Here is a 72,089-nt window from a genome sequence, read left to right as displayed (position 1 = left end):
ACGTGTTCAAATATGTCTCAGTTTTCGTACCCTGGTACTCGGGTGCAACTTTCCAGACGCTTTACTAACACCCTCCCGACTTGGAGAGTCAGTCCCTTTAACCTCCTGTTTGGCCCAGTTTGCAATTTCTGCGGAAGATGAACAGGAATAGCGAGAACCAATGAGAGACTAGCTGGAGGTGTCTGGACGGGCAAATTTAACTCTCATTTCCCATCAGGAAGAGGAATTAACCAAAGGCTCAGCGTGCCGTGCCGGAACCAGATTAAGGCCTGAAGCCATCCTGCGGTGTTGCGGCCAGCTCAAAAGAAAGCGAGTTGAAGAAAGGAGCTCAGGGGCACTGTAATTCACAAACCTGCAGAGTTATAAATGACAGCTATCGTCCAAAAATATACTGAAGTAAGGCTGCCAAGAGGACTTGAAAGCGGGGCAGAATTGCAGGAAACCGATTTCAGGAGGTAGACTGGAATTGCATTGAAAGCATAGGAAAAGAGGCAGAACGTCCACAATGATGCACTTGGCCAAAAAGGGCGTATGCGTTTTTTCCTGAATATATTCAGGAAAAAACGCATACGCCCTTTTTGGCCAACCAAGCAAGCTTGCAAAGGAAATCTGCACTACAATGAAGTCTCACTTCCCCCCGGTCAAAAGGGCCATCTGAAAAAAGTGTAAAATCCAGAAAGACAGGACAGGCCATGGAGAACTGGGAGCCTTGTTATGCTGATGGGCGGAATGTAAATTGCCAACAGACACTCGGGAGAAGTGTATGGTGTTTCCTGAAACATCTAAAAAACAAAGCAACAGAGCCTAGGGCACTTCCACTTATGGTCCTATAGCTTAGGGAAATTAAAATCAAAAAGACACAGCCACCCCAAAGTTTGGGACGCCTCTGTTTACAAGAACCTCGTTTACAGTACAAGTTCAACATCGCAGAAAGTGAAAAATGGATAAAGAAGTTGTGGTATTTACTTACAAAGCAATATCACTCAGCAATGAAATCTATGTCATCAGGCCCTTAGCAGCACAATGAGTGGATTCAGGTATGATGATTCTAACTGAAATAAGTCACACAGAAAAAGAAACATCATAAGATATCAGTAATACACGGAATGTAAACTTGGCTACACAGGAACTGAATTACAGAACAGAACAGGGTCTCAAATTTAGAAAACCAACTTATGCTTGCTTAAGGGGAAAGGTGAGTTGGGGTGCTGCATAAAACCAGAGATTGAAATGAGCACAGATAAAGTTCCTTAAGCCAAATATGGAATAGACAAGAGCTACTCCTTGCTCAACGAAATGGACTCAACACCGCATATTAAACGCCTAAGAATGTACCTGACTAGTAAGTATCTTAAAACCTATGGATTGCTATGTCTCCGAAAGAGAATCAAGCATGTGTACAGGGGCATAAACGCAGCAGTGATAGGATTGGAGAGGTTCGGTGAGCAAATGAAGACCCTTTGAAGTCATATTGCATGGTACCCATTCCACGGGTTTCAACTACCCAGGTTTAAGGTATTCTACCTTCAGCTAAAACATGCATGTGGAAACTAGAGTATGATCAACCATGTGATCGGGAAACGTGTTCAAATATGTCTCAGTTTTCGTACCCTGGTACTCGGGTGCAACATTCCAGACGCTTTACTAACACCCTCCCGACTTGGAGAGTCAGTCCCTTTAACCTCCTGTTTGGCCCAGTTTGCAATTTCTGCGGAAGATGAACAGGAATAGCGAGAACCAATGAGAGACTAGCTGGAGGTGTCTGGACGGGCAAATTTAACTCTCATTTCCCACCAGGAAGAGGAATTAACCAAAGGCTCAGCGTGCCGTGCCGGAACCAGATTAGGGCCTGAAGCCATCCTGCGGTGTTGCGGCCAGCTCAAAAGAAAGCGAGTTGAAGAAAGGAGCTCAGGGGCACTGTAATTCACAAACCTGCAGAGTTATAAATGACAGCTATCGTCCAAAAATATACTGAAGTAAGGCTGCCAAGAGGACTTGAAAGCGGGGCAGAATTGCAGGAAACCGATTTCAGGAGGTAGACTGGAATTGCATTGAAAGCATAGGAAAAGAGGCAGAACGTCCACAATGATGCACTTGGCCAAAAAGGGCGTATGCGTTTTTTCCTGAATATATTCAGGAAAAAACGCATACGCCCTTTTTGGCCAACCAAGCAAGCTTGCAAAGGAAATCTGCACTACAATGAAGTCTCACTTCCCCCCGGTCAAAAGGGCCATCTGAAAAAAGTGTAAAATCCAGAAAGGCAGGACAGGCCATGGAGAACTGGGAGCCTTGTTATGCTGATGGGCGGGATGTAAATTGCAAACAGACACTCGGGAGAAGTGTATGGTGTTTCCTGAAACATCTAAAAAACAAAGCAACAGAGCCTAGGGCACTTCCACTTATGGTCCTATAGCTTAGGGAAATTAAAATCAAAAAGACACAGCCACCCCAAAGTTTGGGACGCCTCTGTTTACAAGAACCTCGTTTACAGTACAAGTTCAACATCGCAGAAAGTGAAAAATGGATAAAGAAGTTGTGGTATTTACTTACAAAGCAATATCACTCAGCAATGAAATCTATGTCATCAGGCCCTTAGCAGCACAATGAGTGGATTCAGGTATGATGATTCTAACTGAAATAAGTCACACAGAAAAAGAAACATCATAAGATATCAGTAATACATGGAATGTAAACTTGGCTACACAGGAACTGAATTACAGAACAGAACAGGGTCTCAAATTTAGAAAACCAACTTATGCTTGCTTAAGGGGAAAGGTGAGTTGGGGTGCTGCATAAAACCAGAGATTGAAATGAACACAGATAAAGTTCCTTAAGCCAAATATGGAATAGACAAGAGCTACTCCTTGCTCAACGAAATGGACTCAACACCGCATATTAAACGCCTAAGAATGTACCTGACTAGTAAGTATCTTAAAACCTATGGATTGCTATGTCTCCGAAAGAGAATCAAGCATGTGTACAGGGGCATAAACGCAACAGTGATAGGATTGGAGAGGTTCGGTGAGCAAATGAAGACCCTTTGAAGTCATATTGCATGGTACCCATTCCACGGGTTTCAACTACCCAGGTTTAAGGTATTCTACCTTCAGCTAAAACATGCATGTGGAAACTAGAGTATGATCAACCATGTGATCGGGAAACGTGTTCAAATATGTCTCAGTTTTCGTACCCTGGTACTCGGGTGCAACATTCCAGACGCTTTACTAACACCCTCCCGGCTTTGAGAGTCAGTCCCTTTAACCTCCTGTTTGGCCCAGTTTGCAATTTCTGTGGAAGATGAACAGGAATAGCGAGAACCAATGAGAGACTAGCTGGAGGTGTCTGGACGGGCAAATTTAACTCTCATTTCCCACCAGGAAGAGGAATTAACCAAAGGCTCAGCGTGCCGTGCCGGAACCAGATTAGGGCCTGAAGCCATCCTGCGGTGTTGCGGCCAGGTCACAAGAAAGCGAGTTGAAGAAAGGAGCTCAGGGGCACTGTAATTCACAAACCTGCAGAGTTATAAATGACAGCTATCGTCCAAAAATATACTGAAGTAAGGCTGCCAAGAGGACTTGAAAACGGGGCAGAATTGCAGGAGACCGATTTCAGGAGGTAGACTGGAATTGCATTGAAAGCATAGGAAAAGAGGCAGAACGTCCACAATGATGCACTTGGCCAAAAAGGGCGTATGCGTTTTTTCCTGAATATATTCAGGAAAAAACGCATACGCCCTTTTTGGCCAACCAAGCAAGCTTGCAAAGGAAATCTGCACTACAATGAAGTCTCACTTCCCCCCGGTCAAAAAGGCCATCTGAAAAAAGTGTAAAATCCAGAAAGGCAGGACAGGCCATGGAGAACTGGGAGCCTTTTTATGCTGATGGGAGGGATGTAAATTACCAACAGCCACTCGGGAGAAGTGTATGGTGTTTCCTGAAACATCTAAAAAACAAAGCAACAGAGCCTAGGGCACTTCCACTTATGGTCCTATAGCTTAGGGAAATTAAAATCAAAAAGACACAGCCACCCCAAAGTTTGGGACGCCTCTGTTTACAAGAACCTCATTTACCGTAGAAGTTCAATATCACAGAAAGTGAAAAATGGATAAAGAAGTTGTGGTACTTACGTACAATGCAGTATCACTCAACAATGAAATCTATGTCATCAGGCCCGTAGCAGCATAATGAGTGGATTCAGGTACGATGATTCTAACTGAAATAAGTCACACAGAAAAAGAAACATCATAAGATATCACTAATACACAGAATGTAAACTTGGCTACACAGGAACTGAATTCCAAAACAGAACAGGGTCTCAAATTTAGAAAACCAACTTATGCTTGCTTAAGCGGAAAGGTGAGTTGGGGTGCTGCATAAAACCAGAGATTGAAATGAGCACAGATAAAGTTCCTTAAGCCAAATATGGAATAGACAAGAGCTACTCCTTGCTCAACGAAATGGACTCAACACCCCATATTAAATGCCTAAGAATGTACCTGACTAGTAAGTATCTTAAAACCTATGGATTGCTATGTCTCCAAAAGAGAATCAAGCGTCTGTACAGGGGGATAAACGCAGCAGTGATAGGATTGGAGAAGTTCGGTGAGCAAATGAAGACCCTTTGAAGTCATATTGCATGGTACCCATTACACGGGTCTCAACTCTCCAGGTTTAAGGTATTCTTCCTTCAGCTAAAACATGCATGTGGAACCCAGAGTATGATCAACCGTGTGAACGGGAGACGTGTTCAAATATGTCTCAGTTTTCCTCCCCTGGTACTCGGGTGCAACATTCCAGACGCTTTACTAACACCCTCCCGACTTGGAGAGTCAGTCCCTTTAACCTCCTGTTTGGCCCAGTTTGCAATTTCTGCGGAAGATGAACAGGAATAGCGAGAACCAATGAGAGACTAGCTGGAGGTGTCTGGACGGGCAAATTTAACTCTCATTTCCCACCAGGAAGAGGAATTAACCAAAGGCTCAGCTTGCCGTGCCGGAACCAGATTAGGGCCTGAAGCCATCCTGCGGTGTTGCGGCCAGCTCAAAAGAAAGCGAGTTGAAGAAAGGAGCTCAGGGGCACTGTAATTCACAAACCTGCAGAGTTATAAATGACAGCTATTGTCCAAAAATATACTGAAGTAAGGCTGCCAAGAGGACTTGAAAGCGGGGCAGAATTGCAGGAAACCGACTTCAGGAGGTAGACTGGAATTGCATTGAAAGCATAGGAAAAGAGGCAGAACGTCCACAATGATGCACTTGGCCAAAAAGGGCGTATGCGTTTTTTCCTGAATATATTCAGGAAAAAACGCATACGCCCTTTTTGGCCAACCAAGCAAGCTTGCAAAGGAAATCTGCACTACAATGAAGTCTCACTTCCCCCCGGTCAAAAGGGCCATCTGAAAAAAGTGTAAAATCCAGAAAGGCAGGACAGGCCATGGAGAACTGGGAGCCTTGTTATGCTGATGGGCGGGATGTAAATTGCCAACAGACACTCGGGAGAAGTGTATGGTGTTTCCTGAAACATCTAAAAAACAAAGCAACAGAGCCTAGGGCACTTCCACTTATGGTCCTATAGCTTAGGGAAATTAAAATCAAAAAGACACAGCCACCCCAAAGTTTGGGACGCCTCTGTTTACAAGAACCTCGTTTACAGTACAAGTTCAACATCGCAGAAAGTGAAAAATGGATAAAGAAGTTGTGGTATTTACTTACAAAGCAATATCACTCAGCAATGAAATCTATGTCATCAGGCCCTTAGCAGCACAATGAGTGGATTCAGGTATGATGATTCTAACTGAAATAAGTCACACAGAAAAAGAAACATCATAAGATATCAGTAATACACGGAATGTAAACTTGGCTACACAGGAACTGAATTACAGAACAGAACAGGGTCTCAAATTTAGAAAACCAACTTATGCTTGCTTAAGGGGAAAGGTGAGTTGGGGTGCTGCATAAAACCAGAGATTGAAATGAGCACAGATAAAGTTCCTTAAGCCAAATATGGAATAGACAAGAGCTACTCCTTGCTCAACGAAATGGACTCAACACCGCATATTAAACGCCTAAGAATGTACCTGACTAGTAAGTATCTTAAAACCTATGGATTGCTATGTCTCCGAAAGAGAATCAAGCATGTGTACAGGGGCATAAACGCAGCAGTGATAGGATTGGAGAGGTTCGGTGAGCAAATGAAGACCCTTTGAAGTCATATTGCATGGTACCCATTCCACGGGTTTCAACTACCCAGGTTTAAGGTATTCTACCTTCAGCTAAAACATGCATGTGGAAACTAGAGTATGATCAACCATGTGATCGGGAAACGTGTTCAAATATGTCTCAGTTTTCGTACCCTGGTACTCGGGTGCAACATGCCAGACGCTTTACTAACACCCTCCCCACTTGGAGAGTCAGTCCCTTTAACCTCCTGTTTGGCCCAGTTTGCAATTTCTGTGGAAGATGAACAGGAATAGCGAGAACCAATGAGAGACTAGCTGGAGGTGTCTGGACGGGCAAATTTAACTCTCATTTCCCACCAGGAAGAGGAATTAACCAAAGGCTCAGCTTGCCGTGCCGGAACAAGATTAGGGCCTGAAGCCATCCTGCGGTGTTGCGGCCAGCTCAAAAGAAAGCGAGTTGAAGAAAGGAGCTCAGGGGCACTGTAATTCACAAACCTGCAGAGTTATAAATGACAGCTATCGTCCAAAAATATAACTGAAGTAAGGCTGCCAAGAGGACTTGAAAGCGGGGCAGAATTGCAGGAAACCGATTTCAGGAGGTAGACTGGAATTGCATTGAAAGCATAGGAAAAGAGGCAGAACGTCCACAATGATGCACTTGGCCAAAAAGGGCGTATGCGTTTTTTCCTGAATATATTCAGGAAAAAACGCATACGCCCTTTTTGGCCAACCAAGCAAGCTTGCAAAGGAAATCTGCACTACAATGAAGTCTCACTTCCCCCCGGTCAAAAGGGCCATCTGAAAAAAGTGTAAAATCCAGAAAGGCAGGACAGGCCATGGAGAACTGGGAGCCTTGTTATGCTGATGGGCGGGATGTAAATTGCCAACAGCCACTCGGGAGAAGTGTATGGTGTTTCCTGAAACATCTAAAAAACAAAGCAACAGAGCCTAGGGCACTTCCACTTATGGTCCTATAGCTTAGGGAAATTAAAATCAAAAAGACACAGCCACCCCAAAGTTTGGGAGGCCTCTGTTTACAAGAACCTTGTTTACCGTACAAGTTCAATATCACAGAAAGTGAAAAATGGATAAAGAAGTTGTGGTACTTACGTACAATGCAGTATCACTCAACAATGAAATCTATGTCATCAGGCCCATAGCAGCACAATGAGTGGATTCAGGTACGATGATTCTAACTGAAATAAGTCACACAGAAAAAGAAACATCATAAGATATCACTAATACACGGAATGTAAACTTGGCTACACAGGAACTGAATTCCAAAACAGAACAGGGTCTCAAATTTAGAAAACCAACTTATGCTTGCTTAAGGGGAAAGGTGAGTTGGGGTGCTGCATAAAACCAGAGATTGAAATGAGCACAGATAAAGTTCCTTAAGCCAAATATGGAATAGACAAGAGCTACTCCTTGCTCAACGAAATGGACTCAACACCCCATATTAAATGCCTAAGAATGTACCTGACTAGTAAGTATCTTAAAACCTATGGATTGCTATGTCTCCAAAAGAGAATCAAGCGTCTGTACAGGGTGATAAACGCAGCAGTGATAGGATTGGAGAAGTTCGGTGAGCAAATGAAGACCCTTTGAAGTCATATTGCATGGTACCCATTCCACGGGTTTCAACTACCCAGGTTTAAGGTATTCTACCTTCAGCTAAAACATGCATGTGGAACCCAGAGTATGATCAACCATGTGAATGGGAGACGTGTTCAAATATGTCTCAGTTTTCGTACCCTGGTACTCGGGTGCAACATTCCAGACGCTTTACTAACACCCTCCCGACTTGGATAGTCAGTCCCTTTAACCTCCTGTTTGGCCCAGTTTGCAATTTCTGTGGAAGATGAACAAGAATAGCGAGAACCAATGAGAGACTAGCTGGAGGTGTCTGGACGGGCAAATTTAACTCTCATTTCCCACCAGGAAGAGGAATTAACCAAAGGCTCAGCTTGCCGTGCCGGAACCAGATTAGGGCCTGAAGCCATCCTGCGGTGTTGCGGCCAGGTCACAAGAAAGCGAGTTGAAGAAAGGAGCTCAGGGGCACTGTAATTCACAAACCTGCAGAGTTATAAATGACAGCTATCGTCCAAATATATACTGAAGTAAGGCTGTCAAGATGACTTGAAAGCGGGGCAGAATTGCAGGAAACCGATTTCAGGAGGTAGACTGGAATTGCATTGAAAGCATAGGAAAAGAGGCAGAACGTCCACAATGATGCACTTGGCCAAAAAGGGCGTATGCGTTTTTTCCTGAATATATTCAGGAAAAAACGCATACGCCCTTTTTGGCCAACCAAGCAAGCTTGCAAAGGAAATCTGCACTACAATGAAGTCTCACTTCCCCCCGGTCAAAAAGGCCATCTGAAAAAAGTGTAAAATCCAGAAAGGCAGGACAGGCCATGGAGAACTGGGAGCCTTGTTATGCTGATGGGCAGGATGTAAATTGCCAACAGCCACTCGGGAGAAGTGTATGGTGTTTCCTGAAACATCTAAAAAACAAAGCAACAGAGCCTAGGGCACTTCCACTTATGGTCCTATAGCTTAGGGAAATTAAAATCAAAAAGACACAGCCACCCCAAAGTTTGGGACGCCTCTGTTTACAAGAACCTCATTTACCGTACAAGTTCAATATCACAGAAAGTGAAAAATGGATAAAGAAGTTGTGGTACTTACGTACAATGCAGTATCACTCAACAATGAAATCTATGTCATCAGGCCCGTAGCAGCATAATGAGTGGATTCAGGTACGATGATTCTAACTGAAATAAGTCACACAGAAAAAGAGACATCATAAGATATCACTAATACACAGAATGTAAACTTGGCTACACAGGAACTGAATTCCAAAACAGAACAGGGTCTCAAATTTAGAAAACCAACTTATGCTTGCTTAAGCGGAAAGGTGAGTTGGGGTGCTGCATAAAACCAGAGATTGAAATGAGCACAGATAAAGTTCCTTAAGCCAAATATGGAATAGATAAGAGCTACTCCTTGCTCAACGAAATGGACTCAACACCCCATATTAAATGCCTAAGAATGTACCTGACTAGTAAGTATCTTAAAACCTATGGATTGCTATGTCTCCGAAAGAGAATCAAGCGTCTGTACAGGGGGATAAACGCAGCAGTGATAGGATTGGAGAAGTTCGGTGAGCAAATGAAGACCCTTTGAAGTCATATTGCATGGTACCCATTACACGGGTCTCAACTCTCCAGGTTTAAGGTATTCTTCCTTCAGCTAAAACATGCATGTGGAACCCAGAGTATGATCAACCATGTGAACGGGAGACGTGTTCAAATATGTCTCAGTTTTCCTCCCCTGGTACTCGGGTGCAACATTCCAGACGCTTTACTAACACCCTCCCGACTTGGAGAGTCAGTCCCTTTAACCTCCTGTATGGCCCAGTTTGCAATTTCTGCGGAAGATGAACAGGAATAGCGAGAACCAATGAGAGACTAGCTGGAGGTGTCTGGACGGGCAAATTTAACTCTCATTTCCCACCAGGAAGAGGAATTAACCAAAGGCTCAGCGTGCCGTGCCGGAACCAGATTAGGGCCTGAAGCCATCCTGCGGTGTTGCGGCCAGCTCAAAAGAAAGCGAGTTGAAGAAAGGAGCTCAGGGGCACTGTAATTCACAAACCTGCAGAGTTATAAATGACAGCTATCGTCCAAAAATATACTGAAGTAAGGCTGCCAAGAGGACTTGAAAGCGGGGCAGAATTGCAGGAAACCGATTTCAGGAGGTAGACTGGAATTGCATTGAAAGCATAGGAAAAGAGGCAGAACGTCCACAATGATGCACTTGGCCAAAAAGGGCGTATGCGTTTTTTCCTGAATATATTCAGGAAAAAACGCATACGCCCTTTTTGGCCAACCAAGCAAGCTTGCAAAGGAAATCTGCACTACAATGAAGTCTCACTTCCCCCCGGTCAAAAGGGCCATCTGAAAAAAGTGTAAAATCCAGAAAGGCAGGACAGGCCATGGAGAACTGGGAGCCTTGTTATGCTGATGGGCGGGATGTAAATTGCCAACAGACACTCGGGAGAAGTGTATGGTGTTTCCTGAAACATCTAAAAAACAAAGCAACAGAGCCTAGGGCACTTCCACTTATGGTCCTATAGCTTAGGGAAATTAAAATCAAAAAGACACAGCCACCCCAAAGTTTGGGACGCCTCTGTTTACAAGAACCTCATTTACCGTACAAGTTCAATATCACAGAAAGTGAAAAATGGATAAAGAAGTTGTGGTACTTACGTACAATGCAGTATCACTCAACAATGAAATCTATGTCATCAGGCCCGTAGCAGCATAATGAGTGGATTCAGGTACGATGATTCTAACTGAAATAAGTCACACAGAAAAAGAAACATCATAAGATATCACTAATACACAGAATGTAAACTTGGCTACACAGGAACTGAATTCCAAAACAGAACAGGGTCTCAAATTTAGAAAACCAACTTATGCTTGCTTAAGCGGAAAGGTGAGTTGGGGTGCTGCATAAAACCAGAGATTGAAATGAGCACAGATAAAGTTCATTAAGCCAAATATGGAATAGATAAGAGCTACTCCTTGCTCAACGAAATGGACTCAACACCCCATATTAAATGCCTAAGAATGTACCTGACTAGTAAGTATCTTAAAACCTATGGATTGCTATGTCTCCGAAAGAGAATCAAGCGTCTGTACAGGGGGATAAACGCAGCAGTGATAGGATTGGAGAAGTTCGGTGAGCAAATGAAGACCCTTTGAAGTCATATTGCATGGTACCCATTCCACGGGTCTCAACTCTCCAGGTTTAAGGTATTCTTCCTTCAGCTAAAACATGCATGTGGAACCCAGAGTATGATCAACCATGTGAACGGGAGACGTGTTCAAATATGTCTCAGTTTTCCTCCCCTGGTACTCGGGTGCAACATTCCAGACGCTTTACTAACACCCTCCCGACTTGGAGAGTCAGTCCCTTTAACCTCCTGTTTGGCCCAGTTTGCAATTTCTGCGGAAGATGAACAGGAATAGCGAGAACCAATGAGAGACTAGCTGGAGGTGTCTGGACGGGCAAATTTAACTCTCATTTCCCACCAGGAAGAGGAATTAACCAAAGGCTCAGCGTGCCGTGCCGGAACCAGATTAGGGCCTGAAGCCATCCTGCGGTGTTGCGGCCAGCTCAAAAGAAAGCGAGTTGAAGAAAGGAGCTCAGGGGCACTGTAATTCACAAACCTGCAGAGTTATAAATGACAGCTATCGTCCAAAAATATACTGAAGTAAGGCTGCCAAGAGGACTTGAAAGCGGGGCAGAATTGCAGGAAACCGATTTCAGGAGGTAGACTGGAATTGCATTGAAAGCATAGGAAAAGAGGCAGAACGTCCACAATGATGCACTTGGCCAAAAAGGGCGTATGCGTTTTTTCCTGAATATATTCAGGAAAAAACGCATACGCCCTTTTTGGCCAACCAAGCAAGCTTGCAAAGGAAATCTGCACTACAATGAAGTCTCACTTCCCCCCGGTCAAAAGGGCCATCTGAAAAAAGTGTAAAATCCAGAAAGGCAGGACAGGCCATGGAGAACTGGGAGCCTTGTTATGCTGATGGGCGGGATGTAAATTGCCAACAGACACTAGGGAGAAGTGTATGGTGTTTCCTGAAACATCTAAAAAACAAAGCAACAGAGCCTAGGGCACTTCCACTTATGGTCCTATAGCTTAGGGAAAGTAAAATCAAAAAGACACAGCCACCCCAAAGTTTGGGACGCCTCTGTTTACAAGAACCTCGTTTACAGTACAAGTTCAACATCGCAGAAAGTGAAAAATGGATAAAGAAGTTGTGGTATTTACTTACAAAGCAATATCACTCAGCAATGAAATCTATGTCATCAGGCCCTTAGCAGCACAATGAGTGGATTCAGGTATGATGATTCTAACTGATATAAGTCACACAGAAAAAGAAACATCATAAGATATCAGTAATACACGGAATGTAAACTTGGCTACAAAGGAACTGAATTACAGAACAGAACAGGGTCTCAAATTTAGAAAACCAACTTATGCTTGCTTAAGGGGAAAGGTGAGTTGGGGTGCTGCATAAAACCAGAGATTGAAATGAGCACAGATAAAGTTCCTTAAGCCAAATATGGAATAGACAAGAGCTACTCCTTGCTCAACGAAATGGACTCAACACCGCATATTAAACGCCTAAGAATGTACCTGACTAGTAAGTATCTTAAAACCTATGGATTGCTATGTCTCCGAAAGAGAATCAAGCATGTGTACAGGGGCATAAACTTAGCAGTGATAGGATTGGAGAGGTTCGGTGAGCAAATGAAGACCCTTTGAAGTCATATTGCATAGTACACATTCCACGGGTTTCAACTACCCAGGTTTAAGGTATTCTTCCTTCAGCTAAAACATGCATGTGGAACCTAGAGTACGATCAACCATGTGATCGGGAAACGTGTTCAAATATGTCTCAGTTTTCGTACCCTGGTACTCGGGTGCAACATTCCAGACGCTTTACTAACACCCTCCCGACTTGGAGAGTCAGTCCCTTTATCCTCCTGTTTGGCCCAGTTTGCAATTTCTGCGGAAGATGAACAGGAATAGCGAGAACCAATGAGAGACTAGCTGGAGGTGTCTGGACGGGCAAATTTAACTCTCATTTCACACCAGGAAGAGGAATTAACCAAAGGCTCAGCGTGCCGTGCCGGAACCAGATTAGGGCCTGAAGCCATCCTGCGGTGTTGCGGCCAGGTCACAAGAAAGCGAGTTGAAGAAAGGAGCTCAGGGGCACTGTAATTCACAAACCTGCAGAGTTATAAATGACAGCTATCGTCCAAAAATATACTGAAGTAAGGCTGCCAAGAGGACTTGAAAGCGGGGCAGAATTGCAGGAAACCGATTTCAGGAGGTAGACTGGAATTGCATTGAAAGCATAGGAAAAGAGGCAGAACGTCCACAATGATGCACTTGGCCAAAAAGGGCGTATGCGTTTTTTCCTGAATATATTCAGGAAAAAACGCATACGCCCTTTTTGGCCAACCAAGCAAGCTTGCAAAGGAAATCTGCACTACAATGAAGTCTCACTTCCCCCCGGTCAAAAAGGCCATCTGAAAAAAGTGTAAAATCCAGAAAGGCAGGACAGGCCATGGAGAACTGGGAGCCTTTTTATGCTGATGGGAGGGATGTAAATTACCAACAGCCACTCGGGAGAAGTGTATGGTGTTTCCTGAAACATCTAAAAAACAAAGCAACAGAGCCTAGGGCACTTCCACTTATGGTCCTATAGCTTAGGGAAATTAAAATCAAAAAGACACAGCCACCCCAAAGTTTGGGACGCCTCTGTTTACAAGAACCTCATTTACCGTAGAAGTTCAATATCACAGAAAGTGAAAAATGGATAAAGAAGTTGTGGTACTTACGTACAATGCAGTATCACTCAACAATGAAATCTATGTCATCAGGCCCGTAGCAGCATAATGAGTGGATTCAGGTACGATGATTCTAACTGAAATAAGTCACACAGAAAAAGAAACATCATAAGATATCACTAATACACAGAATGTAAACTTGGCTACACAGGAACTGAATTCCAAAACAGAACAGGGTCTCAAATTTAGAAAACCAACTTATGCTTGCTTAAGGGGAAAGGTGAGTTGGGGTGCTGCATAAAACCAGAGATTGAAATGAGCACAGATAAAGTTCCTTAAGCCAAATATGGAATAGACAAGAGCTACTCCTTGCTCAACGAAATGGACTCAACACCCCATATTAAATGCCTAAGAATGTACCTGACTAGTAAGTATCTTAAAACCTATGGATTGCTATGTCTCCAAAAGAGAATCAAGCGTCTGTACAGGGGGATAAACGCAGCAGTGATAGGATTGGAGAAGTTCGGTGAGCAAATGAAGACCCTTTGAAGTCATATTGCATGGTACCCATTACACGGGTCTCAACTCTCCAGGTTTAAGGTATTCTTCCTTCAGCTAAAACATGCATGTGGAACCCAGAGTATGATCAACCGTGTGAACGGGAGATGTGTTCAAATATGTCTCAGTTTTCCTCCCCTGGTACTCGGGTGCAACATTCCAGATGCTTTACTAACACCCTCCCGACTTGGAGAGTCAGTCCCTTTAACCTCCTGTTTGGCCCAGTTTGCAATTTCTGCGGAAGATGAACAGGAATAGCGAGAACCAATGAGAGACTAGCTGGAGGTGTCTGGACGGGCAAATTTAACTCTCATTTCCCACCAGGAAGAGGAATTAACCAAAGGCTCAGCGTGCCGTGCCGGAACCAGATTAGGGCCTGAAGCCATCCTGCGGTGTTGCGGCCAGCTCAAAAGAAAGCGAGTTGAAGAAAGGAGCTCAGGGGCACTGTAATTCACAAACCTGCAGAGTTATAAATGACAGCTATCGTCCAAAAATATACTGAAGTAAGGCTGCCAAGAGGACTTGAAAGCGGGGCAGAATTGCAGGAAACCGATTTCAGGAGGTAGACTGGAATTGCATTGAAAGCATAGGAAAAGAGGCAGAACGTCCACAATGATGCACTTGGCCAAAAAGGGCGTATGCGTTTTTTCCTGAATATATTCAGGAAAAAACGCATACGCCCTTTTTGGCCAACCAAGCAAGCTTGCAAAGGAAATCTGCACTACAATGAAGTCTCACTTCCCCCCGGTCAAAAGGGCCATCTGAAAAAAGTGTAAAATCCAGAAAGGCAGGACAGGCCATGGAGAACTGGGAGCCTTGTTATGCTGATGGGCGGGATGTAAATTGCCAACAGACACTCGGGAGAAGTGTATGGTGTTTCCTGAAACATCTAAAAAACAAAGCAACAGAGCCTAGGGCACTTCCACTTATGGTCCTATAGATTAGGGAAATTAAAATCAAAAAGACACAGCCACCCCAAAGTTTGGGACGCCTCTGTTTACAAGAACCTCGTTTACAGTACAAGTTCAACATCGCAGAAAGTGAAAAATGGATAAAGAAGTTGTGGTATTTACTTACAAAGCAATATCACTCAGCAATGAAATCTATGTCATCAGGCCCTTAGCAGCACAATGAGTGGATTCAGGTATGATGATTCTAACTGATATAAGTCACACAGAAAAAGAAACATCATAAGATATCAGTAATACACGGAATGTAAACTTGGCTACACAGGAACTGAATTACAGAACAGAACAGGGTCTCAAATTTAGAAAACCAACTTATGCTTGCTTAAGGGTAAAGGTGAGTTGGGGTGCTGCATAAAACCAGAGATTGAAATGAGCACAGATAAAGTTCCTTAAGCCAAATATGGAATAGACAAGAGCTACTCCTTGCTCAACGAAATGGACTCAACACCGCATATTAAACGCCTAAGTATGTACCTGACTAGTAAGTATCTTAAAACCTATGGATTGCTATGTCTCCGAAAGAGAATCAAGCATGTGTACAGGGGCATAAACGCAGCAGTGATAGGATTGGAGAGGTTCGGTGAGCAAATGAAGACCCTTTGAAGTCATATTGCATGGTACCCATTCCACGGGTTTCAACTACCCAGGTTTAAGGTATTCTACCTTCAGCCAAAACATGCATGTGGAAACTAGAGTATGATCAACCATGTGATCGGGAAACGTGTTCAAATATGTCTCAGTTTTCGTACCCTGGTACTCGGGTGCAACATTCCAGACGCTTTACTAACACCCTCCCGACTTGGAGAGTCAGTCCCTTTAACCTCCTGTTTGGCCCAGTTTGCAATTTCTGTGGAAGATGAACAGGAATAGCGAGAACCAATGAGAGACTAGCTGGAGGTGTCTGGACGGGCAAATTTAACTCTCATTTCCCACCAGGAAGAGGAATTAACCAAAGGCTCAGCTTGCCGTGCAGGAACCAGATTAGGGCCTGAAGCCATCCTGCGGTGTTGCGGCCAGCTCAAAAGAAAGCGAGTTGAAGAAAGGAGCTCAGGGGCACTGTAATTCACAAACCTGCAGAGTTATAAATGACAGCTATCGTCCAAAAATATACTGAAGTAAGGCTGCCAAGAGGACTTGAAAGCGGGGCAGAATTGCAGGAAACCGATTTCAGGAGGTAGACTGGAATTGCATTGAAAGCATAGGAAAAGAGGCAGAACGTCCACAATGATGCACTTGGCCAAAAAGGGCGTATGCGTTTTTTCCTGAATATATTCAGGAAAAAACGCATACGCCCTTTTTGGCCAACCAAGCAAGCTTGCAAAGGAAATCTGCACTACAATGAAGTCTCACTTCCCCCCGGTCAAAAGGGCCATCTGAAAAAAGTGTAAAATCCAGAAAGGCAGGACAGGCCATGGAGAACTGGGAGCCTTGTTATGCTGATGGGCGGGATGTAAATTGCCAACAGAGACTCGGGAGAAGTGTATGGTGTTTCCTGAAACATCTAAAAAACAAAGCAACAGAGCCTAGGGCACTTCCACTTATGGTCCTATAGCTTAGGGAAATTAAAATCAAAAAGACACAGCCACCCCAAAGTTTGGGACGCCTCTGTTTACAAGAACCTCGTTTACAGTACAAGTTCAACATCGCAGAAAGTGAAAAATGGATAAAGAAGTTGTGGTACTTACGTACAATGCAGTATCACTCAACAATGAAATCTATGTCATCAGGCCCGTAGCAGCATAATGAGTGGATTCAGGTACGATTATTCTAACTGAAATAAGTCACACAGAAAAAGGAACATCATAAGATATCACTAATACACAGAATGTAAACTTGGCTACACAGGAACTGAATTCCAAAACAGAACAGGGTCTCAAATTTAGAAAACCAACTTATGCTTGCTTAAGCAGAAAGGTGAGTTGGGGTGCTGCATAAAACCAGAGATTGAAATGAGCACAGATAAAGTTCCTTAAGCCAAATATGGAATAGACAAGAGCTACTCCTTGCTCAACGAAATGGACTCAACACCCCATATTAAATGCCTAAGAATGTACCTGACTAGTAAGTATCTTAAAACCTATGGATTGCTATGTCTCCAAAAGAGAATCAAGCGTCTGTACAGGGGGATAAATGCAGCAGTGATAGGATTGGAGAAGTTCGGTGAGCAAATGAAGACCCTTTGAAGTCATACTGCATGGTACCCATTACACGGGTCTCAACTCTCCAGGTTTAAGGTATTCTTCCTTCAGCTAAAACATGCATGTGGAACCCAGAGTATGATCAACCGTGTGAACGGGAGACGTGTTCAAATATGTCTCAGTTTTCCTCCCCTGGTACTCGGGTGCAACATTCCAGACGCTTTACTAACACCCTCCCCACTTGGAGAGTCAGTCCCTTTAACCTCCTGTTTGGCCCAGTTTGCAATTTCTGCGGAAGATGAACAGGAATAGCGAGAACCAATGAGAGACTAGCTGGAGGTGTCTGGACGGGCAAATTTAACTCTCATTTCCCACCAGGAAGAGGAATTAACCAAAGGCTCAGCGTGCCGTGCCGGAACCAGATTAAGGCCTGTAGCCATCCTGCGGTGTTGCGGCCAGCTCAAAAGAAAGCGAGTTGAAGAAAGGAGCACAGGGGCACTGTAATTCACAAACCTGCAGAGTTATAAATGACAGCTATCGTCCAAAAATATACTGAAGTAAGGCTGCCAAGAGGACTTGAAAGCGGGGCAGAATTGCAGGAAACCGATTTCAGGAGGTAGACTGGAATTGCATTGAAAGCATAGGAAAAGAGGCAGAACGTCCACAATGATGCACTTGGCCAAAAAGGGCGTATGCGTTTTTTCCTGAATATATTCAGGAAAAAACGCATACGCCCTTTTTGGCCAACCAAGCAAGCTTGCAAAGGAAATCTGCACTACAATGAAGTCTCACTTCCCCCCGGTCAAAAGGGCCATCTGAAAAAAGTGTAAAATCCAGAAAGGCAGGACAGGCCATGGAGAACTGGGAGCCTTGTTATGCTGATGGGCGGGATGTAAATTGCCAACAGCCACTCGGGAGAAGTGTATGGTGTTTCCTGAAACATCTAAAAAACAAAGCAACAGAGCCTAGGGCACTTCCACTTATGGTCCTATAGCTTAGGGAAATTAAAATCAAAAAGACACAGCCACCCCAAAGTTTGGGACGCCTCTGTTTACAAGAACCTCATTTACAGTACAAGTTCAACATCGCAGAAAGTGAAAAATGGATAAAGAAGTTGTGGTATTTACTTACAAAGCAATATCACTCAGCAATGGAATCTATGTCATCAGGCCCTTAGCAGCACAATGAGTGGATTCAGGTATGATGATTCTAGCTGATATAAGTCACACAGAAAAAGAAACATCATAAGATATCAGTAATACACGGAATGTAAACTTGGCTACACAGGAACTGAATTACAGAACAGAACAGGGTCTCAAATTTAGAAAACCAACTTATGCTTGCTTAAGGGTAAAGGTGAGTTGGGGTGCTGCATAAAACCAGAGATTGAAATGAGCACAGATAAAGTTCCTTAAGCCAAATATGGAATAGACAAGAGCTACTCCTTGCTCAATGAAATGGACTCAACACCGCATATTAAACGCCTAAGAATGTACCTGACTAGTAAGTATCTTAAAACCTATGGATTGCTATGTCTCCGAAAGAGAATCAAGCATGTGTACAGGGGCATAAACGCAGCAGTGATAGGATTGGAGAGGTTCGGTGAGCAAATGAAGACCCTTTGAAGTCATATTGCATGGTACCCATTCCACGGGTTTCAACTACCCAGGTTTAAGGTATTCTACCTTCAGCCAAAACATGCATGTGGAAACTAGAGTATGATCAACCATGTGATCGGGAAACGTGTTCAAATATGTCTCAGTTTTCGTACCCTGGTACTCGGGTGCAACATTCCAGACGCTTTACTAACACCCTCCCGACTTGGAGAGTCAGTCCCTTTAACCTCCTGTTTGGCCCAGTTTGCAATTTCTGTGGAAGATGAACAGGAATAGCGAGAACCAATGAGAGACTAGCTGGAGGTGTCTGGACGGGCAAATTTAACTCTCATTTCCCACCAGGAAGAGGAATTAACCAAAGGCTCAGTGTGCCGTGCCGGAACCAGATTAGGGCCTGAAGCCATCCTGCGGTGTTGCGGCCAGGTCACAAGAAAGCGAGTTGAAGAAAGGAGCTCAGGGGCACTGTAATTCACAAACCTGCAGAGTTATAAATGACAGCTATCGTCCAAAAATATACTGAAGTAAGGCTGCCAAGAGGACTTGAAAGCGGGGCAGAATTGCAGGAAACCGATTTCAGGAGGTAGACTGGAATTGCATTGAAAGCATAGGAAAAGAGGCAGAACGTCCACAATGATGCACTTGGCCAAAAAGGGCGTATGCGTTTTTTCCTGAATATATTCAGGAAAAAACGCATACGCCCTTTTTGGCCAACCAAGCAAGCTTGCAAAGGAAATCTGCACTACAATGAAGTCTCACTTCCCCCCGGTCAAAAGGGCCATCTGAAAAAAGTGTAAAATCCAGAAAGGCAGGACAGGCCATGGAGAACTGGGAGCCTTTTTATGCTGATGGGAGGGATGTAAATTGCCAACAGCCACTCGGGAGAAGTGTATGGTGTTTCCTGAAACATCTAAAAAACAAAGCAACAGAGCCTAGGGCACTTCCACTTATGGTCCTATAGCTTAGGGAAATTAAAATCAAAAAGACACAGCCACCCCAAAGTTTGGGACGCCTCTGTTTACAAGAACCTCATTTACCGTACAAGTTCAATATCACAGAAAGTGAAAAATGGATAAAGAAGATGTGGTACTTACGTACAATGCAGTATCACTCAACAATGAAATCTATGTCATCAGGCCCGTAGCAGCATAATGAGTGGATTCAGGTACGATGATTCTAACTGAAATAAGTCACACAGAAAAAGGAACATCATAAGATATCACTAATACACAGAATGTAAACTTGGCTACACAGGAACTGAATTCCAAAACAGAACAGGGTCTCAAATTTAGAAAACCAACTTATGCTTGCTTAAGCAGAAAGGTGAGTTGGGGTGCTGCATAAAACCAGAGATTGAAATGAGCACAGATAAAGTTCCTTAAGCCAAATATGGAATAGACAAGAGCTACTCCTTGCTCAACGAAATGGACTCAACACCCCATATTAAATGCCTAAGAATGTACCTGACTAGTAAGTATCTTAAAACCTATGGATTGCTATGTCTCCAAAAGAGAATCAAGCGTCTGTACAGGGGGATAAATGCAGCAGTGATAGGATTGGAGAAGTTCGGTGAGCAAATGAAGACCCTTTGAAGTCATACTGCATGGTACCCATTACACGGGTCTCAACTCTCCAGGTTTAAGGTATTCTTCCTTCAGCTAAAACATGCATGTGGAACCCAGAGTATGATCAACCGTGTGAACGGGAGACGTGTTCAAATATGTCTCAGTTTTCCTCCCCTGGTACTCGGGTGCAACATTCCAGACGCTTTACTAACACCCTCCCCACTTGGAGAGTCAGTCCCTTTAACCTCCTGTTTGGCCCAGTTTGCAATTTCTGCGGAAGATGAACAGGAATAGCGAGAACCAATGAGAGACTAGCTGGAGGTGTCTGGACGGGCAAATTTAACTCTCATTTCCCACCAGGAAGAGGAATTAACCAAAGGCTCAGCGTGCCGTGCCGGAACCAGATTAAGGCCTGTAGCCATCCTGCGGTGTTGCGGCCAGCTCAAAAGAAAGCGAGTTGAAGAAAGGAGCTCAGGGGCACTGTAATTCACAAACCTGCAGAGTTATAAATGACAGCTATCGTCCAAAAATATACTGAAGTAAGGCTGCCAAGAGGACTTGAAAGCGGGGCAGAATTGCAGGAAACCGATTTCAGGAGGTAGACTGGAATTGCATTGAAAGCATAGGAAAAGAGGCAGAACGTCCACAATGATGCACTTGGCCAAAAAGGGCGTATGCGTTTTTTCCTGAATATATTCAGGAAAAAACGCATACGCCCTTTTTGGCCAACCAAGCAAGCTTGCAAAGGAAATCTGCACTACAATGAAGTCTCACTTCCCCCCGGTCAAAAGGGCCATCTGAAAAAAGTGTAAAATCCAGAAAGGCAGGACAGGCCATGGAGAACTGGGAGCCTTGTTATGCTGATGGGCGGGATGTAAATTGCCAACAGCCACTCGGGAGAAGTGTATGGTGTTTCCTGAAACATCTAAAAAACAAAGCAACAGAGCCTAGGGCACTTCCACTTATGGTCCTATAGCTTAGGGAAATTAAAATCAAAAAGACACAGCCACCCCAAAGTTTGGGACGCCTCTGTTTACAAGAACCTCATTTACAGTACAAGTTCAACATCGCAGAAAGTGAAAAATGGATAAAGAAGTTGTGGTATTTACTTACAAAGCAATATCACTCAGCAATGGAATCTATGTCATCAGGCCCTTAGCAGCACAATGAGTGGATTCAGGTATGATGATTCTAGCTGATATAAGTCACACAGAAAAAGAAACATCATAAGATATCAGTAATACACGGAATGTAAACTTGGCTACACAGGAACTGAATTACAGAACAGAACAGGGTCTCAAATTTAGAAAACCAACTTATGCTTGCTTAAGGGTAAAGGTGAGTTGGGGTGCTGCATAAAACCAGAGATTGAAATGAGCACAGATAAAGTTCCTTAAGCCAAATATGGAATAGACAAGAGCTACTCCTTGCTCAATGAAATGGACTCAACACCGCATATTAAACGCCTAAGAATGTACCTGACTAGTAAGTATCTTAAAACCTATGGATTGCTATGTCTCCGAAAGAGAATCAAGCATGTGTACAGGGGCATAAACGCAGCAGTGATAGGATTGGAGAGGTTCGGTGAGCAAATGAAGACCCTTTGAAGTCATATTGCATGGTACCCATTCCACGGGTTTCAACTACCCAGGTTTAAGGTATTCTACCTTCAGCCAAAACATGCATGTGGAAACTAGAGTATGATCAACCATGTGATCGGGAAACGTGTTCAAATATGTCTCAGTTTTCGTACCCTGGTACTCGGGTGCAACATTCCAGACGCTTTACTAACACCCTCCCGACTTGGAGAGTCAGTCCCTTTAACCTCCTGTTTGGCCCAGTTTGCAATTTCTGTGGAAGATGAACAGGAATAGCGAGAACCAATGAGAGACTAGCTGGAGGTGTCTGGACGGGCAAATTTAACTCTCATTTCCCACCAGGAAGAGGAATTAACCAAAGGCTCAGTGTGCCGTGCCGGAACCAGATTAGGGCCTGAAGCCATCCTGCGGTGTTGCGGCCAGGTCACAAGAAAGCGAGTTGAAGAAAGGAGCTCAGGGGCACTGTAATTCACAAACCTGCAGAGTTATAAATGACAGCTATCGTCCAAAAATATACTGAAGTAAGGCTGCCAAGAGGACTTGAAAGCGGGGCAGAATTGCAGGAAACCGATTTCAGGAGGTAGACTGGAATTGCATTGAAAGCATAGGAAAAGAGGCAGAACGTCCACAATGATGCACTTGGCCAAAAAGGGCGTATGCGTTTTTTCCTGAATATATTCAGGAAAAAACGCATACGCCCTTTTTGGCCAACCAAGCAAGCTTGCAAAGGAAATCTGCACTACAATGAAGTCTCACTTCCCCCCGGTCAAAAGGGCCATCTGAAAAAAGTGTAAAATCCAGAAAGGCAGGACAGGCCATGGAGAACTGGGAGCCTTTTTATGCTGATGGGAGGGATGTAAATTGCCAACAGCCACTCGGGAGAAGTGTATGGTGTTTCCTGAAACATCTAAAAAACAAAGCAACAGAGCCTAGGGCACTTCCACTTATGGTCCTATAGCTTAGGGAAATTAAAATCAAAAAGACACAGCCACCCCAAAGTTTGGGACGCCTCTGTTTACAAGAACCTCATTTACCGTACAAGTTCAATATCACAGAAAGTGAAAAATGGATAAAGAAGATGTGGTACTTACGTACAATGCAGTATCACTCAACAATGAAATCTATGTCATCAGGCCCGTAGCAGCATAATGAGTGGATTCAGGTACGATGATTCTAACTGAAATAAGTCACACAGAAAAAGGAACATCATAAGATATCACTAATACACAGAATGTAAACTTGGCTACACAGGAACTGAATTCCAAAACAGAACAGGGTCTCAAATTTAGAAAACCAACTTATGCTTGCTTAAGCAGAAAGGTGAGTTGGGGTGCTGCATAAAACCAGAGATTGAAATGAGCACAGATAAAGTTCCTTAAGCCAAATATGGAATAGACAAGAGCTACTCCTTGCTCAACGAAATGGACTCAACACCCCATATTAAATGCCTAAGAATGTACCTGACTAGTAAGTATCTTAAAACCTATGGATTGCTATGTCTCCAAAAGAGAATCAAGCGTCTGTACAGGGGGATAAATGCAGCAGTGATAGGATTGGAGAAGTTCGGTGAGCAAATGAAGACCCTTTGAAGTCATACTGCATGGTACCCATTACACGGGTCTCAACTCTCCAGGTTTAAGGTATTCTTCCTTCAGCTAAAACATGCATGTGGAACCCAGAGTATGATCAACCGTGTGAACGGGAGACGTGTTCAAATATGTCTCAGTTTTCCTCCCCTGGTACTCGGGTGCAACATTCCAGACGCTTTACTAACACCCTCCCCACTTGGAGAGTCAGTCCCTTTAACCTCCTGTTTGGCCCAGTTTGCAATTTCTGCGGAAGATGAACAGGAATAGCGAGAACCAATGAGAGACTAGCTGGAGGTGTCTGGACGGGCAAATTTAACTCTCATTTCCCACCAGGAAGAGGAATTAACCAAAGGCTCAGCGTGCCATGCCGGAACCAGATTAAGGCCTGTAGCCATCCTGCGGTGTTGCGGACAGCTCAAAAGAAAGCGAGTTGAAGAAAGGAGCTCAGGGGCACTGTAATTCACAAACCTGCAGAGTTATAAATGACAGCTATCGTCCAAAAATATACTGAAGTAAGGCTGCCAAGAGGACTTGAAAGCGGGGCAGAATTGCAGGAAACCGATTTCAGGAGGTAGACTGGAATTGCATTGAAAGCATAGGAAAAGAGGCAGAACGTCCACAATGATGCACTTGGCCAAAAAGGGCGTATGCGTTTTTTCCTGAATATATTCAGGAAAAAACGCATACGCCCTTTTTGGCCAACCAAGCAAGCTTGCAAAGGAAATCTGCACTACAATGAAGTCTCACTTCCCCCCGGTCAAAAGGGCCATCTGAAAAAAGTGTAAAATCCAGAAAGGCAGGACAGGCCATGGAGAACTGGGAGCCTTGTTATGCTGATGGGCGGGATGTAAATTGCCAACAGACACTCGGGAGAAGTGTATGGTGTTTCCTGAAACATCTAAAAAACAAAGCAACAGAGCCTAGGGCACTTCCACTTATGGTCCTATAGCTTAGGGAAATTAAAATCAAAAAGACACAGCCACCCCAAAGTTTGGGACGCCTCTGTTTACAAGAACCTCATTTACAGTACAAGTTCAACATCGCAGAAAGTGAAAAATGGATAAAGAAGTTGTGGTATTTACTTACAAAGCAATATCACTCAGCAATGAAATCTATGTCATCAGGCCCTTAGCAGCACAATGAGTGGATTCAGGTATGATGATTCTAGCTGATATAAGTCACACAGAAAAAGAAACATCATAAGATATCAGTAATATACGGAATGTAAACTTGGCTACACAGGAACTGAATTACAGAACAGAACAGGGTCTCAAATTTAGAAAACCAACTTATGCTTGCTTAAGGGTAAAGGTGAGTTGGGGTGCTGCATAAAACCAGAGATTGAAATGAGCACAGATAAAGTTCCTTAAGCCAAATATGGAATAGACAAGAGCTACTCCTTGCTCAACGAAATGGACTCAACACCGCATATTAAACGCCTAAGAATGTACCTGACTAGTAAGTATCTTAAAACCTATGGATTGCTATGTCTCCGAAAGAGAATCAAGCATGTGTACAGGGGCATAAACGCAGCAGTGATAGGATTGGAGAGGTTCGGTGAGCAAATGAAGACCCTTTGAAGTCATATTGCATGGTACCCATTCCACGGGTTTCAACTACCCAGGTTTAAGGTATTCTACCTTCAGCTAAAACATGCATGTGGAACCCAGAGTATGATCAACCATGTGAATGGGAGACGTGTTCAAATATGTCTCAGTTTTCGTACCCTGGTACTCGGGTGCAACATTCCAGACGCTTTACTAACACCCTCCCGACTTGGAGAGTCAGTCCCTTTAACCTCCTGTTTGGCCCAGTTTGCAATTTCTGTGGAAGATGAACAGGAATAGCGAGAACCAATGAGAGACTAGCTGGAGGTGTCTGGACGGGCAAATTTAACTCTCATTTCCCACCAGGAAGAGGAATTAACCAAAGGCTCAGCTTGCCGTGCCAGAACCAGATTAGGGCCTGAAGCCATCCTGCGGTGTTGCGGCCAGCTCAAAAGAAAGCGAGTTGAAGAAAGGAGCTCAGGGGCACTGTAATTCACAAACCTGCAGAGTTATAAATGACAGCTATCGTCCAAAAATATACTGAAGTAAGGCTGCCAAGAGGACTTGAAAGCGGGGCAGAATTGCAGGAAACCGATTTCAGGAGGTAGACTGGAATTGCATTGAAAGCATAGGAAAAGAGGCAGAACGTCCACAATGATGCACTTGGCCAAAAAGGGCGTATGCGTTTTTTCCTGAATATATTCAGGAAAAAACGCATACGCCCTTTTTGGCCAACCAAGCAAGCTTGCAAAGGAAATCTGCACTACAATGAAGTCTCACTTCCCCCCGGTCAAAAGGGCCATCTGAAAAAAGTGTAAAATCCAGAAAGGCAGGACAGGCCATGGAGAACTGGGAGCCTTGTTATGCTGATGGGCGGGATGTAAATTGCCAACAGCCACTCGGGAGAAGTGTATGGTGTTTCCTGAAACATCTAAAAAACAAAGCAACAGAGCCTAGGGCAATTCCACTTATGGTCCTATAGCTTAGGGAAATTAAAATCAAAAAGACACAGCCACCCCAAAGTTTGGGACGCCTCTGTTTACAAGAACCTCATTTACCGTACAAGTTCAATATCACAGAAAGTGAAAAATGGATAAAGAAGTTGTGGTACTTACGTACAATGCAGTATCACTCAACAATGAAATCTATGTCATCAGGCCCGTAGCAGCATAATGAGTGGATTCAGGTACGATGATTCTAACTGAAATAAGTCACACAGAAAAAGAAACATCATAAGATATCACTAATACACAGAATGTAAACTTGGCTACACAGGAACTGAATTCCGAAACAGAACAGGGTCTCAAATTCAGAAAACCAACTTATGCTTGCTTAAGGGGAAAGGTGAGTTGGGGTGCTGCATAAAACCAGAGATTGAAATGAGCACAGATAAAGTTCCTTAAGCCAAATATGGAATAGACAAGAGCTACTCCTTGCTCAACGAAATGGACTCAACACCCCATATTAAATGCCTAAGAATGTACCTGACTAGTAAGTATCTTAAAACCTATGGATTGCTATGTCTCCAAAAGAGAATCAAGCGTCTGTACAGGGGGAGAAACGCAGCAGTGATAGGATTGGAGAAGTTCGGTGAGCAAATGAAGACCCTTTGAAGTCATATTGCATGGTACCCATTACACGGGTCTCAACTCTCGAGGTTTAAGGTATTCTTCCTTCAGCTAAAACATGCATGTGGAACCCAGAGTATGATCAACCGTGTGAACGGGAGATGTGTTCAAATATGTCTCAGTTTTCCTCCCCTGGTACTCGGGTGCAACATTCCAGACGCTTTACTAACACCCTCCCGACTTGGAGAGTCAGTCCCTTTAACCTCCTGTTTGGCCCAGTTTGCAATTTCTGCGGAAGATGAACAGGAATAGCGAGAACCAATGAGAGACTAGCTGGAGGTGTCTGGACGGGCAAATTTAACTCTCATTTCCCACCAGGAAGAGGAATTAACCAAAGGCTCAGCGTGCCGTGCCGGAACCAGATTAGGGCCTGAAGCCATCCTGCGGTGTTGCGGCCAGCTCAAAAGAAAGCGAGTTGAAGAAAGAAGCTCAGGGGCACTGTAATTCACAAACCTGAAGAGTTATAAATGACAGCTATCGTCCAAAAATATACTGAAGTAAGGCTGCCAAGAGGACTTGAAAGCGGTGCAGAATTGGAGGAAACCGATTTCAGGAGGTAGACTGGAATTGCATTGAAAGCATAGGAAAAGAGGCAGAACGTCCACAATGATGCACTTGGCCAAAAAGGGCGTATGCGTTTTTTCCTGAATATATTCAGGAAAAAACGCATACGCCCTTTTTGGCCAACCAAGCAAGCTTGCAAAGGAAATCTGCACTACAATGAAGTCTCACTTCCCCCCGGTCAAAAGGGCCATCTGAAAAAAGTGTAAAATCCAGAAAGGCAGGACAGGCCATGGAGAACTGGGAGCCTTGTTATGCTGATGGGCGGGATGTAAATTGCCAACAGCCACTGGGGAGAAGTGTATGGTGTTTCCTGAAACATCTAAAAAACAAAGCAACAGAGCCTAGGGCACTTCCACTTATGGTCCTATAGCTTAGGGAAATTAAAATCAAAAAGACACAGCCACCCCAAAATTTGGGACGCCTCTGTTTACAAGAACCTCATTTACCGTACAAGTTCAATATCACAGAAAGTGAAAAATGGATAAAGAAGTTGTGGTACTTACGTACAATGCAGTATCACTCAACAATGAAATCTATGTCATCAGGCCCGTAGCAGCATAATGAGTGGATTCAGGTACGATGATTCTAACTGAAATAAGTCACACAGAAAAAGAAACATCATAAGATATCACTAATACACAGAATGTAAACTTGGCTACACAGGAACTGAATTCCGAAACAGAACAGGGTCTCAAATTTAGAAAACCAACTTATGCTTGCTTAAGGGTAAAGGTGAGTTGGGGTGCTGCATAAAACCAGAGATTGAAATGAGCACAGATAAAGTTCCTTAAGCCAAATATGGAATAGACAAGAGCTACTCCTTGCTCAACGAAATGGACTCAACACCCCATATTAAATGCCTAAGAATGTACCTGACTAGTAAGTATCTTAAAACCTATGGATTGCTATGTCTCCAAAAGAGAATCAAGCATCTGTACAGGGGGATAAACGCAGCAGTGATAGGATTGGAGAAGTTCGGTGAGCAAATGAAGACCCTTTGAAGTCATATTGCATGGTACCCATTACACGGGTCTCAACTCTCCAGGTTTAAGGTATTCTTCCTTCAGCTAAAACATGCATGTGGAACCCAGAGTATGATCAACCGTGTGAACGGGAGATGTGTTCAAATATGTCTCAGTTTTCCTCCCCTGGTACTCGGGTGCAACATTCCAGACGCTTTACTAACACCCTCCCGACTTGGAGAGTCAGTCCCTTTAACCTCCTGTTTGGCCCAGTTTGCAATTTCTGCGGAAGATGAACAGGAATAGCGAGAACCAATGAGAGACTAGCTGGAGGTGTCTGGACGGGCAAATTTAACTCTCATTTCCCACCAGGAAGAGGAATTAACCAAAGGCTCAGCGTGCCGTGCCGGAACCAGATTAGGGCCTGAAGCCATCCTGCGGTGTTGCGGCCAGCTCAAAAGAAAGCGAGTTGAAGAAAGGAGCTCAGGGGCACTGTAATTCACAAACCTGAAGAGTTATAAATGACAGCTATCGTCCAAAAATATACTGAAGTAAGGCTGCCAAGAGGACTTGAAAGCGGTGCAGAATTGCAGGAAACTGATTTCAGGAGGTAGACTGGAATTGCATTGAAAGCATAGGAAAAGAGGCAGAACATCCACAATGATGCACTTGGCCAAAAAGGGCGTATGCGTTTTTTCCTGAATATATTCAGGAAAAAACGCATACGCCCTTTTTGGCCAACCAAGCAAGCTTGCAAAGGAAATCTGCACTACAATGAAGTCTCACTTCCCCCCGGTCAAAAGGGCCATCTGAAAAAAGTGTAAAATCCAGAAAGGCAGGACAGGCCATGGAGAACTGGGAGCCTTGTTATGCTGATGGGCGGGATGTAAATTGCCAACAGACACTCGGGAGAAGTGTATGGTGTTTCCTGAAACATCTAAAAAACAAAGCAACAGAGCCTAGGGCACTTCCACTTATGGTCCTATAGCTTAGGGAAATTAAAATCAAAAAGACACAGCCACCCCAAAGTTTGGGACGCCTCTGTTTACAAAAACCTCGTTTACAGTACAAGTTCTACATCACAGAAAGTGAAAAATGGATAAAGAAGTTGTGGTATTAATTTACAAAGCAATATCACTCAGCAATGAAATCTATGTCATCAGGCCCTTAGCAGCACAATGAGTGGATTCAGGTATGATGATTCTAACTGATATAAGTCACACAGAAAAAGAAACATCATAAGATATCAGTAATACACGGAATGTAAACTTGGCTACACAGGAACTGAATTACAGAACAGAACAGGGTCTCAAATTTAGAAAACCAACTTATGCTTGCTTAAGGGTAAAGGTGAGTTGGGGTGCTGCATAAAACCAGAGATTGAAATGAGCACAGATAAAGTTCCTTAAGCCAAATATGGAATAGACAAGAGCTACTCCTTGCTCAACGAAATGGACTCAACACCGCATATTAAACACCTAAGAATGTACCTGACTAGTAAGTATCTTAAAACCTATGGATTGCTATGTCTCCGAAAGAGAATCAAGCATGTGTACAGGGGCATAAACGCAGCAGTGATAGGATTGGAGAGGTTCGGTGAGCAAATGAAGACCCTTTGAAGTCATATTGCATGGTACCCATTCCACGGGTTTCAACTACCCAGGTTTAAGGTATTCTACCTTCAGCTAAAACATGCATGTGGAAACTAGAGTATGATCAACCATGTGATCAGGAAACGTGTTCAAATATGTCTCAGTTTTCGTTCCCTGGTACTCGGGTGCAACATTCCAGATGCTTTACTAACACCCTCCCGACTTGGAGAGTCAGTCCCTTTAACCTCCTGTTTGGCCCAGTTTGCAATTTCTGTGGAAGATGAACAGGAATAGCGAGAACCAATGAGAGACTAGCTGGAGGTGTCTGGACGGGCAAATTTAACTCTCATTTCCCACCAGGAAGAGGAATTAACCAAAGGCTCAGCTTGCCGTGCCGGAACCAGATTAGGGCCTGAAGCCATCCTGCGGTGTTGCGGCCAGCTCAAAAGAAAGCGAGTTGAAGAAAGGAGCTCAGGGGCACTGTAATTCACAAACCTGAAGAGTTATAAATGACAGCTATCGTCCAAAAATATACTGAAGTAAGGCTGCCAAGAGGACTTGAAAGCGGGGCAGAATTGCAGGAAACCGATTTCAGGAGGTAGACTGGAATTGCATTGAAAGCATAGGAAAAGAGGCAGAACGTCCACAATGATGCACTTGGCCAAAAAGGGCGTATGCGTTTTTTCCTGAATATATTCAGGAAAAAACGCATACGCCCTTTTTGGCCAACCAAGCAAGCTTGCAAAGGAAATCTGCACTACAATGAAGTCTCACTTGCCCCCGGTCAAAAGGGCCATCTGAAAAAAGTGTAAAATCCAGAAAGGCAGGACAGGCCATGGAGAACTGGGAGCCTTGTTATGCTGATGGGCGGGATGTAAATTGCCAACAGACACTCGGGAGAAGTGTATGGTGTTTCCTGAAACATCTAAAAAACAAAGCAACAGAGCCTAGGGCACTTCCACTTATGGTCCTATAGCTTAGGGAAATTAAAATCAAAAAGACACAGCCACCCCAAAGTTTGGGACGCCTCTGTTTACAAGAACCTCATTTACCGTACAAGTTCAATATCACAGAAAGTGAAAAATGGATAAAGAAGTTGTGGTACTTACGTACAATGCAGTATCACTCAACAATGAAATCTATGTCATCAGGCCCGTAGCAGCATAATGAGTGGATTCAGGTACGATGATTCTAACTGAAATAAGTCACACAGAAAAAGAAACATCATAAGATATCACTAATACACAGAATGTAAACTTGGCTACACAGGAACTGAATTCCAAAACAGAACAGGGTCTCAAATTTAGAAAACCAACTTATGCTTGCTTAAGGGGAAAGGTGAGTTGGGGTGCTGCATAAAACCAGAGATTGAAATGAGCACAGATAAAGTTCCTTAAGCCAAATATGGAATAGACAAGAGCTACTCCTTGCTCAACGAAATGGACTCAACACCGCATATTAAATGCCTAAGAATGTACCTGACTAGTAAGTATCTTAAAACCTATGGATTGCTATGTCTCCAAAAGAGAATCAAGCGTCTGTACAGGGGGATAAACGCAGCAGTGATAGGATTGGAGAAGTTCGGTGAGCAAATGAAGACCCTTTGAAGTCATATTGCATGGTACCCATTACACGGGTCTCAACTCTCCAGGTTTAAGGTATTCTTCCTTCAGCTAAAACATGCATGTGGAACCCAGAGTATGATCAACCGTGTGAACGGGAGACGTGTTCAAATATGTCTCAGTTTTCCTCCCCTGGTACTCGGGTGCAACATTCCAGACGCTTTACTAACACCCTCCCGACTTGGAGAGTCAGTCCCTTTAACCTCCTGTTTGGCCCAGTTTGCAATTTCTGTGGAAGATGAACAGGAATAGCGAGAACCAATGAGAGACTAGCTGGAGGTGTCTGGACGGGCAAATTTAACTCTCATTTCCCACCAGGAAGAGGAATTAACCAAAGGCTCAGCTTGCCGTGCCGGAACAAGATTAGGGCCTGAAGCCATCCTGCGGTGTTGCGGCCAGCTCAAAAGAAAGCGAGTTGAAGAAAGGAGCTCAGGGGCACTGTAATTCACAAACCTGCAGAGTTATAAATGACAGCTATCGTCCAAAAATATAACTGAAGTAAGGCTGCCAAGAGGACTTGAAAGCGGGGCAGAATTGCAGGAAACCGATTTCAGGAGGTAGACTGGAATTGCATTGAAAGCATAGGAAAAGAGGCAGAACGTCCACAATGATGCACTTGGCCAAAAAGGGCGTATGCGTTTTTTCCTGAATATATTCAGGAAAAAACGCATACGCCCTTTTTGGCCAACCAAGCAAGCTTGCAAAGGAAATCTGCACTACAATGAAGTCTCACTTCCCCCCGGTCAAAAGGGCCATCTGAAAAAAGTGTAAAATCCAGAAAGGCAGGACAGGCCATGGAGAACTGGGAGCCTTGTTATGCTGATGGGCGGGATGTAAATTGCCAAGAGCCACTCGGGAGAAGTGTATGGTGTTTTCTGAAACATCTAAAAAACAAAGCAACAGAGCCTAGGGCACTTCCACTTATGGTCCTATAGCTTAGGGAAATTAAAATCAAAAAGACACAGCCACCCCAAAGTTTGGGACGCCTCTGTTTACAAGAACCTCATTTACAGTACAAGTTCAACATCGCAGAAAGTGAAAAATGGATAAAGAAGTTGTGGTATTTACTTACAAAGCAATATCACTCAGCAATGAAATCTATGTCATCAGGCCCTTAGCAGCACAATGAGTGGATTCAGGTATGATGATTCCAAGTGATATAAGTCACACAGAAAAAGAAACATCATAAGATATCAGTAATACACGGAATGTAAACTTGGCTACACAGGAACTGAATTACAGAACAGAACAGGGTCTCAAATTTAGAAAACCAACTTATGCTTGCTTAAGGGGAAAGGTGAGTTGGGGTGCTGCATAAAACCAGAGATTGAAATGAGCACAGATAAAGTTCCTTAAGCCAAATATGGAATAGACAAGAGCTACTCCTTGCTCAACGAAATGGACTCAACACCGCATATTAAACGCCTAAGAATGTACCTGACTAGTAAGTATCTTAAAACCTATGGATTGCTATGTCTCCGAAAGAGAATCAAGCATGTGTACAGGGGCATAAACGCAGCAGTGATAGGATTGGAGAGGTTCGGTGAGCAAATGAAGACCCTTTGAAGTCATATTGCATAGTACCCATTCCACGGGTTTCAACTACCCAGGTTTAAGGTATTCTTCCTTCAGCTAAAACATGCATGTGGAACCTAGAGTACGATCAACCATGTGATCGGGAAACGTGTTCAAATATGTCTCAGTTTTCGTACCCTGGTACTCGGGTGCAACATTCCAGACGCTTTACTAACACCCTCCCGACTTGGAGAGTCAGTCCCTTTAACCTCCTGTTTGGCCCAGTTTGCAATTTCTGCGGAAGATGAACAGGAATAGCGAGAACCAATGAGAGACTAGCTGGAGGTGTCTGGACGGGCAAATTTAACTCTCATTTCCCACCAGGAAGAGGAATTAACCAAAGGCTCAGCGTGCCGTGCCGGAACCAGATTAGGGCCTGAAGCCATCCTGCGGTGTTGCGGCCAGCTCACAAGAAAGCGAGTTGAAGAAAGGAGCTCAGGGGCACTGTAATTCACAAACCTGCAGAGTTATAAATGACAGCTATCGTCCAAAAATATACTGAAGTAAGGCTGCCAAGAGGACTTGAAAGCGGGGCAGAATTGCAGGAAACCGATTTCAGGAGGTAGACTGGAATTGCATTGAAAGCATAGGAAAAGAGGCAGAACGTCCACAATGATGCACTTGGCCAAAAAGGGCGTATGCGTTTTTTCCTGAATATATTCAGGAAAAAACGCATACGCCCTTTTTGGCCAACCAAGCAAGCTTGCAAAGGAAATCTGCACTACAATGAAGTCTCACTTCCCCCCGGTCAAAAGGGCCATCTGAAAAAAGTGTAAAATCCAGAAAGGCAGGGCAGGCCATGGAGAACTGGGAGCCTTGTTATGCTGATGGGCGGGATGTAAATTGCCAACAGCCACTCGGGAGAAGTGTATGGTGTTTCCTGAAACATCTAAAAAACAAAGCAACAGAGCCTAGGGCACTTCCACTTATGGTCCTATAGCTTAGGGAAATTAAAATCAAAAAGACACAGCCACCCCAAAGTTTGGGACGCCTCTGTTTACAAGAACCTCATTTACCGTACAAGTTCAATATCACAGAAAGTGAAAAATGGATAAAGAAGTTGTGGTACTTACGTACAATGCAGTATCACTCAACAATGAAATCTATGTCATCAGGCCCGTAGCAGCATAATGAGTGGATTCAGGTACGATGATTCTAACTGAAATAAGTCACACAGAAAAAGAAACATCATAAGATATCACTAATACACAGAATGTAAACTTGGCTACACAGGAACTGAATTCCGAAACAGAACAGGGTCTCAAATTTAGAAAACCAACTTATGCTTGCTTAAGGGGAAAGGTGAGTTGGGGTGCTGCATAAAACCAGAGATTGAAATGAGCACAGATAAAGTTCCTTAAGCCAAATATGGAATAGACAAGAGCTACTCCTTGCTCAACGAAATGGACTCAACACCCCATATTAAATGCCTAAGAATGTACCTGACTAGTAAGTATCTTAAAACCTATGGATTGCTATGTCTCCAAAAGAGAATCAAGCGTCTGTACAGGGGGAGAAACGCAGCAGTGATAGGATTGGAGAAGTTCGGTGAGCAAATGAAGACCCTTTGAAGTCATATTGCATGGTACCCATTACACGGGTCTCAACTCTCCAGGTTTAAGGTATTCTTCCTTCAGCTAAAACATGCATGTGGAACCCAGAGTATGATCAACCGTGTGAACGGGAGATGTGTTCAAATATGTCTCAGTTTTCCTCCCCTGGTACTCGGGTGCAATATTCCAGACGCTTTACTAACACCCTCCCGACTTGGAGAGTCAGTCCCTTTAACCTCCTGTTTGGCCCAGTTTGCAATTTCTGCGGAAGATGACCAGGAATAGCGAGAACCAATGAGAGACTAGCTGGAGGTGTCTGGACGGACAAATTTAACTCTCATTTCCCACCAGGAAGAGGAATTAACCAAAGGCTCAGCGTGCCGTGCCGGAACCAGATTAGGGCCTGAAGCCATCCTGCGGTGTTGCGGCCAGCTCAAAAGAAAGCGAGTTGAAGAAAGGAGCTCAGGGGCACTGTAATTCACAAACCTGCAGAGTTATAAATGACAGCTATCGTCCAAAAATATACTGAAGTAAGGCTGCCAAGAGGACTTGAAAGCGGGGCAGAATTGCAGGAAACCGATTTCAGGAGGTAGACTGGAATTGCATTGAAAGCATAGGAAAAGAGGCAGAACGTCCACAATGATGCACTTGGCCAAAAAGGGCATATGCGTATTTTCCTGAATATATTCAGGAAAAAACGCATACGCCCTTTTTGGCCAACCAAGCAAGCTTGCAAAGGAAATCTGCACTACAATGAAGTCTCACTTCCCCCCGGTCAAAAGGGCCATTTGAAAAAAGTGTAAAATCCAGAAAGGCAGGACAGGCCATGGAGAACTGGGAGCCTTGTTATGCTGATGGGCGGGATGTAAATTGCCAACAGACACTCGGGAGAAGTGTATGGTGTTTCCTGAAACATCTAAAAAACAAAGCAACAGAGCCTAGGGCACTTCCACTTATGGTCCTATAGCTTAGGGAAATTAAAATCTAAAAGACACAGCAACCCCAAAGTTTGGGACGCCTCTGTTTACAAGAACCTCGTTTACAGTACAAGTTCAACATCGCAGAAAGTGAAAAATGGATAAAGAAGTTGTGGTATTTACTTACAAAGCAATATCACTCAGCAATGAAATCTATGTCATCAGGCCCTTAGCAGCACAATGAGTGGATTCAGGTATGATGATTCTAACTGAAATAAGTCACACAGAAAAAGAAACATCATAAGATATCAGTAATACACGGAATGTAAACTTGGCTACACACGAACTGAATTACAGAACAGAACAGGGTCTCAAATTTAGAAAACCAACTTATGCTTGCTTAAGGGTAAAGGTGAGTTGGGGTGCTGCATAAAACCAGAGATTGAAATGAGCACAGATAAAGTTCCTTAAGCCAAATATGGAATAGACAAGAGCTACTCCTTGCTCAACGAAATGGACTCAACACCGCATATTAAACGCCTAAGAATGTACCTGACTAGTAAGTATCTTAAAACCTATGGATTGCTATGTCTCCGAAAGAGAATCAAGCATGTGTACAGGGGCATAAACGCAGCAGTGATAGGATTGGAGAGGTTCGGTGAGCAAATGAAGACCCTTTGAAGTCATATTGCATAGTACCCATTCCACGGGTTTCAACTACCCAGGTTTAAGGTATTCTTCCTTCAGCTAAAACATGCATGTGGAACCTAGAGTACGATCAACCATGTGATCGGGAAACGTGTTCAAATATGTCTCAGTTTTCGTACCCTGGTACTCGGGTGCAACATTCCAGACGCTTTACTAACACCCTCCCGACTTGGAGAGTCAGTCCCTTTAACCTCCTGTTTGGCCCAGTTTGCAATTTCTGCGGAAGATGAACAGGAATAGCGAGAACCAATGAGAGACTAGCTGGAGGTGTCTGGACGGGCAAATTTAACTCTCATTTCCCACCAGGAAGAGGAATTAACCAAAGGCTCAGCGTGCCGTGCCGGAACCAGATTAGGGCCTGAAGCCATCCTGCGGTGTTGCGGCCAGGTCACAAGAAAGCGAGTTGAAGAAAGGAGCTCAGGGGCACTGTAATTCACAAACCTGCAGAGTTATAAATGACAGCTATCGTCCAAAAATATACTGAAGTAAGGCTGCCAAGAGGACTTGAAAGCGGGGCAGAATTGCAGGAAACCGATTTCAGGAGGTAGACTGGAATTGCATTGAAAGCATAGGAAAAGAGGCAGAACGTCCACAATGATGCACTTGGCCAAAAAGGGCGTATGCGTTTTTTCCTGAATATATTCAGGAAAAAACGCATACGCCCTTTTTGGCCAACCAAGCAAGCTTGCAAAGGAAATCTGCACTACAATGAAGTCTCACTTCCCCCCGGTCAAAAGGGCCATCTGAAAAAAGTGTAAAATCCAGAAAGGCAGGGCAGGCCATGGAGAACTGGGAGCCTTGTTATGCTGATGGGCGGGATGTAAATTGCCAACAGCCACTCGGGAGAAGTGTATGGTGTTTCCTGAAACATCTAAAAAACAAAGCAACAGAGCCTAGGGCACTTCCACTTATGGTCCTATAGCTTAGGGAAATTAAAATCAAAAAGACACAGCCACCCCAAAGTTTGGGACGCCTCTGTTTACAAGAACCTCATTTACCGTACAAGTTCAATATCACAGAAAGTGAAAAATGGATAAAGAAGTTGTGGTACTTACGTACAATGCAGTATCACTCAACAATGAAATCTATGTCATCAGGCCCGTAGCAGCATAATGAGTGGATTCAGGTACGATGATTCTAACTGAAATAAGTCACACAGAAAAAGAAACATCATAAGATATCACTAATACACAGAATGTAAACTTGGCTACACAGGAACTGAATTCCAAAACAGAACAGGGTCTCAAATTTAGAAAACCAACTTATGCTTGCTTAAGGGGAAAGGTGAGTTGGGGTGCTGCATAAAACCAGAGATTGAAATGAGCACAGATAAAGTTCCTTAAGCCAAATATGGAATAGACAAGAGCTACTCCTTGCTCAACGAAATGGACTCAACACCGCATATTAAACGCCTAAGAATGTACCTGACTAGTAAGTATCTTAAAACCTATGGATTGCTATGTCTCCGAAAGAGAATCAAGCATGTGTACAGGGGCATAAACGCAGCAGTGATAGGATTGGAGAGGTTCGGTGAGCAAATGAAGACCCTTTGAAGTCATATTGCATGGTACCCATTACACGGGTCTCAACTCTCCAGGTTTAAGGTATTCTTCCTTCAGCTAAAACATGCATGTGGAACCCAGAGTATGATCAACCGTTTGAACGGGAGACGTGTTCAAATATGTCTCAGTTTTCCTCCCCTGGTACTCGGGTGCAACATTCCAGATGCTTTACTAACACCCTCCCGACTTGGAGAGTCAGTCCCTTTAACCTCCTGTTTGGCCCAGTTTGCAATTTCTGCAGAAGATGAACAGGAATAGCGAGAACCAATGAGAGACTAGCTGGAGGTGTCTGGACGGGCAAATTTAACTCTCATTTCCCACCAGGAAGAGGAATTAACCAAAGGCTCAGCGTGCCGTGCCGGAACCAGATTAGGGCCTGAAGCCATCCTGCGGTGTTGCGGCCAGCTCAAAAGAAAGCGAGTTGAAGAAAGGAGCTCAGGGGCACTGTAATTCACAAACCTGCAGAGTTATAAATGACAGCTATCGTCCAAAAATATACTGAAGTAAGGCTGCCAAGAGGACTTGAAAGCGGGGCAGAATTGCAGGAAACCGATTTCAGGAGGTAGACTGGAATTGCATTGAAAGCATAGGAAAAGAGGCAGAACGTCCACAATGATGCACTTGGCCAAAAAGGGCGTATGCGTTTTTTCCTGAATATATTCAGGAAAAAACGCATACGCCCTTTTTGGCCAACCAAGCAAGCTTGCAAAGGAAATCTGCACTACAATGAAGTCTCACTTCCCCCCGGTCAAAAGGGCCATCTGAAAAAAGTGTAAAATCCAGAAAGGCAGGACAGACCATGGAGAACTGGGAGCCTTGTTATGCTCATGGGTGGGATGTAAATTGCCAACAGCCACTCGGGAGAAGTGTATGGTGTTTCCTGAAACATCTAAAAAACAAAGCAACAGAGCCTAGGGCACTTCCACTTATGGTCCTATAGCTTAGGGAAATTAAAATCAAAAAGACACAGCCACCCCAAAGTTTGGGACGCCTCTGTTTACAAGAACCTTGTTTACCGTACAAGTTCAATATCACAGAAAGTGAAAAATGGATAAAGAAGTTGTGGTACTTACGTACAATGCAGTATCACTCAACAATGAAATCTATGTCATCAGGCCCGTAGCAGCATAATGAGTGGATTCAGGTACGATGATTCTAACTGAAATAAGTCACACAGAAAAAGAAACATCATAAGATATCACTAATACACAGAATGTAAACTTGGCTACACAGGAACTGAATTCCAAAACAGAACAGGGTCTCAAATTTAGAAAACCAACTTATGCTTGCTTAAGGGAAAGGTGAGTTGGGGTGCTGCATAAAACCAGAGATTGAAATGAGCACAGATAAAGTTCCTTAAGCCAAATATGGAATAGACAAGAGCTACTCCTTGCTCAACGAAATGGACTCAACACCCCATATTAAATGCCTAAGAATGTACCTGACTAGTAAGTATCTTAAAACCTATGGATTGCTATGTCTCCAAAAGAGAATCAAGCGTCTGTACAGGGGGATAAACGCAGCAGTGATAGGATTGGAGAAGTTCGGTGAGCAAATGAAGACCCTTTGAAGTCATATTGCATGGTACCCATTACACGGGTCTCAACTCTCCAGGTTTAAGGTATTCTTCCTTCAGCGAAAACATGCATGTGGAACCCAGAGTATGATCAACCGTGTGAACGGGAGATGTGTTCAAATATGTCTCAGTTTTCCTCCCCTGGTACTCGGGTGCAACATTCCAGACGCTTTACTAACACCCTCCCGACTTGGAGAGTCAGTCCCTTTAACCTCCTGTTTGGCCCAGTTTGCAATTTCTGCGGAAGATGAACAGGAATAGCGAGAACCAATGAGAGACTAGCTGGAGGTGTCTGGACGGGCAAATTTAACTCTCATTTCCCACGACGAAGAGGAATTAACCAAAGGCTCAGCGTGCCGTGCCGGAACCAGATTAGGGCCTGAAGCCATCCTGCGGTGTTGCGGCCAGCTCAAAAGAAAGCGAGTTGAAGAAAGGAGCTCAGGGGCACTGTAATTCACAAACCTGAAGAGTTATAAATGACAGCTATCGTCCAAAAATATACTGAAGTAAGGCTGCCAAGAGGACTTGAAAGCGGGGCAGAATTGCAGGAAACCGATTTCAGGAGGTAGACTGGAATTGCATTGAAAGCATAGGAAAAGAGGCAGAACGTCCACAATGATGCACTTGGCCAAAAAGGGCGTATGCGTTTTTTCCTGAATATATTCAGGAAAAAACGCATACGCCCTTTTTGGCCAACCAAGCAAGCTTGCAAAGGAAATCTGCACTACAATGAAGTCTCACTTCCCCCCGGTCAAAAGGGCCATCTGAAAAAAGTGTAAAATCCAGAAAGGCAGGACAGGCCATGGAGAACTGGGAGCCTTGTTATGCTGATGGGCGGGATGTAAATTGCCAACAGACACTCGGGAGAAGTGTATGGTGTTTCCTGAAACATCTAAAAAACAAAGCAACAGAGCCTAGGGCACTTCCACTTATGGTCCTATAGCTTAGGGAAATTAAAATCAAAAAGACACAGCCACCCCAAAGTTTGGGACGCCTCTGTTTACAAGAACCTCGTTTACAGTACAAGTTCAACATCGCAGAAAGTGAAAAATGGATAAAGAAGTTGTGGTATTTACTTACAAAGCAATATCACTCAGCAATGAAATCTATGTCATCAGGCCCTTAGCAGCACAAAGAGTGGATTCAGGTATGATGATTCTAACTGAAATAAGTCACACAGAAAAAGAAACATCATAAGATATCAGTAATACATGGAATGTAAACTTGGCTACACAGGAACTGAATTACAGAACAGAACAGGGTCTCAAATTTAGAAAACCAACTTATGCTTGCTTAAGGGGAAAGGTGAGTTGGGGTGCTGCATAAAACCAGAGATTGAAATGAGCACAGATAAAGTTCCTTAAGCCAAATATGGAATAGACAAGAGCTACTCCTTGCTCAACGAAATGGACTCAACACCGCATATTAAACGCCTAAGAATGTACCTGACTAGTAAGTATCTTAAAACCTATGGATTGCTATGTCTCCGAAAGAGAATCAAGCATGTGTACAGGGGCATAAACGCAACAGTGATAGGATTGGAGAGGTTCGGTGAGCAAATGAAGACCCTTTGAAGTCATATTGCATGGTACCCATTCCACGGGTTTCAACTACCCAGGTTTAAGGTATTCTACCTTCAGCTAAAACATGCATGTGGAAACTAGAGTATGATCAACCATGTGATCGGGAAACGTGTTCAAATATGTCTCAGTTTTCGTACCCTGGTACTCGGGTGCAACACTCCAGACGCTTTACTAACACCCTCCCGACTTGGAGAGTCAGTCCCTTTAACCTCCTGTTTGGCCCAGTTTGCAATTTCTGTGGAAGATGAACAGGAATAGCGAGAACCAATGAGAGACTAGCTGGAGGTGTCTGGACGGGCAAATTTAACTCTCATTTCCCACCAGGAAGAGGAATTAACCAAAGGCTCAGCTTGCCGTGCCGGAACCAGATTAGGGCCTGAAGCCATCCTGCGGTGTTGCGGCCAGCTCAAAAGAAAGCGAGTTGAAGAAAGGAGCTCAGGGGCACTGTAATTCACAAACCTGCAGAGTTATAAATGACAGCTATCGTCCAAAAATATAACTGAAGTAAGGCTGCCAAGAGGACTTGAAAGCGGGGCAGAATTGCAGGAAACCGATTTCAGGAGGTAGACTGGAATTGCATTGAAAGCATAGGAAAAGAGGCAGAACGTCCACAATGATGCACTTGGCCAAAAAGGGCGTATGCGTTTTTTCCTGAATATATTCAGGAAAACACGCATACGCCCTTTTTGGCCAACCAAGCAAGCTTGCAAAGGAAATCTGCACTACAATGAAGTCTCACTTCCCCCCGGTCAAAAGGGCCATCTGAAAAAAGTGTAAAATCCAGAAAGGCAGGACAGGCCATGGAGAACTGGGAGCCTTGTTATGCTGATGGGCGGGATGTAAATTGCCAACAGCCACTCGGGAGAAGTGTATGGTGTTTCCTGAAACATCTAAAAAACAAAGCAACAGAGCCTAGGGCACTTCCACTTGTGGTCCTATAGCTTAGGGAAATTAAAATCAAAAAGACACAGCCACCCCAAAGTTTGGGACGCCTCTGTTTACAAGAACCTCATTTACCGTACAAGTTCAATATCACAGAAAGTGAAAAATGGATAAAGAAGTTGTGGTACTTACGTACAATGCAGTATCACACAACAATGAAATCTATGTCATCAGGCCCGTAGCAGCATAATGAGTGGATTCAGGTACGATGATTCTAACTGAAATAAGTCACACAGAAAAAGAAACATCATAAGATATCACTAATACACAGAATGTAAACTTGGCTACACAGGAACTGAATTCCAAAACAGAACAGGGTCTCAAATTTAGAAAACCAACTTATGCTTGCTTAAGGGGAAAGGTGAGTTGGGGTGCTGCATAAAACCAGAGATTGAAATGAGCACAGATAAAGTTCCTTAAGCCAAATATGGAATAGACAAGAGCTACTCCTTGCTCAACGAAATGGACTCAACACCCCATATTAAATGCCTAAGAATGTACCTGACTAGTAAGTATCTTAAAACCTATGGATTGCTATGTCTGCAAAAGAGAATCAAGCGTCTGTACAGGGTGATAAATGCAGCAGTGATAGGATTGGAGAAGTTCGGTGAGCAAATGAAGACCCTTTGAAGTCATATTGCATGGTACCCATTCCACGGGTCTCAACTCTCCAGGTTTAAGGTATTCTTCCTTCAGCTAAAACATGCATGTGGAACCCAGAGTATGATCAACCGTGTGAACGGGAGACGTGTTCAAATATGTCTCAGTTTTCCTCCCCTGGTACTCGGGTGCAACATTCCAGACGCTTTACTAACACCCTCCCGACTTGGAGAGTCAGTCCCTTTAACCTCCTGTTTGGCCCAGTTTGCAATTTCTGCGGAAGATGAACAGGAATAGCGAGAACCAATGAGAGACTAGCTGGAGGTGTCTGGACGGGCAAATTTAACTCTCATTTCCCACCAGGAAGAGGAATTAACCAAAGGCTCAGCGTGCCGTGCCGGAACCAGATTAGGGCCTGAAGCCATCCTGCGGTGTTGCGGCCAGCTCAAAAGAAAGCGAGTTGAAGAAAGGAGCTCAGGGGCACTGTAATTCACAAACCTGCAGAGTTATAAATGACAGCTATCGTCCAAAAATATACTGAAGTAAGGCTGCCAAGAGGACTTGAAAGCGGGGCAGAATTGCAGGAAACCAATTTCAGGAGGTAGACTGGAATTGCATTGAAAGCATAGGAAAAGAGGCAGAACGTCCACAATGATGCACTTGGCCAAAAAGGGCATATGCGTTTTTTCCTGAATATATTCAGGAAAAAACGCATACGCCCTTTTTGGCCAACCAAGCAAGCTTGCAAAGGAAATCTGCACTACAATGAAGTCTCACTTCCCCCCGGTCAAAAGGGCCATCTGAAAAAAGTGTAAAATCCAGAAAGGCAGGACAGGCCATGGAGAACTGGGAGCCTTGTTATGCTGATGGGCGGGATGTAAATTGCCAACAGCCACTCGGGAGAAGTGTATGGTGTTTCCTGAAACATCTAAAAAACAAAGCAACAGAGCCTAGGGCACTTCCACTTATGGTCCTATAGCTTAGGGAAATTAAAATCAAAAAGACACAGCCACCCCAAAGTTTGGGACGCCTCTGTTTACAAGAACCTCATTTACAGTACAAGTTCAACATCGCAGAAAGTGAAAAATGGATAAAGAAGTTGTGGTATTTACTTACAAAGCAATATCACTCAGCAATGGAATCTATGTCATCAGGCCCTTAGCAGCACAATGAGTGGATTCAGGTATGATGATTCTAGCTGATATAAGTCACACAGAAAAAGAAACATCATAAGATATCAGTAATACACGGAATGTAAACTTGGCTACACAGGAACTGAATTACAGAACAGAACAGGGTCTCAAATTTAGAAAACCAACTTATGCTTGCTTAAGGGTAAAGGTGAGTTGGGGTGCTGCATAAAACCAGAGATTGAAATGAGCACAGATAAAGTTCCTTAAGCCAAATATGGAATAGACAAGAGCTACTCCTTGCTCAACGAAATGGACTCAACACCACATATTAAACGCCTAAGAATGTACCTGACTAGTAAGTATCTTAAAACCTATGGATTGCTATGTCTCCAAAAGAGAATCAAGCATGTGTACAGGGGCATAAACACAGCAGTGATAGGATTGGAGAGGTTCGGTGAGCAAATGAAGACCCTTTGAAGTCATATTGCATGGTACCCATTCCACGGGTTTCAACTACCCAGGTTTAAGGTATTCTACCTTCAGCTAAAACATGCATGTGGAACCCAGAGTATGATCAACCATGTGAATGGGAAACGTGTTCAAATATGTCTCAGTTTTCGTACCCTGGTACTCGGGTGCAACATTCCAGACGCTTTACTAACACCCTCCCGACTTGGAGAGTCAGTCCCTTTAACCTCCTGTTTGGCCCAGTTTGCAATTTCTGTGGAAGATGAACAGGAATAGCGAGAACCAATGAGAGACTAGCTGGAGGTGTCTGGACGGGCAAATTTAACTCTCATTTCCCACCAGGAAGAGGAATTAACCAAAGGCTCAGCTTGCCGTGCCGGAACAAGATTAGGGCCTGAAGCCATCCTGCGGTGTTGCGGCCAGCTCAAAAGAAAGCGAGTTGAAGAAAGGAGCTCAGGGGCACTGTAATTCACAAACCTGCAGAGTTATAAATGACAGCTATCGTCCAAAAATATACTGAAGTAAGGCTGCCAAGAGGACTTGAAAGCGGGGCAGAATTGCAGGAAACCGATTTCAGGAGGTAGACTGGAATTGCATTGAAAGCATAGGAAAAGAGGCAGAACGTCCACAATGATGCACTTGGCCAAAAAGGGCGTATGCGTTTTTTCCTGAATATATTCAGGAAAAAACGCATACGCCCTTTTTGGCCAACCAAGCAAGCTTGCAAAGGAAATCTGCACTACAATGAAGTCTCACTTCCCCCCAGTCAAAAGGGCCATCTGAAAAAAGTGTAAAATCCAGAAAGGCAGGACAGGCCATGGAGAACTGGGAGCCTTGTTATGCTGATGGGCGGGATGTAAATTGCCAACAGCCACTCGGGAGAAGTGTATGGTGTTTCCTGAAACATCTAAAAAACAAAGCAACAGAGCCTAGGGCACTTCCACTTGTGGTCCTATAGCTTAGGGAAATTAAAATCAAAAAGACACAGCCACCCCAAAGTTTGGGACGCCTCTGTTTACAAGAACCTCATTTACCGTACAAGTTCAATATCACAGAAAGTGAAAAATGGATAAAGAAGTTGTGGTACTTACGTACAATGCAGTATCACACAACAATGAAATCTATGTCATCAGGCCCGTAGCAGCATAATGAGTGGATTCAGGTACGATGATTCTAACTGAAATAAGTCACACAGAAAAAGAAACATCATAAGATATCACTAATACACAGAATGTAAACTTGGCTACACAGGAACTGAATTCCAAAACAGAACAGGGTCTCAAATTTAGAAAACCAACTTATGCTTGCTTAAGGGGAAAGGTGAGTTGGGGTGCTGCATAAAACCAGAGATTGAAATGAGCACAGATAAAGTTCCTTAAGCCAAATATGGAATAGACAAGAGCTACTCCTTGCTCAACGAAATGGACTCAACACCCCATATTAAATGCCTAAGAATGTACCTGACTAGTAAGTATCTTAAAACCTATGGATTGCTATGTCTCCAAAAGAGAATCAAGCGTCTGTACAGGGTGATAAATGCAGCAGTGATAGGATTGGAGAGGTTCGGTGAGCAAATGAAGACCCTTTGAAGTCATATTGCATGGTACCCATTACACGGGTCTCAACTCTCCAGGTTTAAGGTATTCTTCCTTCAGCTAAAACATGCATGTGGAACCCAGAGTATGATCAACCGTGTGAATGGGAGACGTGTTCAAATATGTCTCAGTTTTCCTCCCCTGGTACTCGGGTGCAACATTCCAGACGCTTTACTAACACCCTCCCGACTTGGAGAGTCAGTCCCTTTAACCTCCTGTTTGGCCCAGTTTGCAATTTCTGCGGAAGATGAACAGGAATAGCGAGAACCAATGAGAGACTAGCTGGAGGTGTCTGGACGGGCAAATTTAACTCTCATTTCCCACCAGGAAGAGGAATTAACCAAAGGCTCAGCGTGCCGTGCCGGAACCAGTTTAGGGCCTGAAGCCATCCTGCGGTGTTGCGGCCAGCTCAAAAGAAAGCGAGTTGAAGAAAGGAGCTCAGGGGCACTGTAATTCACAAACCTGCAGAGTTATAAATGACAGCTATCGTCCAAAAATATACTGAAGTAAGGCTGCCAAGAGGACTTGAAAGCGGGGCAGAATTGCAGGAAACCAATTTCAGGAGGTAGACTGGAATTGCATTGAAAGCATAGGAAAAGAGGCAGAACGTCCACAATGATGCACTTGGCCAAAAAGGGCGTATGCGTTTTTTCCTGAATATATTCAGGAAAAAACGCATACGCCCTTTTTGGCCAACCAAGCAAGCTTGCAAAGGAAATCTGCACTACAATGAAGTCTCACTTCCCCCCGGTCAAAAGGGCCATCTGAAAAAAGTGTAAAATCCAGAAAGGCAGGACAGGCCATGGAGAACTGGGAGCCTTGTTATGCTGATGGGCGGGATGTAAATTGCCAACAGCCACTCGGGAGAAGTGTATGGTGTTTCCTGAAACATCTAAAAAACAAAGCAACAGAGCCTAGGGCACTTCCACTTGTGGTCCTATAGCTTAGGGAAATTAAAATCAAAAAGACACAGCCACCCCAAAGTTTGGGACGCCTCTGTTTACAAGAACCTCATTTACAGTACAAGTTCAACATCGCAGAAAGTGAAAAATGGATAAAGAAGTTGTGGTATTTACTTACAAAGCAATATCACTCAGCAATGGAATCTATGTCATCAGGCCCTTAGCAGCACAATGAGTGGATTCAGGTATGATGATTCTAGCTGATATAAGTCACACAGAAAAAGAAACATCATAAGATATCAGTAATACACGGAATGTAAACTTGGCTACACAGGAACTGAATTACAGAACAGAACAGGGTCTCAAATTTAGAAAACCAACTTATGCTTGCTTAAGGGTAAAGGTGAGTTGGGGTGCTGCATAAAACCAGAGATTGAAATGAGCACAGATAAAGTTCCTTAAGCCAAATATGGAATAGACAAGAGCTACTCCTTGCTCAACGAAATGGACTCAAAACCGCATATTAAACGCCTAAGAATGTACCTGACTAGTAAGTATCTTAAAACCTATGGATTGCTATGTCTCCGAAAGAGAATCAAGCATGTGTACAGGGGCATAAACGCAGCAGTGATAGGATTGGAGAGGTTCGGTGAGCAAATGAAGACCCTTTGAAGTCATATTGCATGGTACCCATTCCACGGGTTTCAACTACCCAGGTTTAAGGTATTCTACCTTCAGCTAAAACATGCATGTGGAACCCAGAGTATGATCAACCATGTGAATGGGAGACGTGTTCAAATATGTCTCAGTTTTCGTACCCTGGTACTCGGGTGCAACATTCCAGACGCTTTACTAACACCCTCCCGACTTGGAGAGTCAGTCCCTTTAACCTCCTGTTTGGCCCAGTTTGCAATTTCTGTGGAAGATGAACAAGAATAGCGAGAACCAATGAGAGACTAGCTGGAGGTGTCTGGACGGGCAAATTTAACTCTCATTTCCCACCAGGAAGAGGAATTAACCAAAGGCTCAGCGTGCCGTGCCGGAACCAGATTAGGGCCTGAAGCCATCCTGCGGTGTTGCGGCCAGCTCAAAAGAAAGCGAGTTGAAGAAAGGAGCTCAGGGGCACTGTAATTCACAAACCTGCAGAGTTATAAATGACAGCTATCGTCCAAAAATATACTGAAGTAAGGCTGCCAAGAGGACTTGAAAGCGGGGCAGAATTGCAGGAAACCGATTTCAGGAGGTAGACTGGAATTGCATTGAAAGCATAGGAAAAGAGGCAGAACGTCCACAATGATGCACTTGGCCAAAAAGGGCGTATGCGTTTTTTCCTGAATATATTCAGGAAAAAACGCATACGCCCTTTTTGGCCAACCAAGCAAGCTTGCAAAGGAAATCTGCACTACAATGAAGTCTCACTTCCCCCCAGTCAAAAGGGCCATCTGAAAAAAGTGTAAAATCCAGAAAGGCAGGACAGGCCATGGAGAACTGGGAGCCTTGTTATGCTGATGGGCGGGATGTAAATTGCCAACAGCCACTCGGGAGAAGTGTATGGTGTTTCCTGAAACATCTAAAAAACAAAGCAACAGAGCCTAGGGCACTTCCACTTATGGTCCTATAGCTTAGGGAAATTAAAATCAAAAAGACACAGCCACCCCAAAGTTTGGGACGCCTCTGTTTACAAGAACCTCGTTTACAGTACAAGTTCAACATCGCAGAAAGTGAAAAATGGATAAAGAAGTTGTGGTATTTACTTACAAAGCAATATCACTCAGCAATGGAATCTATGTCATCAGGCCCTTAGCAGCACAATGAGTGGATTCAGGTATGATGATTCTAACTGATATAAGTCACACAGAAAAAGAAACATCATAAGATATCAGTAATAAACGGAATGTAAACTTGGCTACACAGGAACTGAATTACAGAACAGAACAGGGTCTCAAATTTAGAAAACCAACTTATGCTTGCTTAAGGGTAAAGGTGAGTTGGGGTGCTGCATAAAACCAGAGATTGAAATGAGCACAGGTAAAGTTCCTTAAGCCAAATATGGAATAGACAAGAGCTACTCCTTGCTCAACGAAATGGACTCAACACCGCATATTAAACGCCTAAGAATGTACCTGACTAGTAAGTATCTTAAAACCTATGGATTGCTATGTCTCCGAAAGAGAATCAAGCATGTATACAGGGGCATAAACGCAGCAGTGATAGGATTGGAGAGGTTCGGTGAGCAAATGAAGACCCTTTGAAGTCATATTGCATGGTACCCATTACACGGGTTTCAACTACCCAGGTTTAAGGTATTCTTCCTTCAGCTAAAACATGCATGTGGAACCTAGAGTACGATCAACCATGTGATCGGGAAACGTGTTCAAATATGTCTCAGTTTTCGTACCCTGGTACTCGGGTGCAACATTCCAGACGCTTTACTAACACCCTCCCGACTTGGAGAGTCAGTCCCTTTAACCTCCTGTTTGGCCCAGTTTGCAATTTCTGCGGAAGATGAACAGGAATAGCGAGAACCAATGAGAGACTAGCTGGAGGTGTCTGGACGGGCAAATTTAACTCTCATTTCCCACCAGGAAGAGGAATTAACCAAAGGCTCAGCGTGCCGTGCCGGAACCAGATTAGGGCCTGAAGCCATCCTGCGGTGTTGCGGCCAGGTCACAAGAAAGCGAGTTGAAGAAAGGAGCTCAGGGGCACTGTAATTCACAAACCTGCAGAGTTATAAATGACAGCTATCGTCCAAAAATATACTGAAGTAAGGCTGCCAAGAGGACTTGAAAGCGGGGCAGAATTGCAGGAAACCGATTTCAGGAGGTAGACTGGAATTGCATTGAAAGCATAGGAAAAGAGGCAGAACGTCCACAATGATGCACTTGGCCAAAAAGGGCGTATGCGTTTTTTCCTGAATATATGCAGGGAAAAACGCATACGCACTTTTTGGCCAACCAAGCAAGCTTGCAAAGGAAATCTGCACTACAATGAAGTCTCACTTCCCCCCGGTCAAAAGGGCCATCTGAAAAAAGTGTAAAATCCAGAAAGGCAGGGCAGGCCATGGAGAACTGGGAGCCTTGTTATGCTGATGGGCGGGATGTAAATTGCCAACAGCCACTGGGGAGAAGTGTATGGTGTCTCCTGAAACATCTAAAAAACAAAGCAACAGAGCCTAGGGCACTTCCACTTATGGTCCTATAGCTTAGGGAAATTAAAATCAAAAAGACACAGCCACCCCAAAGTTTGGGACGCCTCTGTTTACAAGAACCTCATTTACCGTACAAGTTCAATATCACAGAAAGTGAAAAATGGATAAAGAAGTTGTGGTACTTACGTACAATGCAGTATCACTCAACAATGAAATCTATGTCATCAGGCCCGTAGCAGCATAATGAGTGGATTCAGGTACGATGATTCTAACTGAAATAAGTCACACAGAAAAAGAAACATCATAAGATATCACTAATACACAGAATGTAAACTTGGCTACACAGGAACTGAATTCCAAAACAGAACAGGGTCTCAAATTTAGAAAACCAACTTATGCTTGCTTAAGGGGAAAGGTGAGTTGGGGTGCTGCATAAAACCAGAGATTGAAATGAGCACAGATAAAGTTCCTTAAGCCAAATATGGAATAGACAAGAGCTACTCCTTGCTCAACGAAATGGACTCAACACCGCATATTAAACGCCTAAGAATGTACCTGACTAGTAAGTATCTTAAAACCTATGGATTGCTATGTCTCCGAAAGAGAATCAAGCATGTGTACAGGGGCATAAACGCAGCAGTGATAGGATTGGAGAGGTTCGGTGAGCAAATGAAGACCCTTTGAAGTCATATTGCATGGTCCCCATTACACGGGTCTCAACTCTCCAGGTTTAAGGTATTCTTCCTTCAGCTAAAACATGCATGTGGAACCCAGAGTATGATCAACCGTTTGAACGGGAGACGTGTTCAAATATGTCTCAGTTTTCCTCCCCTGGTACTCGGGTGCAACATTCCAGATGCTTTACTAACACCCTCCCGACTTGGAGAGTCAGTCCCTTTAACCTCCTGTTTGGCCCAGTTTGCAATTTCTGCAGAAGATGAACAGGAATAGCGAGAACCAATGAGAGACTACCTGGAGGTGTCTGCACGGGCAAATTTAACTCTCATTTCCCACCAGGAAGAGGAATTAACCAAAGGCTCAGCGTGCCGTGCCGGAACCAGATTAGGGCCTGAAGCCATCCTGTGGTGTTGCGGCCAGCTCAAAAGAAAGCGAGTTGAAGAAAGGAGCTCAGGGGCACTGTAATTCACAAACCTGCAGAGTTATAAATGACAGCTATCGTCCAAAAATATACTGAAGTAAGGCTGCCAAGAGGACTTGAAAGCGGGGCAGAATTGCAGGAAACCGATTTCAGGAGGTAGACTGGAATTGCATTGAAAGCATAGGAAAAGAGGCAGAACGTCCACAATGATGCACTTGGCCAAAAAGGGCGTATGCGTTTTTTCCTGAATATATTCAGGAAAAAACGCATACGCCCTTTTTGGCCAACCAAGCAAGCTTGCAAAGGAAATCTGCACTACAATGAAGTCTCACTTCCCCCCGGTCAAAAGGGCCATCTGAAAAAAGTGTAAAATCCAGAAAGGCAGGACAGGCCATGGAGTACTGGGAGCCTTGTTATGCTGATGGGCGGGATGTAAATTGCCAACAGCCACTCGGGAGAAGTGTATGGTGTTTCCTGAAACATCTAAAAAACAAAGCAACAGAGCCTAGGGCACTTCCACTTATGGTCCTAAAGCTTAGGGAAATTAAAATCAAAAAGACACAGCCACCCCAAAGTTTGGGACGCCTCTGTTTACAAGAACCTCGTTTACAGTACAAGTTCAACATCGCAGAAAGTGAAAAATGGATAAAGAAGTTGTGGTATTTACTTACAAAGCAATATCACTCAGCAATGGAATCTATGTCATCAGGCCCTTAGCAGCACAATGAGTGGATTCAGGTATGATGATTCTAACTGATATAAGTCACACAGAAAAAGAAACATCATAAGATATCAGTAATACACGGAATGTAAACTTGGCTACACAGGAACTGAATTACAGAACAGAACAGGGTCTCAAATTTAGAAAACCAACTTATGCTTGCTTAAGGATAAAGGTGAGTTCGGGTGCTGCATAAAACCAGAGATTGAAATGAGCACAGATAAAGTTCCTTAAGCCAAATATGGAATAGACAAGAGCTACTCCTTGCTCAACGAAATGGACTCAACACCGCATATTAAACGCCTAAGAATGTACCTGACTAGTAAGTATCTTAAAACCTATGGATTGCTATGTCTCCGAAAGAGAATCAAGCATGTGTACAGGGGCATAAACGCAGCAGTGATAGGATTGGAGAGGTTCGGTGAGCAAATGAAGACCCTTTGAAGTCATATTGCATAGTACCCATTCCACGGGTTTCAACTACCCAGGTTTAAGGTATTCTTCCTTCAGCTAAAACATGCATGTGGAACCTAAAGTACGATCAACCATGTGATCGGGAAACGTGTTCAAATATGTCTCAGTTTTCATACCCTGGTACTCGGGTGCAACATGCAAGACGCTTTACTAACACCCTCCCGACTTGGAGAGTCAGTCCCTTTAACCTCCTGTTTGGCCCAGTTTGCAATTTCTGCGGAAGATGAACAGGAATAGCGAGAACCAATGAGAGACTAGCTGGAGGTGTCTGGACGGGCAAATTTAACTCTCATTTCCCACCAGGAAGAGGAATTAACCAAAGGCTCAGCGTGCCGTGCCGGAACCAGATTAGGGCCTGAAGCCATCCTGCGGTGTTGCGGCCAGGTCACAAGAAAGCGAGTTGAAGAAAGGAGCTCAGGGGCACTGTAATTCACAAACCTGCAGAGTTATAAATGACAGCTATCGTCCAAAAATATACTGAAGTAAGGCTGCCAAGAGGACTTGAAAGCGGGGCAGAATTGCAGGAAACCGATTTCAGGAGGTAGACTGGAATTGCATTGAAAGCATAGGAAAAGAGGCAGAACGTCCACAATGATGCACTTGGCCAAAAAGGGCGTATGCGTTTTTTCCTGAATATATGCAGGAAAAAACGCATACGCACTTTTTGGCCAACCAAGCAAGCTTGCAAAGGAAATCTGCACTACAATGAAGTCTCACTTCCCCCCGGTCAAAAGGGCCATCTGAAAAAAGTGTAAAATCCAGAAAGGCAGGGCAGGCCATGGAGAACTGGGAGCCTTGTTATGCTGATGGGCGGGATGTAAATTGCCAACAGCCACTCGGGAGAAGTGTATGGTGTCTCCTGAAACATCTAAAAAACAAAGCAACAGAGCCTAGGGCACTTCCACTTATGGTCCTATAGCTTAGGGAAATTAAAATCAAAAAGACACAGCCACCCCAAAGTTTGGGACGCCTCTGTTTACAAGAACCTCATTTACCGTACAAGTTCAATATCACAGAAAGTGAAAAATGGATAAAGAAGTTGTAGTACTTACGTACAATGCAGTATCACTCAACAATGAAATCTATGTCATCAGGCCCGTAGCAGCATAATGAGTGGATTCAGGTACGATGATTCTAACTGAAATAAGTCACACAGAAAAAGAAACATCATAAGATATCACTAATACACAGAATGTAAACTTGGCTACACAGGAACTGAATTCCAAAACAGAACAGGGTCTCAAATTTAGAAAACCAACTTATGCTTGCTTAAGGGGAAAGGTGAGTTGGGGTGCTGCATAAAACCAGAGATTGAAATGAGCACAGATAAAGTTCCTTAAGCCAAATATGGAATAGACAAGAGCTACTCCTTGCTCAACGAAATGGACTCAACACCGCATATTAAACGCCTAAGAATGTACCTGACTAGTAAGTATCTTAAAACCTATGGATTGCTATGTCTCCGAAAGAGAATCAAGCATGTGTACAGGGGCATAAACGCAGCAGTGATAGGATTGGAGAGGTTCGGTGAGCAAATGAAGACCCTTTGAAGTCATATTGCATGGTCCCCATTACACGGGTCTCAACTCTCCAGGTTTAAGGTATTCTTCCTTCAGCTAAAACATGCATGTGGAACCCAGAGTATGATCAACCGTTTGAACGGGAGACGTGTTCAAATATGTCTCAGTTTTCCTCCCCTGGTACTCGGGTGCAACATTCCAGATGCTTTACTAACACCCTCCCGACTTGGAGAGTCAGTCCCTTTAACCTCCTGTTTGGCCCAGTTTGCAATTTCTGCAGAAGATGAACAGGAATAGCGAGAACCAATGAGAGACTACCTGGAGGTGTCTGCACGGGCAAATTTAACTCTCATTTCCCACCAGGAAGAGGAATTAACCAAAGGCTCAGCGTGCCGTGCCGGAACCAGATTAGGGCCTGAAGCCATCCTGTGGTGTTGCGGCCAGCTCAAAAGAAAGCGAGTTGAAGAAAGGAGCTCAGGGGCACTGTAATTCACAAACCTGCAGAGTTATAAATGACAGCTATCGTCCAAAAATATACTGAAGTAAGGCTGCCAAGAGGACTTGAAAGCGGGGCAGAATTGCAGGAAACCGATTTCAGGAGGTAGACTGGAATTGCATTGAAAGCATAGGAAAAGAGGCAGAACGTCCACAATGATGCACTTGGCCAAAAAGGGCGTATGCGTTTTTTCCTGAATATATTCAGGAAAAAACGCATACGCCCTTTTTGGCCAACCAAGCAAGCTTGCAAAGGAAATCTGCACTACAATGAAGTCTCACTTCCCCCCGGTCAAAAGGGCCATCTGAAAAAAGTGTAAAATCCAGAAAGGCAGGACAGGCCATGGAGAACTGGGAGCCTTGTTATGCTGATGGGCGGGATGTAAATTGCCAACAGCCACTCGGGAGAAGTGTATGGTGTTTCCTGAAACATCTAAAAAACAAAGCAACAGAGCCTAGGGCACTTCCACTTATGGTCCTAAAGCTTAGGGAAATTAAAATCAAAAAGACACAGCCACCCCAAAGTTTGGGACGCCTCTGTTTACAAGAACCTCGTTTACAGTACAAGTTCAACATCGCAGAAAGTGAAAAATGGATAAAGAAGTTGTGGTATTTACTTACAAAGCAATATCACTCAGCAATGGAATCTATGTCATCAGGCCCTTAGCAGCACAATGAGTGGATTCAGGTATGATGATTCTAACTGATATAAGTCACACAGAAAAAGAAACATCATAAGATATCAGTAATACACGGAATGTAAACTTGGCTACACAGGAACTGAATTACAGAACAGAACAGGGTCTCAAATTTAGAAAACCAACTTATGCTTGCTTAAGGGTAAAGGTGAGTTCGGGTGCTGCATAAAACCAGAGATTGAAATGAGCACAGATAAAGTTCCTTAAGCCAAATATGGAATAGACAAGAGCTACTCCTTGCTCAACGAAATGGACTCAACACAGCATATTAAACGCCTAAGAATGTACCTGACTAGTAAGTATCTTAAAACCTATGGATTGCTATGTCTCTGAAAGAGAATCAAGCATGTGTACAGGGGCATAAACGCAGCAGTGATAGGATTGGAGAGGTTCGGTGAGCAAATGAAGACCCTTTGAAGTCATATTGCATAGTACCCATTCCACGGGTTTCAACTACCCAGGTTTAAGGTATTCTTCCTTCAGCTAAAACATGCATGTGGAACCTAGAGTACGATCAACCATGTGATCGGGAAACGTGTTCAAATATGTCTCAGTTTTCGTACCCTGGTACTCGGGTGCAACATGCAAGACGCTTTACTAACACCCTCCCGACTTGGAGAGTCAGTCCCTTTAACCTCCTGTTTGGCCCAGTTTGCAATTTCTGCGGAAGATGAACAGGAATAGCGAGAACCAATGAGAGACTAGCTGGAGGTGTCTGGACGGGCAAATTTAACTCTCATTTCCCACCAGGAAGAGGAATTAACCAAAGGCTCAGCGTGCCGTGCCGGAACCAGATTAGGGCCTGAAGCCATCCTGCGGTGTTGCGGCCAGCTCAAAAGAAAGCGAGTTGAAGAAAGGAGCTCAGGGGCACTGTAATTCACAAACCTGCAGAGTTATAAATGACAGCTATCGTCCAAAAATATACTGAAGTAAGGCTGCCAAGAGGACTTGAAAGCGGGGCAGAATTGCAGGAAACCGATTTCAGGAGGTAGACTGGAATTGCATTGAAAGCATAGGAAAAGAGGCAGTACGTCCACAATGATGCACTTGGCCAAAAAGGGCGTATGCGTTTTTTCCTGAATATATTCAGGAAAAAACGCATACGCCCTTTTTGGCCAACCAAGCAAGCTTGCAAAGGAAATCTGCACTACAATGAAGTCTCACTTCCCCCCGGTCAAAAGGGCCATCTGAAAAAAGTGTAAAATCCAGAAAGGCAGGGCAGGCCATGGAGAACTGGGAGCCTTGTTATGCTGATGGGCGGGATGTAAATTGCCAACAGCCACTCGGGAGAAGTGTATGGTGTTTCCTGAAACATCTAAAAAACAAAGCAACAGAGCCTAGGGCACTTCCACTTATGGTCCTATAGCTTAGGGAAATTAAAATCAAAAAGACACAGCCACCCCAAAGTTTGGGACGCCTCTGTTTACAAAAACCTCATTTACCGTACAAGTTCAATATCACAGAAAGTGAAAAATGGATAAAGAAGTTGTGGTACTTACGTACAATGCAGTATCACTCAACAATGAAATCTATGTCATCAGGCCCGTAGCAGCATAATGAGTGGATTCAGGTACGATGATTCTAACTGAAATAAGTCACACAGAAAAAGAAACATCATAAGATATCATTAATACACAGAATGTAAACTTGGCTACACAGGAACTGAATTCCAAAACAGAACAGGGTCTCAAATTTAGAAAACCAACTTATGCTTGCTTAAGGGGAAAGGTGAGTTGGGGTGCTGCATAAAACCAGAGATTGAAATGAGCACAGATAAAGTTCCTTAAGCCAAATATGGAATAGACAAGAGCTACTCCTTGCTCAACGAAATGGACTCAACACCGCATATTAAACGCCTAAGAATGTACCTGACTAGTAAGTATCTTAAAACCTATGGATTGCTATGTCTCCGAAAGAGAATCAAGCATGTGTACAGGGGCATAAACGCAGCAGTGATAGGATTGGAGAGGTTCGGTGAGCAAATGAAGACCCTTTGAAGTCATATTGCATGGTACCCATTACACGGGTTTCAACTACCCAGGTTTAAGGTATTCTACCTTCAGCTAAAACATGCATGTGGAAACTAGAGTATGATCAACCATGTGATCGGGAAACGTGTTCAAATATGTCTCAGTTTTCGTACCCTGGTACTCGGGTGCAACATGCAAGACGCTTTACTAACACCCTCCCGACTTGGAGAGTCAGTCCCTTTAACCTCCTGTTTGGCCCAGTTTGCAATTTCTGTGGAAGATGAACAGGAATAGCGAGAACCAATGAGAGACTAGCTGGAGGTGTCTGGACGGGCAAATTTAACTCTCATTTCCCACCAGGAAGAGGAATTAACCAAAGGCTCAGCGTGCCGTGCCGGAACCAGATTAGGGCCTGAAGCCATCCTGCGGTGTTGCGGCCAGCTCAAAAGAAAGCGAGTTGAAGAAAGGAGCTCAGGGGCACTGTAATTCACAAACCTGAAGAGTTATAAATGACAGCTATCGTCCAAAAATATACTGAAGTAAGGCTGCCAAGAGGACTTGAAAGTGGGGCAGAATTGCAGGAAACCGATTTCAGGAGGTAGACTGGAATTGCATTGAAAGCATAGGAAAAGAGGCAGAACGTCCACAATGATGCACTTGGCCAAAAAGGGTGTATGCGTTTTTTCCTGAATATATTCAGGAAAAAACGCATACGCCCTTTTTGGCCAACCAAGCAAGCTTGCAAAGGAAATCTGCACTACAATGAAGTCTCACTTCCCCCCGGTCAAAAGGGCCATCTGAAAAAAGTGTAAAATCCAGAAAGGCAGGACAGGCCATGGAGAACTGGGAGCCTTGTTATGCTGATGGGTGGGATGTAAATTGCCAACAGCCACTCGGGAGAAGTGTATGGTGTTTCCTGAAACATCTAAAAAACAAAGCAACAGAGCCTAGGGCACTTCCACTTATGGTCCTATAGCTTAGGGAAATTAAAATCAAAAAGACACAGCCACCCCAAAGTTTGGGACGCCTCTGTTTACAAGAACCTCATTTACCGTACAAGTTCAATATCACAGAAAGTGAAAAATGGATAAAGAAGTTGTGGTACTTACGTACAATGCAGTATCACTCAACAATGAAATCTATGTCATCAGGCCCGTAGCAGCATAATGAGTGGATTCAGGTACGATGATTCTAACTGAAATAAGTCACACAGAAAAAGAAACATCATAAGATATCACTAATACACAGAATGTAAACTTGGCTACACAGGAACTGAATTCCGAAACAGAACAGGGTCTCAAATTTAGAAAACCAACTTATGCTTGCTTAAGGGGAAAGGTGAGTTGGGGTGCTGCATAAAACCAGAGATTGAAATGAGCACAGATAAAGTTCCTTAAGCCAAATATGGAATAGACAAGAGCTACTCCTTGCTCAACGAAATGGACTCAACACCCCATATTAAATGCCTAAGAATGTACCTGACTAGTAAGTATCTTAAAACCTATGGATTGCTATGTCTCCAAAAGAGAATCAAGCGTCTGTACAGGGGGATAAACGCAGCAGTGATAGGATTGGAGAAGTTCGGTGAGCAAATGAAGACCCTTTGAAGTCATATTGCATGGTACCCATTACACGGGTCTCAACTCTCCAGGTTTAAGGTATTCTTCCTTCAGCTAAAACATGCATGTGGAACCCAGAGTATGATCAACCGTGTGAACAGGAGATGTGTTCAAATATGTCTCAGTTTTCCTCCCCTGGTACTCGGGTGCAACATTCCAGACGCTTTACTAACACCCTCCCGACTTGGAGAGTCAGTCCCTTTAACCTCCTGTTTGGCCCAGTTTGCAATTTCTGCGGAAGATGAACAGGAATAGCGAGAACCAATGAGAGACTAGCTGGAGGTGTCTGGACGGGCAAATTTAACTCTCATTTCCCACCAGGAAGAGGAATTAACCAAAGGCTCAGCGTGCCGTGCCGGAACCAGATTAGGGCCTGAAGCCATCCTGCGGTGTTGCGGCCAGCTCAAAAGAAAGCGAGTTGAAGAAAGGAGCTCAGGGGCACTGTAATTCACAAACCTGCAGAGTTATAAATGACAGCTATCGTCCAAAAATATACTGAAGTAAGGCTGCCAAGAGGACTTGAAAGCGGGGCAGAATTGCAGGAAACCGATTTCAGGAGGTAGACTGGAATTGCATTGAAAGCATAGGAAAAGAGGCAGAACGTCCACAATGATGCACTTGGCCAAAAAGGGCGTATGCGTTTTTTCCTGAATATATTCAGGAAAAAACGCATACGCCCTTTTTGGCCAACCAAGCAAGCTTGCAAAGGAAATCTGCACTACAATGAAGTCTCACTTCCCCCCGGTCAAAAGGGCCATCTGAAAAAAGTGTAAAATCCAGAAAGGCAGGACAGGCCATGGAGAACTGGGAGCCTTGTTATGCTGATGGGCGGGATGTAAATTGCCAACAGACACTCGGGAGAAGTGTATGGTGTTTCCTGAAACATCTAAAAAACAAAGCAACAGAGCCTAGGGCACTTCCACTTATGGTCCTATAGATTAGGGAAATTAAAATCAAAAAGACACAGCCACCCCAAAGTTTGGGACGCCTCTGTTTACAAGAACCTCGTTTACAGTACAAGTTCAACATCGCAGAAAGTGAAAAATGGATAAAGAAGTTGTGGTATTTACTTACAAAGCAATATCACTCAGCAATGAAATCTATGTCATCAGGCCCTTAGCAGCACAATGAGTGGATTCAGGTATGATGATTCTAACTGATATAAGTCACACAGAAAAAGAAACATCATAAGATATCAGTAATACACGGAATGTAAACTTGGCTACACAGGAACTGAATTACAGAACAGAACAGGGTCTCAAATTTAGAAAACCAACTTATGCTTGCTTAAGGGGAAAGGTGAGTTGGGGTGCTGCATAAAACCAGAGATTGAAATGAGCACAGATAAAGTTCCTTAAGCCAAATATGGAATAGACAAGAGCTACTCCTTGCTCAACGAAATGGACTCAACACCGCATATTAAACGCCTAAGAATGTACCTGACTAGTAAGTATCTTAAAACCTATGGATTGCTATGTCTCCGAAAGAGAATCAAGCATGTGTACAGGGGCATAAACGCAGCAGTGATAGGATTGGAGAGGTTTGGTGAGCAAATGAAGACCCTTTGAAGTCATATTGCATGGTACCCATTCCACGGGTTTCAACTACCCAGGTTTAAGGTATTCTACCTTCAGCTAAAACATGCATGTGGAAACTAGAGTAAGATCAACCATGTGATCGGGAAACGTGTTCAAATATGTCTCAGTTTTCGTACCCTGGTACTCGGGTGCAACATTCCAGACGCTTTACTAACACCCTCCCGACTTGGAGAGTCAGTCCCTTTAACCTCCTGTTTGGCCCAGTTTGCAATTTCTGTGGAAGATGAACAGGAATAGCGAGAACCAATGAGAGACTACCTGGAGGTGTCTGCACGGGCAAATTTAACTCTCATTTCCCACCAGGAAGAGGAATTAACCAAAGGCTCAGCGTGCCGTGCCGGAACCAGATTAGGGCCTGAAGCCATCCTGCGGTGTTGTGGCCAGCTCAAAAGAAAGCGAGTTGAAGAAAGGAGCTCAGGGGCACTGTAATTCACAAACCTGCAGAGTTATAAATGACAGCTATCGTCCAAAAATATACTGAAGTAAGGCTGCCAAGAGGACTTGAAAGCGGGGCAGAATTGCAGGAAACCGATTTCAGGAGGTAGACTGGAATTGCATTGAAAGCATAGGAAAAGAGGCAGAACGTCCACAATGATGCACTTGGCCAAAAAGGGCGTATGCGTTTTTTCCTGAATATATTCAGGAAAAAACGCATACGCCCTTTTTGGCCAACCAAGCAAGCTTGCAAAGGAAATCTGCACTACAATGAAGTCTCACTTCCCCCCGGTCAAAAGGGCCATCTGAAAAAAGTGTAAAATCCAGAAAGGCAGGACAGGCCATGGAGAACTGGGAGCCTTGTTATGCTGATGGGCGGGATGTAAATTGCCAGCAGACACTCGGGAGAAGTGTATGGTGTTTCCTGAAACATCTAAAAAACAAAGCAACAGAGCCTAGGGCACTTCCACTTATGGTCCTATAGATTAGGGAAATTAAAATCAAAAAGACACAGCCACCCCAAAGTTTGGGACGCCTCTGTTTACAAGAACCTCGTTTACAGTACAAGTTCAACATCGCAGAAAGTGAAAAATGGATAAAGAAGTTGTGGTATTTACTTACAAAGCAATATCACTCAGCAATGAAATCTATGTCATCAGGCCCTTAGCAGCACAATGAGTGGATTCAGGTATGATGATTCTAACTGATATAAGTCACACAGAAAAAGAAACATCATAAGATATCAGTAATACACGGAATGTAAACTTGGCTACACAGGAACTGAATTACAGAACAGAACAGGGTCTCAAATTTAGAAAACCAACTTATGCTTGCTTAAGGGGAAAGGTGAGTTGGGGTGCTGCATAAAACCAGAGATTGAAATGAGCACAGATAAAGTTCTTTAAGCCAAATATGGAATAGACAAGAGCTACTCCTTGCTCAACGAAATGGACTCAACACCGCATATTAAACGCCTAAGAATGTACCTGACTAGTAAGTATCTTAAAACCTATGGATTGCTATGTCTCCGAAAGAGAATCAAGCATGTGTACAGGGGCATAAACGCAGCAGTGATAGGATTGGAGAGGTTCGGTGAGCAAATGAAGACCCTTTGAAGTCATATTGCATGGTACCCATTCCACGGGTTTCAACTACCCAGGTTTAAGGTATTCTACCTTCAGCTAAAACATGCATGTGGAAACTAGAGTATGATCAACCATGTGATCGGGAAACGTGTTCAAATATGTCTCAGTTTTCGTACCCTGGTACTCGGGTGCAACATTCCAGACGCTTTACTAACACCCTCCCGACTTGGAGAGTCAGTCCCTTTAACCTCCTGTTTGGCCCAGTTTGCAATTTCTGTGGAAGATGAACAGGAATAGCGAGAACCAATGAGAGACTAGCTGGAGGTGTCTGGACGGGCAAATTTAACTCTCATTTCCCACCAGGAAGAGGAATTAACCAAAGGCTCAGCGTGCCGTGCCGGAACCAGATTAGGGCCTGAAGCCATCCTGCGGTGTTGCGGCCAGCTCAAAAGAAAGCGAGTTGAAGAAAGGAGCTCAGGGGCACTGTAATTCACAAACCTGCAGAGTTATAAATGACAGCTATCGTCCAAAAATATACTGAAGTAAGGCTGCCAAGAGGACTTGAAAGCGGGGCAGAATTGCAGGAAACCGATTTCAGGAGGTAGACTGGAATTGCATTGAAAGCATAGGAAAAGAGGCAGAACGTCCACAATGATGCACTTGGCCAAAAAGGGCGTATGCGTTTTTTCCTGAATATATTCAGGAAAAAACGCATACGCCCTTTTTGGCCAACCAAGCAAGCTTGCAAAGGAAATCTGCACTACAATGAAGTCTCACTTCCCCCCGGTCAAAAGGGCCATCTGAAAAAAGTGTAAAATCCAGAAAGGCAGGACAGGCCATGGAGAACAGGGAACCTTTTTATGCTGATGGGCGGGATGTAAATTGCCAACAGACACTCGGGAGAAGTGTATGGTGTTTCCTGAAACATCTAAAAAACAAAGCAACAGAGCCTAGGGCACTTCCACTTATGGTCCTATAGCTTAGGGAAATTAAAATCAAAAAGACACAGCCACCCCAAAGTTTGGGACGCCTCTGTTTACAAGAACCTCATTTACCGTACAAGTTCAATATCACAGAAAGTGAAAAATGGATAAAGAAGTTGTGGTACTTACGTACAATGCAGTATCACTCAACAATGAAATCTATGTCATCAGGCCCGTAGCAGCATAATGAGTGGATTCAGGTACGATGATTCTAACTGAAATAAGTCACACAGAAAAAGAAACATCATAAGATATCACTAATACACAGAATGTAAACTTGGCTACACAGGAACTGAATTCCGAAACAGAACAGGGTCTCAAATTTAGAAAACCAACTTATGCTTGCTTAAGGGGAAAGGTGAGTTGGGGTGCTGCATAAAACCAGAGATTGAAATGAGCACAGATAAAGTTCCTTAAGCCAAATATGGAATAGACAAGAGCTACTCCTTGCTCAACGAAATGGACTCAACACCCCATATTAAATGCCTAAGAATGTACCTGACTAGTAAGTATCTTAAAACCTATGGATTGCTATGTCTCCAAAAGAGAATCAAGCGTCTGTACAGGGGGATAAACGCAGCAGTGATAGGATTGGAGAAGTTCGGTGAGCAAATGAAGACCCTTTGAAGTCATATTGCATGGTACCCATTACACGGGTCTCAACTCTCCAGGTTTAAGGTATTCTTCCTTCAGCTAAAACATGCATGTGGAACCCAGAGTATGATCAACCGTGTGAACGGGAGATGTGTTCAAATATGTCTCAGTTTTCCTCCCCTGGTACTCGGGTGCAACATTCCAGACGCTTTACTAACACCCTCCCGACTTGGAGAGTCAGTCCCTTTAACCTCCTGTTTGGCCCAGTTTGCAATTTCTGCGGAAGATGAACAGGAATAGCGAGAACCAATGAGAGACTAGCTGGAGGTGTCTGGACGGGCAAATTTAACTCTCATTTCCCACCAGGAAGAGGAATTAACCAAAGGCTCAGCGTGCCGTGCCGGAACCAGATTAGGGCCTGAAGCCATCCTGCGGTGTTGCGGCCAGCTCAAAAGAAAGCGAGTTGAAGAAAGGAGCTCAGGGGCACTGTAATTCACAAACCTGCAGAGTTATAAATGACAGCTATCGTCCAAAAATATACTGAAGTAAGGCTGCCAAGAGGACTTGAAAGCGGGGCAGAATTGCAGGAAACCGATTTCAGGAGGTAGACTGGAATTGCATTGAAAGCATAGGAAAAGAGGCAGAACGTCCACAATGATGCACTTGGCCAAAAAGGGCGTATGCGTTTTTTCCTGAATATATTCAGGAAAAAACGCATACGCCCTTTTTGGCCAACCAAGCAAGCTTGCAAAGGAAATCTGCACTACAATGAAGTCTCACTTCCCCCCGGTCAAAAGGGCCATCTGAAAAAAGTGTAAAATCCAGAAAGGCAGGACAGGCCATGGAGAACTGGGAGCCTTGTTATGCTGATGGGCGGGATGTAAATTGCCAACAGACACTCGGGAGAAGTGTATGGTGTTTCCTGAAACATCTAAAAAACAAAGCAACAGAGCCTAGGGCACTTCCACTTATGGTCCTATAGATTAGGGAAATTAAAATCAAAAAGACACAGCCACCCCAAAGTTTGGGACGCCTCTGTTTACAAGAACCTCGTTTACAGTACAAGTTCAACATCGCAGAAAGTGAAAAATGGATAAAGAAGTTGTGGTATTTACTTACAAAGCAATATCACTCAGCAATGAAATCTATGTCATCAGGCCCTTAGCAGCACAATGAGTGGATTCAGGTATGATGATTCTAACTGATATAAGTCACACAGAAAAAGAAACATCATAAGATATCAGTAATACACGGAATGTAAACTTGGCTACACAGGAACTGAATTACAGAACAGAACAGGGTCTCAAATTTAGAAAACCAACTTATGCTTGCTTAAGGGGAAAGGTGAGTTGGGGTGCTGCATAAAACCAGAGATTGAAATGAGCACAGATAAAGTTCCTTAAGCCAAATATGGAATAGACAAGAGCTACTCCTTGCTCAACGAAATGGACTCAACACCGCATATTAAACGCCTAAGAATGTACCTGACTAGTAAGTATCTTAAAACCTATGGATTGCTATGTCTCCGAAAGAGAATCAAGCATGTGTACAGGGGCATAAACGCAGCAGTGATAGGATTGGAGAGGTTTGGTGAGCAAATGAAGACCCTTTGAAGTCATATTGCATGGTACCCATTCCACGGGTTTCAACTACCCAGGTTTAAGGTATTCTACCTTCAGCTAAAACATGCATGTGGAAACTAGAGTAAGATCAACCATGTGATCGGGAAACGTGTTCAAATATGTCTCAGTTTTCGTACCCTGGTACTCGGGTGCAACATTCCAGACGCTTTACTAACACCCTCCCGACTTGGAGAGTCAGTCCCTTTAACCTCCTGTTTGGCCCAGTTTGCAATTTCTGTGGAAGATGAACAGGAATAGCGAGAACCAATGAGAGACTACCTGGAGGTGTCTGCACGGGCAAATTTAACTCTCATTTCCCACCAGGAAGAGGAATTAACCAAAGGCTCAGCGTGCCGTGCCGGAACCAGATTAGGGCCTGAAGCCATCCTGCGGTGTTGTGGCCAGCTCAAAAGAAAGCGAGTTGAAGAAAGGAGCTCAGGGGCACTGTAATTCACAAACCTGCAGAGTTATAAATGACAGCTATCGTCCAAAAATATACTGAAGTAAGGCTGCCAAGAGGACTTGAAAGCGGGGCAGAATTGCAGGAAACCGATTTCAGGAGGTAGACTGGAATTGCATTGAAAGCATAGGAAAAGAGGCAGAACGTCCACAATGATGCACTTGGCCAAAAAGGGCGTATGCGTTTTTTCCTGAATATATTCAGGAAAAAACGCATACGCTCTTTTTGGCCAACCAAGCAAGCTTGCAAAGGAAATCTGCACTACAATGAAGTCTCACTTCCCCCCGGTCAAAAGGGCCATCTGAAAAAAGTGTAAAATCCAGAAAGGCAGGACAGGCCATGGAGAACTGGGAGCCTTGTTATGCTGATGGGCGTGATGTAAATTGCCAGCAGACACTCGGGAGAAGTGTATGGTGTTTCCTGAAACATCTAAAAAACAAAGCAACAGAGCCTAGGGCACTTCCACTTATGGTCCTATAGATTAGGGAAATTAAAATCAAAAAGACACAGCCACCCCAAAGTTTGGGACGCCTCTGTTTACAAGAACCTCGTTTACAGTACAAGTTCAACATCGCAGAAAGTGAAAAATGGATAAAGAAGTTGTGGTATTTACTTACAAAGCAATATCACTCAGCAATGAAATCTATGTCATCAGGCCCTTAGCAGCACAATGAGTGGATTCAGGTATGATGATTCTAACTGATATAAGTCACACAGAAAAAGAAACATCATAAGATATCAGTAATACACGGAATGTAAACTTGGCTACACAGGAACTGAATTACAGAACAGAACAGGGTCTCAAATTTAGAAAACCAACTTATGCTTGCTTAAGGGGAAAGGTGAGTTGGGGTGCTGCATAAAACCAGAGATTGAAATGAGCACAGATAAAGTTCTTTAAGCCAAATATGGAATAGACAAGAGCTACTCCTTGCTCAACGAAATGGACTCAACACCGCATATTAAACGCCTAAGAATGTACCTGACTAGTAAGTATCTTAAAACCTATGGATTGCTATGTCTCCGAAAGAGAATCAAGCATGTGTACAGGGGCATAAACGCAGCAGTGATAGGATTGGAGAGGTTCGGTGAGCAAATGAAGACCCTTTGAAGTCATATTGCATGGTACCCATTCCACGGGTTTCAACTACCCAGGTTTAAGGTATTCTACCTTCAGCTAAAACATGCATGTGGAAACTAGAGTATGATCAACCATGTGATCAGGAAACGTGTTCAAATATGTCTCAGTTTTCGTACCCTGGTACTCGGGTGCAACATTCCAGACGCTTTACTAACACCCTCCCGACTTGGAGAGTCAGTCCCTTTAACCTCCTGTTTGGCCCAGTTTGCAATTTCTGTGGAAGATGAACAGGAATAGCGAGAACCAATGAGAGACTAGCTGGAGGTGTCTGGACGGGCAAATTTAACTCTCATTTCCCACCAGGAAGAGGAATTAACCAAAGGCTCAGCGTGCCGTGCCGGAACCAGATTAGGGCCTGAAGCCATCCTGCGGTGTTGCGGCCAGCTCAAAAGAAAGCGAGTTGAAGAAAGGAGCTCAGGGGCACTGTAATTCACAAACCTGCAGAGTTATAAATGACAGCTATCGTCCAAAAATATACTGAAGTAAGGCTGCCAAGAGGACTTGAAAGCGGGGCAGAATTGCAGGAAACCGATTTCAGGAGGTAGACTGGAATTGCATTGAAAGCATAGGAAAAGAGGCAGAACGTCCACAATGATGCACTTGGCCAAAAAGGGCGTATGCGTTTTTTCCTGAATATATTCAGGAAAAAACGCATACGCCCTTTTTGGCCAACCAAGCAAGCTTGCAAAGGAAATCTGCACTACAATGAAGTCTCACTTCCCCCCGGTCAAAAGGGCCATCTGAAAAAAGTGTAAAATCCAGAAAGGCAGGACAGGCCATGGAGAACAGGGAACCTTTTTATGCTGATGGGCGGGATGTAAATTGCCAACAGACACTCGGGAGAAGTGTATGGTGTTTCCTGAAACATCTAAAAAACAAAGCAACAGAGCCTAGGGCACTTCCACTTATGGTCCTATAGCTTAGGGAAATTAAAATCAAAAAGACACAGCCACCCCAAAGTTTGGGACGCCTCTGTTTACAAGAACCTCATTTACCGTACAAGTTCAATATCACAGAAAGTGAAAAATGGATAAAGAAGTTGTGGTACTTACGTACAATGCAGTATCACTCAACAATGAAATCTATGTCATCAGGCCCGTAGCAGCATAATGAGTGGATTCAGGTACGATGATTCTAACTGAAATAAGTCACACAGAAAAAGAAACATCATAAGATATCACTAATACACAGAATGTAAACTTGGCTACACAGGAACTGAATTCCAAAACAGAACAGGGTCTCAAATTTAGAAAACCAACTTATGCTTGCTTAAGGGGAAAGGTGAGTTGGGGTGCTGCATAAAACCAGAGATTGAAATGAGCACAGATAAAGTTCCTTAAGCCAAATATGGAATAGACAAGAGCTACTCCTTGCTCAACGAAATGGACTCAACACCCCATATTAAATGCCTAAGAATGTACCTGACTAGTAAGTATCTTAAAACCTATGGATTGCTATGTCTCCAAAAGAGAATCAAGCGTCTGTACAGGGGGATAAACGCAGCAGTGATAGGATTGGAGAAGTTCGGTGAGCAAATGAAGACCCTTTGAAGTCATATTGCATGGTACCCATTACACGGGTCTCAACTCTCCAGGTTTAAGGTATTCTTCCTTCAGCTAAAACATGCATGTGGAACCCAGAGTATGATCAACCATGTGAACGGGAGATGTGTTCAAATATGTCTCAGTTTTCCTCCCCTGGTACTCGGGTGCAACATTCCAGACGCTTTACTAACACCCTCCCGACTTGGAGAGTCAGTCCCTTTAACCTCCTGTTTGGCCCAGTTTGCAATTTCTGCGGAAGATGAACAGGAATAGCGAGAACCAATGAGAGACTAGCTGGAGGTGTCTGGACGGGCAAATTTAACTCTCATTTCCCACCAGGAAGAGGAATTAACCAAAGGCTCAGCGTGCCGTGCCGGAACCAGATTAGGGCCTGAAGCCATCCTGCGGTGTTGCGGCCAGCTCAAAAGAAAGCGAGTTGAAGAAAGGAGCTCAGGGGCACTGTAATTCACAAACCTGCAGAGTTATAAATGACAGCTATCGTCCAAAAATATACTGAAGTAAGGCTGCCAAGAGGACTTGAAAGCGGGGCAGAATTGCAGGAAACCGATTTCAGGAGGTAGACTGGAATTGCATTGAAAGCATAGGAAAAGAGGCAGAACGTCCACAATGATGCACTTGGCCAAAAAGGGCGTATGCGTTTTTTCCTGAATATATTCAGGAAAAAACGCATACGCCCTTTTTGGCCAACCAAGCAAGCTTGCAAAGGAAATCTGCACTACAATGAAGTCTCACTTCCCCCCGGTCAAAAGGGCCATCTGAAAAAAGTGTAAAATCCAGAAAGGCAGGACAGGCCATGGAGAACAGGGAACCTTTTTATGCTGATGGGCGGGATGTAAATTGCCAACAGACACTCGGGAGAAGTGTATGGTGTTTCCTGAAACATCTAAAAAACAAAGCAACAGAGCCTAGGGCACTTCCACTTATGGTCCTATAGCTTAGGGAAATTAAAATCAAAAAGACACAGCCACCCCAAAGTTTGGGACGCCTCTGTTTACAAGAACCTCATTTACCGTACAAGTTCAATATCACAGAAAGTGAAAAATGGATAAAGAAGTTGTGGTACTTACGTACAATGCAGTATCACTCAACAATGAAATCTATGTCATCAGGCCCGTAGCAGCATAATGAGTGGATTCAGGTACGATGATTCTAACTGAAATAAGTCACACAGAAAAAGAAACATCATAAGATATCACTAATACACAGAATGTAAACTTGGCTACACAGGAACTGAATTCCAAAACAGAACAGGGTCTCAAATTTAGAAAACCAACTTATGCTTGCTTAAGGGGAAAGGTGAGTTGGGGTGCTGCATAAAACCAGAGATTGAAATGAGCACAGATAAAGTTCCTTAAGCCAAATATGGAATAGACAAGAGCTACTCCTTGCTCAACGAAATGGACTCAACACCCCATATTAAATGCCTAAGAATGTACCTGACTAGTAAGTATCTTAAAACCTATGGATTGCTATGTCTCCAAAAGAGAATCAAGCGTCTGTACAGGGGGATAAACGCAGCAGTGATAGGATTGGAGAAGTTCGGTGAGCAAATGAAGACCCTTTGAAGTCATATTGCATGGTACCCATTACACGGGTCTCAACTCTCCAGGTTTAAGGTATTCTTCCTTCAGCTAAAACATGCATGTGGAACCCAGAGTATGATCAACCATGTGAACGGGAGATGTGTTCAAATATGTCTCAGTTTTCCTCCCCTGGTACTCGGGTGCAACATTCCAGACGCTTTACTAACACCCTCCCGACTTGGAGAGTCAGTCCCTTTAACCTCCTGTTTGGCCCAGTTTGCAATTTCTGCGGAAGATGAACAGGAATAGCGAGAACCAATGAGAGACTAGCTGGAGGTGTCTGGACGGGCAAATTTAACTCTCATTTCCCACCAGGAAGAGGAATTAACCAAAGGCTCAGCTTGCCGTGCCGGAACCAGATTAGGGCCTGAAGCCATCCTGCGGTGTTGCGGCCAGCTCAAAAAAAAGCGAGTTGAAGAAAGGAGCTCAGGGGCACTGTAATTCACAAACCTGAAGAGTTATAAATGACAGCTATCGTCCAAAAATATACTGAAGTAAGGCTGCCAAGAGGACTTGAAAGCGGGGCAGAATTGCAGGAAACCGATTTCAGGAGGTAGACTGGAATTGCATTGAAAGCATAGGAAAAGAGGCAGAACGTCCACAATGATGCACTTGGCCAAAAAGGGCGTATGCGTTTTTTCCTGAATATATTCAGGAAAAAACGCATACGCCCTTTTTGGCCAACCAAGCAAGCTTGCAAAGGAAATCTGCACTACAATGAAGTCTCACTTCCCCCCGGTCAAAAGGGCCATCTGAAAAAAGTGTAAAATCCAGAAAGGCAGGACAGACCATGGAGAACTGGGAGCCTTGTTATGCTGATGGGTGGGATGTAAATTGCCAACAGACACTCGGGAGAAGTGTATGGTGTTTCCTGAAACATCTAAAAAACAAAGCAACAGAGCCTAGGGCACTTCCACTTATGGTCCTATAGCTTAGGGAAATTAAAATCAAAAAGACACAGCCACCCCAAAGTTTGGGACGCCTCTGTTTACAAGAACCTGATTTACCGTACAAGTTCAATATCACAGAAAGTGAAAAATGGATAAAGAAGTTGTGGTACTTACGTACAATGCAGTATCACTCAACAATGAAATCTATGTCATCAGGCCCGTAGCAGCATAATGAGTGGATTCAGGTACGATGATTCTAACTGAAATAAGTCACACAGAAAAAGAAACATCATAAGATATCACTAATACACAGAATGTAAACTTGGCTACACAGGAACTGAATTCCAAAACAGAACAGGGTCTCAAATTTAGAAAACCAACTTATGCTTGCTTAAGGGGAAAGGTGAGTTGGGGTGCTGCATAAAACCAGAGATTGAAATGAGCACAGATAAAGTTCCTTAAGCCAAATATGGAATAGACAAGAGCTACTCCTTGCTCAACGAAATGGACTCAACACCCCATATTAAATGCCTAAGAATGTACCTGACTAGTAAGTATCTTAAAACCTATGGATTGCTATGTCTCCAAAAGAGAATCAAGCGTCTGTACAGGGGGATAAACGCAGCAGTGATAGGATTGGAGAAGTTCGGTGAGCAAATGAAGACCCTTTGAAGTCATATTGCATGGTACCCATTACACGGGTCTCAACTCTCCAGGTTTAAGGTATTCTTCCTTCAGCTAAAACATGCATGTGGAACCCAGAGTATGATCAACCGTGTGAACGGGAGATGTGTTCAAATATGTCTCAGTTTTCCTCCCCTGGTACTCGGGTGCAACATTCCAGACGCTTTACTAACACCCTCCCGACTTGGAGAGTCAGTCCCTTTAACCTCCTGTTTGGCCCAGTTTGCAATTTCTGCGGAAGATGAACAGGAATAGCGAGAACCAATGAGAGACTAGCTGGAGGTGTCTGGACGGGCAAATTTAACTCTCATTTCCCACCAGGAAGAGGAATTAACCAAAGGCTCAGCGTGCCGTGCCGGAACCAGATTAGGGCCTGAAGCCATCCTGCGGTGTTGCGGCCAGCTCAAAAGAAAGCGAGTTGAAGAAAGGAGCTCAGGGGCACTGTAATTCACAAACCTGAAGAGTTATAAATGACAGCTATCGTCCAAAAATATACTGAAGTAAGGCTGCCAAGAGGACTTGAAAGCGGGGCAGAATTGCAGGAAACCGATTTCAGGAGGTAGACTGGAATTGCATTGAAAGCATAGGAAAAGAGGCAGAACGTCCACAATGATGCACTTGGCCAAAAAGGGCGTATGCGTTTTTTCCTGAATATATTCAGGAAAAAACGCATACGCCCTTTTTGGCCAACCAAGCAAGCTTGCAAAGGAAATCTGCACTACAATGAAGTCTCACTTCCCCCCGGTCAAAAGGGCCATCTGAAAAAAGTGTAAAATCCAGAAAGGCAGGACAGGCCATGGAGAACTGGGAGCCTTGTTATGCTGATGGGCGGGATGTAAATTGCCAACAGACACTCGGGAGAAGTGTATGGTGTTTCCTGAAACATCTAAAAAACAAAGCAACAGAGCCTAGGGCACTTCCACTTATGGTCCTATAGATTAGGGAAATTAAAATCAAAAAGACACAGCCACCCCAAAGTTTGGGACGCCTCTGTTTACAAGAACCTCGTTTACAGTACAAGTTCAACATCGCAGAAAGTGAAAAATGGATAAAGAAGTTGTGGTATTTACTTACAAAGCAATATCACTCAG

The sequence above is a fragment of the Pseudorca crassidens genome, chromosome 3, assembly GCF_039906515.1.
Source record: "Pseudorca crassidens isolate mPseCra1 chromosome 3, mPseCra1.hap1, whole genome shotgun sequence".
NCBI lineage: Eukaryota > Metazoa > Chordata > Mammalia > Artiodactyla > Delphinidae > Pseudorca > Pseudorca crassidens.
The sequence above is the reverse complement of the archived record's forward strand: the minus strand, read 5'-3'. Positions refer to the sequence as shown.